This window comes from Pelophylax lessonae, assembly GCF_965119305.1.
Source record: "Pelophylax lessonae genome assembly, chromosome: 3".
Classification (NCBI taxonomy): Eukaryota; Metazoa; Chordata; class Amphibia; order Anura; family Ranidae; genus Pelophylax; species Pelophylax lessonae.
The window spans coordinates 194712311-194784399 of NC_138770.1; the positions used below are offsets into that span (position 1 = coordinate 194712311).

The window sequence follows — 72089 nt, forward strand, 5'->3', positions numbered from 1 at the left end:
AAACTATAACAACCCACCTACATTCAGAATTGATCAAAATGATTCCGGATAATGCAGAAATTAGGGACTTCTACATGCTGCCCAAGATTCACAAGCCAAGAAATCCAGGCAGACCCATCATAATGGGTATAAATACATTTACTGAACATATCTCAGGCCTTGTAGAAAATATGTTAAAACCGTTAGTCATGAATACTGCAAGTTTCCTACAAGACAACTGATTTTCTAAACAAGCTCAACAATATACAGCAATTACTACCAAATACACTTCTAGTCACTATGGATGTAGAATCTCTGTACAGTAACATCCCTCACAAGGATTGGTTGGCTACATGTCACAGATTCTTATCATCTTTACCAAATCACAAATACACTGCTGAGGCTGTTACACAGCTCATCAAATTCATTCTTACACACAACTACTTCACCTTCAATGACATCTATCTCCAGTGCATGGGTACTGCTATGGGAAGTAAAATGGCACCCCAATATGCAAACCTATTTATTGCTGACCTGGATGACAATTTACTGAACAGCATAAAACAAAAGCCATACAGATATTATCGCTATATTGATGATATCTTCATCATATGGACAGAAGGTGAAGAAAATCTAAAACAGTTTTACTCATTGCTCAACACTTTTCACCCATCAATCAAACTAAAAATGGATTATTCAGACACATATGTCAACTTCCTAGACACCACAGTATACATCAGGGATGACAACCTTTACACTTCAATATACAGGAAACCGACTGATAGATGCAACTTTCTTCACAATTCCAGTTTTCACCCCAACACACTAAACGGGCCATCATACACAGCCAGGCCATCAGATTCTACTGAATATGTTCAGACCCAGAAGACAGAGATAAACATCTCAGAACAGTTGCAGACACCTTCCATAAGAAAGGTTACAGAGACAAAAACCACCAACAACAGCATAAATACAGCCTTGAAAACCCAAAGAAAAAATCTCATCCAATGCAAAGAGAAAAAAAACAAATAATCATGTATCTCTAGTCACCACATACAATCCGGCACTAGAAGGGATAAAAAGAATAATCAAAAATGTGCAACCCATCCACTGATCAGCAGGTCCCGGCAGGCTCCTGCTTTTTACAATCACAGTGGGAACTGAGCAGAGGGCATGCATAGGTGCGCCCTATACCCAGTTTTGCCCACAGTGGTTGCTTGTCCACAGTACAGTGCAGACGGTCGCTAAGCAGTTAGAGAAAATAAAATCAATGTTTAGTGTTACTTTAATTCATTATTTGTTCCATCTCATTGCTTCTGATCTTCTGCAGCTGCTTTAAATACATTTCCTGTCAACATGCACATCAGTGATGGCACCATAACATTTCTCAGGGTGGTTTTAGTGGTGGCAACAACAGTGGATCATGCACCAACAGGAGACATAATTTGTACTCATTTAGCTTGGTCCAGTTTCTGTTGACATCAATAGGTCTGAAGTGACCTGCACAATTTATTGCTAATTGTAGACACATTGTTTTTGCAAGCATCTGATGCACAGGTACCAGCCTCTGTTATCTTTCATTTGAACCAGAGTATTTTCAGAAGATAACCAGGGGAATTCAATAAATCTCTTATGACATTATTCTGGCACTATGGCCCTGTAAAATGGCCTGTGCTAGATCCAAAAGTCCCTGTAGCTTTACTAACTTGTGTGGCAAATTCTAAAAATGGCATTAATGCATTAATAAAACATCAAATTAAAAAATAATTACCTTCAGTTCACATATAATGAAACTAGAGTAATTCAGACCAACAGTCCCTGTAGGCAGTGTAGCAAAGTGGCATATATGCCACTGCTACCGCCTCCCTGTTACTGGTTGTTAGAGAAGTATGAAAAAAACAAGTACACATACTCACCTTCATGCTGCAGGCTGTGCCCCACCAGCTCTAAGACCGAATACCTGAGCAATCACATGACCTCTGAGCGCTCAGCATAAAGGTCATCTTAGAGTGGAGAGCTGTAACTGTCAGTCACCGCTTTCCACACTGCTCCTCTAGCACTCACTGGAGTGCCGGACTGGAGATGCAGCTGGCTTTGGCTCTCAGCCACGTGCTGAGAGCAGGAGCCAGCTGTCAATCAGGCAGCTGGGTGGATCCCAACAATATGTTTGGGATCTTTCCAGGGCCTGGACAGCTCTCCTTACCACAAGGAGCACTGGACATTTTATCTCGAGGATTGAATTATGCTCCATCCACTCATTTTGATTTCTTTTTCACCTTAGTTGATGTTAATAATTGAAAAAACGCTATTTGAATACTGACTTGCAAAATCCTTTACCCAACACTCCCTTTTTAACAAGTTATTCCACTCACAGATTTTGATTTTCAGGACTTTTGCTTCATTCATGATATGAGCACTTTGGACTCTTCTGGATATTCAAGTATCCGTATTAATGAAAAACGGATTCCATCGGACAATCTCGTGATTCCTTCCAAACATAAATCTTGTATCCCTGGCTAACAGCATAAATACTTAGCACCATCTTACTAAAGTGGAAAGAGACATTCTGAAATCTATACAAGAAGGTCCTAATTTAGTCATCCAAAACTCTGATAAGGGGGGAGATGTGGTTATACTTAATTCTTCTGATTATATGAATGAGGAATTATGACAATTCTTGGACTCTGAAACTTATGCAGGCTTATATGCGGACTCCACTCAAACATATAAGAAAGAGTTGGAACACATAGTCAAAGAGGCTGTGTCTGTGGGGACCCTAAGCCCCATTGAATACAGCAAGTTGATACCTCCCCATCCTGTTGCACCCTTTTTCCACCTCTTGCCCAAGACACACAAAACTGACACCCCACTCTAAGGCAGACCCATTTTGGCCAGCATTGGCTCTCTAGGTGAACCAATTGGCAATCCTACGGATACCCTGTTACAACCCTTGGTTTCTGGAATACCATCCCATCTACGTGACACTAAACACACCATACAAGAGTTTTAAGGACTCCGATGGAACGAGGACAAAAAACTATTGACCTGTGACATCAAATCTCTTTATTTTTAGCATACCCCATACTTTTGGTTTCAATCATTAAAACATCACATACACCTCTATCTAGAAGGTGTACCCTATCTTATACATCACAAATACTTTCTTTTAATGGCAAATGGTACATACAGAAACAAGGGACTTTCATGGGGGCAGCAACCAATGCCAATTTATACATGGGGTGGTGGGAGAAACAGTATATCTACAATGCAAACAATCCATTCAGAGACTCCATTACTGCATACTTCCGTTACATTGATGACCTTATTTTTGTCATTGATCGTAGTGTATCTAGAGCTGAATATATAAACAACAATCCACTTAACCTGAGGTTTACGTCAGAGAAGCACCACGTTAGGGTCAAATATTTGGACCTTACACTACACCGCTCATTTGAGCACCAAACAGTAACAGTCTGTGCGTATAGAAAGCCCACCTCTAAGAATGCACTCCTACATACATCTCCCCCCCCCCCCCCACACACACACACACACACACTATCAGGGCGATCCTATGGGGACAATTTATCCAGTCTAGACAGAACTGCTCAGACCTGGTGGACTTTGATAAAAAAAAGTTGCTGTTTTGGAACAGAGGTTTTGTGATCGGGACTACAACAGAGCATGCATCAAACCGGCATGTCTCCATGTCAGAGGTCCAAACAGACGCAACCTTTTGACCAACCAACCCCCCAAGCGGAACAGAATTGCTAACTTGTCTGTCTTCTCAAACACAATACAGATTACAATTTCAAGACATTAAATGCATAATATCTAAAAATCTTCTTATTCTATATAATAATAATTTTTATAGGGAGGTTTTGGGTTGGGTGTGAAAGAAGAGCATGCACAATAGGCTACATGGTGTCCCACAGTGTTTATGTTTCCAACCCATCATTACGCACATGGCTCCCTACCACAGGCATGGATGTGGAGCATCAAGATGTTAATGTTGTACCCACTTGGGTGAACCACATACGGTCACCTCCTGCTCCAATGGCTTTGCTTTAACTGTTGCACAATTGGTGAACTTCCACACCAGGTTTGTAATATATTTGATTTCATGCATCATATATTTGATTTCATGCACAAAGTGCAATATCCAGTATGTGGGAAGGACAACAAGATGACTGAGCGTTAGCATGAACAATAATTTTTCAGATATAAGAACTAATAAAACACCAACGTAGTTAGACATTTCTGTCAAATCCACCATCAAAATACACAGTCCTGCAAGGTACAGATTGTAGAAAGGGTCGATTGCCTTCCCCATGGGAGTGACCATTTCTCCCTCATATGTAGGCGGGAGATATACTGGATATTTAAACTTGACATTCACATTCACAGAAGCCTACAGTAAGAATGGGATATCACACATTATTATGTATAGTTTCCACCTTCTCCATTTTCAGCCATTCCTTTGAAGCATTAAACTCTTGCCTTCTTTCTTCTTGTGAGGTAAAAGAGAGACTTTTGACAATGTTGATATCACTGACATAGGCCATTTGCATTTCCATGCCTCTTACCTTTTATTGTTATCCTTCTCCTTCTACTCAATCTCCCTGGATTCACTCAAGTCTCATCCCGTGTTCCTCTCAGGATTTCCTGATTTAACTTTGATTAGAAGTATATATCCTGTCTCACTACTTCTGGCTCTTTGCTTTAACCACTTAAGCCCCGGAGGATTTTCCTGCTAAACGACCAGGGGGTATTTTGCGATTCGGCACTGCGTGACTTTAACGGACAATTGCGCGGTCGTGCAATGCTGTACCTAAACAAATTTGACGTCCTTTTTTTCCCACAAACAGAGCTTTCTTTTGGTGGTATTTGATCACCTGTGTGATTTTTACTTTTTGCGCTATAAACAAAAAAAGAGCGTAAATTTTGCAAAAATAACAATATTTTTCACATTTTTTTATATGAAATTCCCCAAAAAAAAATGTAAAAATCAAAATTTTTTAACATTTTCGGCCAATTTGTTTTATCCTACCTATGTTTGGTAAAAAAAATCGCAAAAAGCGTATTTTTATTGGTTTGCGCAAAAGTTATCGCGTTTACTAACAAAGGGAAAGATTTTTGTCATTTTTGTTGTTTTTTTTTTTAACGCGTAATGGTGGCGATCTGCGATTTTTTTTGCGGTACTGCGACATTGCGGCGGACAGATCGGACCCTTGACTGAAATTTTTGACACTTTTGGGGTTACCAGTGACATTTCTACAGTAATCAGTGCTATATATATGCACTGTTACTGTAAAAATACACTGGTAGTGAAGGGGTTAACTTTATTTGGGAGGGAGGGGCTGTGTGTGTCCCTAGGGGCGTGCTTTCTACTGTGATTGGCTGTGGCTTGAGGTGAAAGGACACTGATCAACAGATCTACATAGTAGATCTGTCTGATCAGTGTTTTAACACCGAGGAGAATGACAGGCAGCTTGTTTACACTAGCTGCCTGACTTTCTCCCTCTCCCCTGACGATCGCCGAGTGAGCGGCAGACATCGGGTCCGCCGGTCACACGCGCGAGGGGGTCCGTGACCGCGCGGGAGCGGGAGCGCGCCTCCGGCGGCGCGCGCTCGCTCCCCAGACCCTCCCAGGCTAGTGACGTTAATTAACGTCACTCTGCCTGGCAGGGGCTGACCGCCGCAGTAAATTTACTTGCGGCGGTCGGCAAGCGGTTAATCTCTACATTTTTTATCCATTTTCCATCTCATATTTATTTTTAGGCCAGGTTCATACTGGTGCTGTTGCAGACGTCGCATCTGGTTTGCGCCGTATTCCTGTGCAATGTCTGTACGGCGTGATATCAGCCATACAGTTTGTTTGGCAAGGGTCGCATCGCAACCCCTTTTTTTCCACCGCTCCTGAATTGCAGCGCGTGGGCGTCCATACCTGTGGCAGTCAGGCTGCGTTTTGCAATCTGTTTTGGGGTGTTGTTACACAACACTGACGCACGTGGCAGATCGTGTGGACGCCATGTAATTGCAATGCGTGAGACGCACAGGATTCACTGCATTTCCTTTGTCACATGTGTGCAGTGCTTTAAATGGGCCGGTACGCACCGGTACTCAGTACCGCCACTTCCAAATATGGCTCTTGAGCATACTGCCACCTCTCTGTGTGCCTTAGCCTACCGGTACACTAATTTCCCACTCCAGAGCCAGACCAGTCACCACCAGTGAGTCCCCCTGCTCCGGAGTCCCAGCCCCGGCCAGCAGCAGCGGCAGAGCTGCCACGCTGCTGGCCTGTACTGCAGTGCACTGGTTGCTATCGCCGCCCGGCATCTAGCAACCAGTGATGTCATCTGAGAAGGAGGAGAGCGAGGCCCCAGCATACACTACGGAGCCTCCTTCCTCCTCTGCTGCGCGCCAAGTGGAGTGTTGGCCCCACCCACCTCCTCCCTCCAGCTACTCCAGGCCAGCACAGCACAGTGAGTCCTGTGTGTCAGTCTCAGCCTAAAAATGTGAGTAGGAGTGGTTCTGGGGACCCTGATGTGGGATGGGATAGAATGGGATGGGGGGTTCTGTGGGGACCCTAATGTGAGGGGGGGTGCTCTGTGGGGACTCTGATGTGGGATGGGATGGGGGGCCCTGTGGGGACCCTGATGTGGGATGGGATGGGGGGCTCTGTGGGGACCCTAATGTGAGGAGGGGGTGCTCTGTGGGGACCCTGAAGTGGGATGGGATGGGGGGGCTCTGTGGGGACCCTAATGTGAGGGGGGGTGCTCTATGGGGACCCTGATGTGGGATGGGATGGGGGGGCTCTGTGGGGACCCTAATGTGAGGAGGGGGGGTGCTCTGTGGGGACCCTGATGTGGGGTGGGGGGCGCTCTGTGGGGACCCTGATGTGGGGGGGGGGGGCGCTCTGTGGGGGCCCTGATATAAAAAAATTTATAGGCTATAATAGAGTACCGGCACCTCTTTTGGGCCACTTAAAGCACTGCATGTGTGAACTGGGATATTTTCATTTTTCATTTTAGTTTTCATTCTTTTATTTTTCTTTCTGTTATCTTTTTCCATCTCTGTACTTAGCTTGTAGAGTGTCTTATTAGAATTCTCCTTTAACCCCTTTATTTATGTAGCAGAATTTTCTCCCTTAATCATTTGTTTTTAGAAACCATACTAATAAAGCTTTTGGATCTTTTATGAAGGGGGGGATGTATTTTATATTTTAACTACACAACCACATAGCTTTGCACTTCACTTTATCCACACACAGACTAAACTGGAGGCTGTACAAAGAAAAAAAGAGAGAGCGCACAGACAGAAGTTACTATCTCCGGAAGTCTCCGTTAGGAGGAGGCTGTAAGCGAGTGGAGTAAGAGCGGGTATGCGGGACTCTCAGGAGAGAGTTGCTTTCTCCATGGGGATACATTGAACCGATCTATACAGTGTGACATTCATCTGCTTTTGTGTGTGTAACTTTTCAAGGCTTTGCTTAAATTTTAATAAACGGTGTTATGCTAGGGCGCTTGTGCGCTCTCTTCTTTTCTTTGTACAGTTTATGGTCCACCACCTAGTGGAGGGTTAGGTAAGCTGCAACGCCCCACCATTCCTATCACCGTTAGTTTCTTTTAAAGGAATCACCAGCCTGTGAATTCAAGTTTAGGATCTGCGCATTGACTGGTAACGTTTTTTTTGTTTAAACTGGAGGCTGGCCAGTCAAGCAAATAGATTCTCTGTAGTTGCTTTGCCCATAGACTTTCCTAATGATATCATCTCCGTGTTACCTCATATACCTAACACTTCATTACCCATTTAATGGTGGCCGATGATGCATATAAACCATCCCCTCCAACAGGAGACTCCATCACCATGAGTATGTTCCAGTGGGTGGGGTGAAACGTGTTGGGGGCGTGGCCTGGCAGGGGTCCAGGCTGAGACTGCCACTTGCGCCCCCCCCCTCCTGAACCATACCAGGCCGCTTGCCCCCAAGTTGATGGAGACAAGGGCCTCTTCCCGACAACCCTGCGCTGTAGGGGTCTGTGGGTGGGGGGCTTATCAGAATCTGGAAGCCCCCCAGATCTTGGTCCCCCTCCATGTGAATAGCATAGTACCCCTACCCATTCACCAAAAAACCACAGAACACAGTTTTTAACAAGTCCTTTATAAAAAGAAAAAAAAAATAGTGTCCCTCAATGTAAATCCATCATCAATCACGATGCCTGCCGACCCGGAAAAAAAATAGAAAAAAATGTTTTTAGCATTGATACATGTCCCCCAGAGCAGTACCCTGGTCCCCATACACTTTTTATGGCAATAACTTGCATATAAGCCTTTAAAATGAGGACTTATGATTTTTCATGTTCGTGTCCCATACACTTTAATGGAGTTTGCATGTTCTCTAGAACTTTTTCCCTATTCAAGGTGTTCTGGTGCGAACCAAACAGGGGGGTTTTCGGCCCATCACTAGTCCACACACAGCAGATCTTGTTCTGATGTGTGGCTCCCGGGATCTTCTGCTGTTATCTGTCATTGTTTCCTGTGTGGACGGGCTCCTTCCCAGCCAGCACTCACAGCAGCAGGCACAGGACTATGCTTAATAGCAGCCTGAGCGACTCACATACCATGGGTTCTCTGTGACATCACCTGATAGCGGGCATTAGCCCACTATTAGCTGATTCTGGGTCACAGGAGAGCAGTGCACTTCTGTGACCCAGAAGAGAAAATATGGATAAAAAAGTTTTTGCCATACTTCTCTTTAAAGTATGATGTAGGCTTCACAGCCAACAGCCTTATAGCAACCGGTTCAGCTTCATTCAGCGGAGCCTGTTAGGGATCAAGAAATAGACAGAGGGAGCACCAGCCAAGTGCATTATCCTCAATAAAAATGGCTTTATTAAATAGAAATAATGATACTCACAAACATATGCTTGACAAAGGTACATCAACTCTAAATAGTTATAATCACCAGGGCTCTGAGAAAGAGGCGAGGCCTCGAAAGGCCTCAGCCAGTCTATATGAGGAGGACGTTACATCTGTTATGCGAGACTCTGGTGGTTATAGCTATATTGAGTCGATGTGCCTTTGTCAAGCATATGTTTTTGAGTATTATTATTTCTATTTCTAAAGCTGTTTTTATTAAGGATAATGCACTAGGCAGGTGCGCCCTTTGTCTATTTCTTGATTCTAGTGTATCCAGACATCCCCAGTCCTTGAGAGGGCAGAAACAAAGTGGTTATCCGGATTTGCCAAGATTAAAAGTCTAGAGTGATACCTTTGTGGGGCCCACCTCTAAGCGTAGGAGAGAGGTATATTGTTTTTGTTGGAGCCTGGTAGGGAAGCTGAGGCACTAGTTCCCCATCAGGTTCTCTCTCCCCTTGTGATTAACAGCAGGCAGTGGGCAGATTCGATAGCTGTTAGCAGGCTGTCTATTGGCTATGGATCTCACTACTACCTGCTGTTAATCACAAGGGGAGCAGACCAGATGGGGAACTACCAGTGTCTCGGAATCCCTTCCAGGATCTGCCCACCCAGATACAAAACTCCCTGCTGCTGCAATATCTGTGTGACATATTCAACAACCAGAGCAACTGCAGCTGCATTGAGGGCACAGTGTCTATATAGATACTCTGGTCTTAGTGTGACTCCGCACTGTTTACAACAGGTACATGAATCTGTCACCAGCACAATATTTGTCATGTGAAGGTATGTCAGAATTATAAAAAATGTAATGGACACTCTTTATGAGTAGCCACTTTCTGCTTTTGGGCATATCTCATAATTTTAGGAATATTGAAATACTACTATGATGTTGCGCCATATGACAATATATGAAAATTATTTATTGTTTTGCACTGGAGAAGAGAATGTTGCAGATCGCTTATGTGACGGGAGTCACTTTGGTTGGGGGGGCCCGTGGAACCCAGCTTACCTTCGAGAGGTTGAGAAATCCCTCTCTCGACTCCCTAGGCCCCTCTTATGTGTAAGTCACCCTGTGTCTATTAGAGACACAGGGTTACCAAGAATATGATGGACAGGTACCTAATGGTCACTGAGAATATGGTTTGGATTACTCAAATGGGACAGTAATATTTGTCAACAATATATCTCAAGGTACATATGAAGACTCGGACTCTAGACCTAGGATTCTTGTTAAGGCCTAGCTGCCTATAGCCAATAAGAGACTGTTTCACACTCATGGCAGATGCTAATATCAACTCAACCACCTGTCTTCCACACAATGCTGATTATGCTGATTTACCCTCCTATTGTTTCTGTCCAGAAGGCTAGGTAATTAGTTCAGGTTAATTCTATTTCTGTACACAATTTCATCTGCATATGATAATGTAATCAGGCACCTGACCTGGTGGGGTAATTTGATCAGGAGGGGGGTGTCCTCGTGTGGTATATATTGGGTGTGAGTCTGTTCAATAAAAGATGTTGTTATTCCAGATTTATACAAGCTAAGTTCTGGCTAGTTTTGTATGGGGGGCGGCTAGAATATCTGATATCTATGTTCAGACTGGAGGAAACGGTATAAACGGAGGGAAGCCCATAAACACAGTGTGGGTCGCGGTTCCGTTACAGGTGATAACAAGGTTGGTCTGGTTTAAATCTGATTTTAAAAAATAAATAATTTTGCACACATCTTTTGGAGTCGGGATTTATTCCTTTAGGATGCTGAAATAAAGTAATGATCATTTTCTATAAAAACAGCTCTACATTGAGCATTACATTTTAGCAGTATTCCTCATTTAATTTGTACAAAGCAATTTATAACTATGCACACACTACTGCTGTAGAAGGTGAATAAGCAAAGCATGTGGCTAATAATAGCTTAATCCCCGCCTACACCTCTAGATGACAAATTACACTGTGAGGGTTCATTAAACCATTAAACCTCACAAATGTTTTCCGTTCTGTGCAGCAAAGAGTGCCTAGAACATTGATCATCACTGAAAACATACTACATAGTATATCATATCATATCATATCATATCATACTGTATATTGTTTCCTCATGTCAGAGCCTCATGTAAAGGAAAACAGTGCATCACACAGTAGTAACATTATAAAATCTCACATCAAATCTCCTGATACTAGAAGTCAGGAGCAAAAGTGCCTTAGATCTCACACTACAGATATGCAGCTATGAGGCTACAGAACAGTTCATACCAGGAAGTGCACTGCTATCTGGAGTTAAAAACAAAAGATATCTTTTCAGGGTACTGCTTAAAGTATTAGGGTCCTTTCACACAGGCTTTCCGCCCCGCAAACTCTGCTTTGCTCAGCAGGGGATCAATCCAGGGATTCCCGCTGGGCAAGTGGATGACAGGTCTGTCTCTGCACACCTCAGGACAATACATTCACTATATCTCTGGTCTCCCACAGTACACAGAACATGGAAATGCAATTATGTTATGTAAATATGAACTGCTACATACCTTTTCTCGTCAGCAGTATATAGCAGTCTTGTGACTTCTGTCAGTGTCTGGCCAAGCACTGGTTAAAGATTGTAGGAGGATTTTTCATTTTCCTCTGACCCTGTGTCTGGACAGTGTTGATTGGCCCTGTGCTGATCACATGCACCCTCCAAAAAAAAAAACTTTCTAGCAATACACACCAAACTGAGCATGTGAAGAGTGCCACCTAGGCCCTGTACTATCAGGAGACAGATTGGGGACATTGGAAGAAGGGGAGGATCAGAGAAGACAGGATCAAACAGCCTTTTTACGCGATGTGCAGGATTACCCCTAGACTGATTATACTGTTGCGGGTTTAGTAACACTTTAAGCAAAATTAGCATTTGAAACCATTTCCTATAACTACAGTATAGCTCAGCCACTCAAACAACCAACAACTCAAACAACTTACTACCGAATAAAACCAATAGTCACTATTCTGTACTTTTCTTGGACCTCTCTGCTGCTTTTGATACAGTTGGCCACCTCCTCCTCAAAAAAAAAAACTCCAATCCTTTGGTCTCCATGACTGTACTCTTGGTTCTCATCCTACCTATCCCACTGCACCTTCAGTGCTACTTACAGTTCTACCTCCTCCTCTCTTCTTCCTTTTTCTGTTGGGGTCCCCAAGGTTCTGTTTCTCAATTCCTCCTACTCTTGATCTACACCCCCTCCTTGGGTCAGCTTTGATGGCTCCAATGGTGATGTCCACAATTGACGTAACTTGAACCAAGTGGGGCCAATGGTTGAGCCCATTTGTATAAAGAGAGAACATTGCAGGCATCATGACGTCCTAAAGAAGCGTGCGCTACGCACACGAAACACGTCAACGTCACACGCTGTGCCCCATACATCTACTAAGCCAAGCCTGAGCTTCTTATCCTTGTGGAGTTTGGCATCGGCATCTTTTCTGAGGAACACTTCCGGGTTGAGGACAGGAAGTGATGTAGCTCTAAGGGTTGGCGTCTACAGCACAGGACTGCTATGCATGAGGCAACTTTGATCTGGAAAGACGTACGGCTGGAACACCAGAGCAGCCACAACAGAGGTGTGGGAGTATGTCACACAAGCAATCGCTGGAGGATCTGCGAAACACTGAGGGGTCGGTAAGAGAGACCTTAGCCCTGCAAGGGCTTTCCATCTGCGGTATTTGACTGTGCTGTTTAGCAGATTACCATAATACACACCGTCCCTGCAAACTCTTCCCTACTCCCCCCTCTAGTCTGCAGTTGATCTTATCCTTACCTCACTGCTCGTATCCAACCAAGCCGCTCTTCCACCCACAGACTGATTAAGTCTACAATTCATGATTTCCTCAGACTCCTGTTGCCCTTGTCTTTTTTTGCTCCAAGAGGACTCTTCCTGGTTCCTCCTTTGAGATTAAGGGACAGTTTCCAGTACGAGATGTATTGGGGCATGCCACATTGTTACAAAGCCTCAAACCCATGAGTGTTCTACTCCATATGTATATCGTCTGTAGTCCCTAATTTCACAATGATGAATGAACGATTCCAGTTATTTATAGGAGGACCTGGATGCCAATCACTTATCATTGTATTAGATGTCCCTGATGGCAGATTTCAGCTGCTGTTCTTGATTCAACAAATGCCACTGTTTTTTGTCCTACTTATATGAAGTTAAAGTTCTTTACTTGTTATTTGAGTGATCAGCTATTGGCAGATTTTGAATCAAGAGTCCATGTTCTGGAAGTTGTGACACATTGTCTTCATCTAGACTAGACACTACCATTCATGAGTACCGGTGCATGTGGCCTGAGTGGATGGATGGGGCCCATTGAATGTGTGTTAGTGTGAGCATTAGTAGTGATTTGCCGCATCTGCGGGTCTGTGGGTCTGCATCATCTGCTACCTTAGCAAATGATTTTTATCTGTTGTCTATTGTGCTACCAATAAAATTTGTGATTTTGCAGTTAACCAGAGTTGCCTATTCATAGGTGATTGCCTATAATCCCTATTTTTTATTTTTTGTCTACTTACAGTTCTACCTCCTCCTCTCTTCTTCCTTTTTCTATTGGGGTCCCCAAGGTTCTGTTTCTCAATTCCTCCTACTCTTGATCTACACACCCTCCTTGGGTCAGCTGATAGCCTTCTGTTGCTTTCAATACAATTTCTACACTGATGAAACTCAAATCTATATTTCTACCTTTCAGTCTCCTCATTCATCCCCAATTTACTAACATGCATCACTTCCTCAAACTCAATCTATCCAAAACCAAGCACATAATGTTTCTTCCCCCATGTGCCCCTTCTCCTGACTTCTCTGTCAAGATCGATGGCATAACTACAGTATCTCACAAAGGTGAGTACACCCCTCACATTTTTGTAAATATTTTATTATATCTTTTCATGTAAAAACACTAAAGAAATGATACTTTGCTACAATGTAAAGTAGTGAGTGTACAGCTTGTATAACAGTGTAAATTTGCTGTCCCATCAAAATAACTCAACACACGGTCATTAATGTCTAAACCGCTGGCAACAAAAGTGAGTACACCCTAAGTGAAAATGTCCAAATTGGGCCCAATTAGCAATTTTCTCGCCCCCGGTGTCATGTGACTCATTAGTGTTACCACGTCTCAGGTGTGGTAAATTTGGTGTAATCGCTCTCCCTCTCTCATACTGGTCACTGGAAGTTCAACATGGCACCTCATGGCAAAGAACTCACAGAGGATCTAAAAAAATGAATTGTTGCTCTACATAAATATGGCCTAGCCTATAAGAAGATTGCCAAGACCCTGAAACTGAGCTGCAGCATGGTAGCCAAGACCATGCAGTGGTTTAACAGGACATGTTCCACTCAGAACAGGCCTCGCCATGGTCAACCAAAGAAGTTGAGTGTACGTGCTCAGCATCATATCCAGAGGTTGTCTTTGGGAAAAAGATGTATGAGTGCTGCCAGCATTGCTGCAGAGGTTATAGGTGTGGGGGGTCAGCCTGTCAGTGCTCAGACCATACCCTGCACACTGCATACAATTGATCTGCATGGCTGTCGTTCCAGAAGGAAGCCTCTTCTAAAGATGATGCACAAGAAAGCCCGTAAACAGTTTGCTGAAGACAAGCAGACAAAGGACAGGGATTACTGGAACCATGTCCTGTGGTCTGATGAGACCAAGATAAATGTATTTGGTTCAGATAGTGTCAAGTGTGTGTGGTGGTAACCAGGTGAGGATTACAAAGACAAGCGTGTCTTGCCTACAGCCAAGCATAGTGGAGGAAGTGTCATGGTCTGGGGCTGCATGAGTGCTGCCGGCACTGGGGAGCTACAGTTCATTGAGGAAACCATGAATGTTAACATGTCCTGTGACATACTGAAGCAGAGCATGATCCCCTCCCTTCGGAGACTGGGCCGCAGGGCAGTATTCCGACATGATAACGACCCCAAACACACTTCCAAGATGATCACTGCCTTGCTAAAGAAATTGAGGGTAAAGGTGATGGATTGGCTAGGCATGTCTCCAAACCTAAAGCATCTGTGGGGCATTCTCAAATGGAAGGTAGAGGAGGGCAAAGTCTCTAACATTCACCAGCTCTGTGATGTCGCTATGGAGGGGGGGAAGAGGACTCCAGTGGCAACCTGTGAAGCTCTGGTGAACTCCATGCCCAAGAGGGTTAAGGCAGTGCTGGAAAATAATGGTGGCTACACAAAATATTGACACTTTGGGTCCAATTTGGACATTTTGACTTAGGGGTGTACTCACTTTTGTTGTCAATGGTTTAGACACTAATGGCTATGTGTTGAGTTATTTTGAGGGGACAGCAAATTTACACTGTTATACAAGCTGTACACTCACTACTTTACATTGTAGCAAAGTGTAATTTCTTCAGTGTTATCACATGAAAAGATATAATAAGATATTTACAAAAATGCGAGGGGTGTACTCACTTTTGTGAGATACTGTATCAACCCATCCCCACATTCTAGGGTGCTAGGAGTAATCCTGGACTTTAAACCCTCCTTTTGGCCCCACATCCAATCGCTGTCCAAAGCTTGCCATCTCAACCTCCGCAACATCTCCTAAAATATGCCCGTTCCTAACCAATGACACCACAAAGCTTCTTATCCTCTCCCTGTATATCTCTCCCTTCGACTACTTCAATTTCCTCTTCATTAGATGACCTTTGCATAGGCTATACCCCCTTCAGTCTATTATGAATGCTGCTGCTAGACTTATCTACCTTACTGACCGTTCAGTGTCTGCTGCCCCTCTTTGCCAACCCCGCCATTGGCTTTCGCTCACCCAACAAATTACATTTTAAATACTTACAACAACTTACAAAGCCATCCTCAACTCTGCCCTCAGCTACATCACTAACCTAATCTCAAAATAGTCATCTAATTGTTCTCTTTGTTCCTCCCAAGACCTCCTGCTCTCTTGGGGCCTTGTCACCTCCTCCCATGCTCGCCTCCAGCACTTATCAAGAGCCTCTCCCATCCTCTGGAATTCTCTACCCCAATCTGTCCAACTGTCTCCTACTCTGTTCTGCTCACTTAGGTAAAACCTGAAAACCCTTCTCTTCAGAGAAGAGAAGCTTATCATGCCTCCACCTAACAACTGTACTTTTATCTTCTCCATCGGCCTTTCCCCCACAGGTATTACCTTTTGTAACATTTGACATGCACATGCACATGTTGTAAAGTGCTGCACAAACTGTTGGCACTATATAAATCCTGTATAATAATAATAATAATAATATTATTAACAAAGAAAATCCACTTTAATAGCTTTTTTTTTTTTGCAGATTGAAATTCAGAAAGGGCAACTAGCAAAAGCAACCTGCCTGTGGGAGCCTTTGCATATCTTTTCCATGTAGTTGTTTGCAACATGAAGATAGGATTATCTCCTGTTTTGACTGACTTTCTTAGTTAATTTAAAATGAAATGCCAACGTCAGTTATTCACCTCTCTCCAATGATCGTGCCTCCTTTGTCTCGGGTGGCCAAGGTATTGCAAGGCACTTCCAGGCACTTTCCAGGCCTGTGTGAACCAAAAATAGCCAGAATGCTAAATATTTTCTGTTGCTTTGATGAGCTCCTGATACCCCTAGAAGTGAAACCTAATGTAAAAGTGTTGGCTGATAAATAAAAGAGGGCAGAAGGCCCTTAAACTGCAAGTTGGTGAGAGGACTGAGTCCTTGAAGCTACAAGTTCTGAGGTTTTGGGGCCCATTACAGGTAGAGTCTGTCCCAACCGGTAATAAGTCCCAGGATCCCAGTGGCCAGATGATAACCAGGGCATTTTTAGTTAATGAAGTATCCTGGGTCTGATCCAGGTCTGTGGGCTTCACCTTCCTCATAGTTTTGTCTCAAAGAGTGCAGAAATCAGCATGTCCAAATGAGGTCTTGTCTAAGAAAAGTAACCACTCCAATGAATATGAGCCCTCCACCCAATTATACAAGTGGGGCCCTCTCCTACTGAACAACAGTGATTGGAACATAGCTAAACTCCAATGTAAAAGGAACCTTCTATTCCTAAACACCAATGGTACATGAACTGAAAAAAATACTGACCACCAATGTAGATTCAAACTGGGTGAGGGTGCATATTCCAACACACCAAAGGCCACCTAGATAAAAATACAACCTTTATTTCAGTAATCTAAAAGTATGTTTCATGACTACAAATGTAAATACCTATAGGGTGAGGTTAAAAAAAGACATTATACTTGTTTTAAGTACCTCCAAGTCACGTAAATCTATATAGGTGTCAACTTGTATAGCAAACAATCAATATGTATGGGGCACAATGATAGCAACATCCCAATATCACCCCCATATAGTACTATCCTATAAATATCCAAAACAGTAATAAGATATAAAACTGGGCATTCTTACCAGTATAGTCTTAGAGGATGCGGATGGTGCCTATTACTGTTCACCTGTTGCACCATGAAATGTACAATAATTGAGAAAGAAAACAATAGTGTCAAAAATTCCACTCAGAATGTGAAGCTATCTTTCTGATGGCCTATCAAGACCTATATCTCTCAGATATTTAATGCGGGTACACTCATCCATGTGGATGCAAAAACACCACTAATGAATGAGCCCCACATGCAATATATCCACATAAATCCTTCTCTGGTAGAAAATCAATGTCTCGGTAGGCATATTTTTGTACCTCACCCCAGCAAAAAAGGAAAAAAGATTGAGGAGAAAAAGATATTAAATCATGTGAAAAAGGAATGGAAAAAATGTGCTCCCAAAAGGACCTTAAAGTGAAAGTCGACCCTCCTATTATTTCCAGCCAAGGACGCTACCATCTTGGCCTCTGTTTAATCCTCAACTGCCATGATGCTACACATGTGATCAGTTATGACTCCAGCCATTGGATGGTTTGACAGTTTGGTTGAGAGTACAACCATTGTGACAGTTACATTTTTGGCACTTGACGGAAATGTAACTGTTTTTTGAAACTTAAATCTATGGGTTTACTTCCGCTTTAAACCTTACATGTTTCACTCCTATATTAGAGCTTCATCAGAGGTGAAAATAAACAAAATGGTAAGCAAGAAAAACTCAAATCAAACAGGACCACCCAATCACATGGTGAAGAAAAAATTGGGATACGCACCTTCGTCCAGTTTGGATATAAAAATAAATAAATCAGAGTTCTGCTTTATTTATTTATTGTTCTATACAACTTTATGAAATCATTGAGATTACACTTGCATATATTGTTTGCACAATATCTTTTGTACATTTGCACATTTATTTATATTTAGCAAACGCTGTAGATAGCCCCCACCAGGACTATTCCTTTCATACACAATTTTTATACTACTGCTGCTGCTATATTCACAGATTGTCACTATAATTTTAAATTTTAAATTTTTAGCACTATAAATTAAATTAAAAACTCCTAGGCGCGGGGAGTACACTTTCTCAAGTGTTACTTTTCATATATATTTAAATATATATATATATATATATATATATATATATATATATATATATATATACACACAGAATACATATATATTGTATGTACAGTGGCATAGATATATATAATGCATACACATACTTACATATATATGTATACACGTATATATAGGATGTGACACTTGCAGTATACCTCGGGATTACAGACATTTGCATTGGGGCACAATGAAAGAATTAAATCACTGTGCATCTTCTGCAGCACATCCAAGATTTTGCAGAGCCTGTATTAGCGTTGCTGGAAATGAATGTGCAGCAGACATTATCAGATGCGAGTGGGGTGGGGGAATCAGAGCTGTGTCATGAGCAGCCGCTTTCACATCTAATAGAAGGATTCTGTACTGACTGCATCACCATCGCCTTTGAAGGAAAACATTACAAAATAATCTATGGGGGAAAAAATGCACTAAATCAGGAGGGCCTTAATAATCAGTAAGTATGCATTGTCTCTTCTGATATTCAGAAGAATACCTGATGGCTTAATTCTAGAGGATGAATGTAAATTAGGTATTTGCAGGTAAACAATGTGTTTCTATGGATCTTTGTAATTCATCTTTTGTGTGTTGTGTTAGAATTGCTCTAAATGTACCTTCTCCAGTGTTATGTTCCTTAGGTCTGATAGATGGATTCATAGCTAGAATTTAGTCTATATTAATGGCATTAGCTTTTTTAAATTGTCAGATGTATCTGTATATATTAATAATGATTGTGGCATACATGGATCTATAACAAGCAACAAAGCATTTATTAAGGATAAGGCTTTCGGAGCAGACATTCCTATGTTTATCTTTTTTCTTCTTCTCTGCATAGCAGCAGGAACCTATAATTATCCATACAGTTCACATGAGTAACCAAGCACAGATGAGAGCTGTGGAAGGGATGGACAGCTCCTTCTGCTGAATGTCTGGATGATTTCAGCAGATACCATGTGCTGCTCCTGATGGATGTACTCAGTGGTGTGATCATGGTGACTGTAGCATGTCCCACAGATTGATATTCTTCTGTCACTTTTCTGCAGTTTCAGATTATTGTCTTCACAATGCAGTTCTTTGTTTCTGCTGATCTAAGGCTGTTTTATTAATTGTCACATCTTGTATCATTATCGTGCTGAGTGCAAAACTGGGGGCAGGAAACATATCAAGTGTAGAACAAGGGCTGGACACATGTCTGTTAGTGGCCTACACTCTACTAAATCATGCCACAAAATTAAGTACACTAGACACTTGTTAGACTAGAAAAAACATAATATGTTGCATATATGTTGCATACATGTAACATATGCGCCTGGGAAAGGAGGTTAGGGACTGATATTATTACTATTGTATGAGTCAGTATCACCGTTTATCAAAATAAATATTACATTACAGGATATTTTATATACAGTGCAAGAGCCCAGGGTATAGGAGAAATGTGAAAAAGCTACACAAAAAGATGGCAACCACCCACAATTTACCAGCTAGCCTACAAACAAACTAAATTGACCCTGTCTAACAATTCAAGTTAAAAACAGAGGGCTTCATTAAACTCATTTGCAAATATATGTGAGAGCAGCAGTGCTCATGTCAAGGCCAACCCTGTATACTGCAGTCCCAACTCTATAGTTTTCTATTTGAATGTTTTTATTAAGGTTGTATGGAAAAAGAGAGAGTATACAACTCATATCCAAACACTAATATCAAGATAGAGATAAGATAAAGTCCCACAACACAGGTGGGTGATATCAGTATATCAATGGCAGGCATTACCAGCAAAGTAACGTATTGTCATATCAACTACAATCCAACTCTATAGTTTTGAGAGTCTCCAAGTTGGAGCACATATAGTAGTGGATAAATTAAGGGAAGGCTTGCTTGGAGGGGGCCTACTCCAGGGACACATTGGATGGCACAATGGCAGTTGAAGGCATCCAATGTGCCCCCAAACCAAATCAGCGAACAAGCTATACAAAAAGATGGTCACCACCCCAATTTGTTAGCTAACCTTTGCAGTAAGGTTCACATGGAAGGGCAACACACATCACAAACAAACAAACATTTTCTAGAAGTGCCAACATTGAGGCCCCCACTGTAGCCCCAACTCTATACTTTTGAGAATCTGTAAGATGGAGCATATATAGCACACGATAAATTAAGGACAGACTTGCCTGGAGGGAGCCCACTTCTCCTTATAGGCACAGGGACATATTGGACGCCCAGCAATGGCACAATGGGAGCTGAAGGCAATCAATGTGCCCCCACACCAAAAAAGGAGAACAAGCTATACAATAAGATGGTAACCACCCCATCTGTCTAGGGTCAATTTGGTTTGTTTTCAGGTTGTCTGGTAAGTGTGCTGGGAAATTTTTGTTTATTTGTGATGTGTGTTGCCCTTCTTTGTGAACCTTAGTGCAAAGGCAAGGTATCAATTGGGGTGGTTGCCATCTTTTTTATAGCTTATTCATTGATTTATTTTAACATGTATTGTGAGACAGTGTCAATTTGGTTTGTTTGCAGGCTAGCTGGTTAGTGTGATGGGAGATTGTTTTTAGGAGAAAGTGTATTTTGTAGAACGCCAAGGCAATTTATAAAATAATCTGGGCTCATGTTAAGGTTAGTTTTGTTTTTTACTGTATATTAAAAAATATGCCCGATACAGACCCCATGAGGGCGTAGGAAGGCTCCAAACTACTTCATGTGGCCAAATTCTACAGCTGGAACCCTGCAGGGCTATCCATTCCATCCTCTGTGCTCTGTGACCGCATAAGCCCTGACAGACCTGCTTTTCTGCCATACATGTGCACAGCTGGTGGTTTGAGACCTTTACACTCTTAACTTCTGATCCAGGTCCATAATTAATCCTAAATGCCTGAAGAACGCAAGCCTTGCCTTGCTCCAGGTTCTCCTCAATTTGGAGCACACCCATCTGTCTTTATTTGGATTCAATTCTGATTTTCTATAGGCTAAAAGGAACCCATTTCTTAGCAACACATTGATTATACCAGTGCGTGTTACCCCAATACATACTGTAATTATAGGGTACTGGTAGTTAATCTGCACATGTTAAGGGTACTTGAAATATGGTGAACCCTACCAGATGTTACTTTATAATGGGGTACATTTTTAAAAATGTAAATCCAGCAGCAAATGTTTATGTTTAAATGGTATGTTTTTAATAATGAAGAGATAAGACCTCACATTGAGACCCATCACCTGTACAGGGAGAAAGTATAACTCTCCCTACTGAGGACATAGACAACAATTAATTGCTTAGAGAGGTTCTAACTTCTGTAAACTACTAGTGAAAATGCTTTCACTGCTGTTGGTAACACTGAATGGGAAAGTCTCCCCATATTTCCCAGAAGTGAAACTAGAACCTTTCCATTGACCCATGGGCCCTTTACTCCCAACGTTGGGACGCTTTATTACGGTCCCGCAGCCGACCACCTTCCTGCCATCTTGGGGTCCACCCACATTGGAGGAACGCCGGAGCCCAGTTGCAAGTGCAATCTTTGCGACTCTGGTAGTTCCGCCACTGGTGTCAGTAGTTTTTTTTTTTTTGTTTTATGTTTATTTTTTTTTATTTTTTTACCATTTTATTTATTTATTCATTTTTTTACAATTTTATTTTTTTAACATATTTTTTAAGACCACTTTGGTCTAAATGGACCCCCAATGTCTCACAGAAAGGAACTGAGGACAGATTCCTTAGTCCCTCTATCTGCAGCTGCACACAATGAATGAACAAAAATACCTCTGTGCAGAGCTTCCCGTTCAATCATAAACTAAGACATAGTAAACATAGTTTACTTTGTACCAGCTGTGAATTAATAAAAAAATAAATAAAAAACCCAGAGTAAGTGATCGGTACCGTGACGCATTCCTCTTCTCCGCTCTCCATCCTGACAAATCCCCTCAGCAGCCAGTGGGAGGTAGGAGAGGGAAACCCAGCAGTGTTGCGGTGGGGGGGGGGTGCAGTGGAGCCGAACAGGGATAGGGAGGTGGTGGGAGTGGCATGTAGAGGAACCAATGCCCTCCATTTCCCTCCTTGCAGCTGCTGAAGGTCTGCGGGAGGGAGATGAGGAGAAATGGACATTCAGCAGCTACATGGAGGAATTAAAAATGAATAACGAGGACCAAAGCACTACCCAGAGGGAGTCTGACCCCAAGAAACGCAAATAAAGTATAAATGATGAGCCAAATGTGCAAATCCGCAGTGACAAAAATATGAAACAACTAGATTCAAATATAATCAGAAAAAGCAGCCAATTCTATACAGTGTCCCCACTGTAAATGACAATATGATAAATACATAAAAAATCGGTGCTAATTCATGTAAAATTCTTAATCCAAAAAAGATAAAAACACGATGTAAAAATATGAAAAAATGTGAAAATGTAAAAATATATGTTCTAAAAAACGGTACAGGTGGATAAATCTGTACAAAGGGAAATAAGATAAAGGAAGTGTATCTTCTGAATTCTGAATCTAGTATGAAAAAGTGCATAAGCAAAATACTCTCTATTATCCTGATGTGAGTGAACGGTACAGATGGATAAATGAGTGTGACTCTGTAGAAAATAAACAAAATATTATGTGTCCAAAGTGCTGATAAAAAGCGTGGATAAGTAGATCTAAAAAGTGGGGCAAATGGATAATAAGAATAAATGGATGAAAATGGTACAAGTGAATGTACAGATGGATAAAAGTGTAAGAGTATATATATATCTCAAACTCTTCTTAATACAAATCCATAATAAATAAGTGAAAAAATTCCATAGATGTGAATAACATCAAAGAAATATATATATATATATAAAAGCATAATATGTAGTCCATAAAGTGAATGAACGGTGATTCCCAAATAACAGTGACTAGAGCAAATAAATCCACGTGAGAAACAAACAGATACGTGCAAAACAGTGCTCACCTCACTGCACACTCAAAAGAGCGCGTCTGAGATCAATCTCACTCGGGCAGATGATAACCTCTGAGATGGATGGACAGATGGATAATTTCCACAAGTTCTCTAGCTTCTTAATGCACTCTCTCTTTCTCCTTTGTATATCATTCCAAGATAGCAGGCTCATTAATAGCGGTCAGATGCCTCTCATTCCACATGAATCTCTCAGATAGGGGGATTTAAATGAATGCCATCATGGTGCAGTATTTTGTAACAATCCAGTTTAATAATAAAAAATGCACTTACATCAAGATAGATCGTAAACAGCAGTAAATGAAAAGCCGCAAATGCGGTGTCAAACACAGAAGCTTCCGGCTACGGCCGTAAACCAGAAGTGACGTCACCCGGCTCCTCCCGACGCGTTGCGTCACTACACACGTAACTTTATCAAGGGATATCTCTACATGGAGGAATTGTTTCCTCTACATGGTGCAGCCCTCCTATCCAGGTTTACAGGGGGGCTAAAAACTATCCACTGGAATTGGTCATTAATAAAAACTAGAGTATAATTATTTTAGTAGGTTTGTAGAGTCAATTCAGTAACAAGGAAAACAAATGCTAGGGTATACCTTATCTCTTAGAATTTTTAAAGATAATTGAAAATAATGTTTTTTAATTAAATATGACGTGCAGAATTGTGTCTTCCTTTTTACAGATCCCTATTTTAAACAATGGAACTGATACGTGGCAAGACATTTATCATAAGTTATGCACAAAACCATTCAGAAAAGGTGCCTCAGGTTGGATGTAAGGATAAAAAGAAGATAGAAGGTCGGAGGAATCCTGCTCGGTGTGAAATTAAAAAGAATGTTACGGGAACACAAAGAATGTCTAACAGTATTTGCACAAAAGTGACAGCGGATAATACATGCTGTCCAAAAACTGTTAAGAAAAGCAAAACATATGATTGTGTTACAAGAGACGAAAAACTAGATAAAAACACTGGTGTAAGTAGAGAAGGAAGACTACCCAGTAGCAAAAGCTCCCCGGGGCTCATAGAAGACCCAGGGGGCAAAAGGAATGAACTGCAAACCACCAGACCATCGACATGTAAACAGACTATGATTGACTACAGAAACTTTGTGCCTCAGGTGCCTTTTGTGCCATCGGTTGCTAAATCACTGCCAAAGAAAAGAATTTCTCTGAGAAGATCTAAGAAGAGTTTAAGAAACATGTTCAATTTAAAAAGAAACAAGCAACAAGACACCATATCAGAAGACGAGAGGCTCCAGATAGTGAATGTTGAACCAAACAGAGAAAAAATGGTCCCAAATCAGTCCAATGTGGGTGAAATGGTTTCCGATGAGCTCTTAGCTCCAGAATTTCCTGACCGTGAAATGTACATTGATGCCATTGATTCCTTCAAAGCTTTATGTGAGGATGTGGCATCTCTAAAGAGCTTTGATTCACTCACTGGTTGTGGAGAAATCTTTGCAGATGAATGTTCCTCTTTTATTGATATAGAAAACTGCAGAGTGACATTTATTTCAAAGCCAAGCCCCATAGCTGCTAACTTTCAAGGTGGAGGAGAGCGCCTTGCCTCGCCAGTAAAATCAGAATCAATAGATTTCTCCAGACTCCATTGTCATGCAAAGTCACTGCCAAGAAATGTAAGTTCAAATGGACTATTTGAAGCTAAATCTGAAGTTGATTCTAATGATGCAGTCAGAAAGGAAACTAACAGCACTGTGTCAAGAGACCAAGTTTCCACTTCATCCTATAATGATCTCATGTCTTCTAGTGAGAACATTAATGACCCAGAGTCTCCAAAATCTACAAGCGATGAAGGATATTATGATTCATACTCTCCTGGAATGGAAGACAAAAATGAATTGGAAACCCATAGATCATTTCCAAGAGACAGTTACAGTGGAGATGCCCTTTATGAGTTATTTTGTGACTCTGGAGAAACAAAGAAATGGCCAAGCCAAGACTGTGACTTGCCAGCATCTGGCCATAATTCTGAAAATCCTACATCTATTTACAGTTTTTGTGTGGGATCTGAAGAGAATATGGCCTCCCAACCACCATACGATCTAGTGGGAGATGGCGTTCTCCAAAGCACTTGGAAAGGGAGAGAATGTTTGTTGAAGCTATGTGACACTGAGTTGACTTTAAGCATGGGAATGGTTAACTGGTTAAAGAAGACAGGAAAGATAACAGATTCAGAAATCAATGTTCAAAATGTTTCTTCTGATGAAATAGAAACAATGGAAATGGGATTAAAAATAGCAAACGAAACAGAGGCAATCCAGAAAATTTCACCAAGAGACACAAGAGTGGAATGTTTCAAATCACACAGGGGATATAAAGAAAAAGAATATTGCAGTATAATTAGTCGTATCAGAGATTCTGAAAATATATTAGCTGATATCTTGTCTGGCAACAAATTCGAAGAGCCAACCACATCTCATACAGAGTCCAAGAAGGGCTTGTCTGAAAAAGGCGCCCCATCTGAAGAGCATTTGGATGTAAAAGACTCAGTTCTAGAGACACCATTCCTAACAACTTTAAGCAAAAATAATAAAAACCAAGAGGAGTTGCCTGCATCAAGTCCAGAGAATACAAATGTATTCCCTACGGTGTCCACAAGTAAACAAGAAGGTACAAATGTTCCATCTAATCATACCCATTTAGACAATTTGCATTCAATGGGTCTACAATATGTCACCAGCTCCATGTCAGAAAATAATAAGGGTTTGACCGAAATTCTGGATAAATTCACAGCACGGCTGTCATCACTGCATATAACATTTGGTAGCCAAAATACCTTGCATGGTACAAGTAGCATAATGCAACCATATGAAATTGCTCAGAACTTTAAGAATTTAATAGAACAATGTGACACTGAGCCTCGACCAGCTCCGTTGTCCAAATGTGGTGATGAAACTGACAAGAAACATCTGAAAACCTCCGATGAGGAACCTATACTGAATTCTCTTTCAGTCAGGTATTCAAAGGATGAATGTACAACTAACAATCAAACACCAAAGGAAACTCAATCCAACAAGTTTGTCACCAAGGCCAATTTCCTACCTCTTTTCAAGTCCCCATGTTCATCTGTGATTTCTCGATTCTCTACTTTGTACAAAGTTCACAAGCCAGGAGATGCAGTCATATATTTTAACACAGGAAAGTATAACCATACATCTACTTGTAATGAAGACTTTGCATATGATTCGGATGCTTTGCCAATAGATTTTCCCAAATTCAGAAAAGATGAGTTTCAGCCCATCAGGCCTATACCTGATACTGAAGAAAGAGGTATGTAAATTATATTTCCACCAGAAATTGATATTTCTCTGTAAGTTAATGTATGTGGAAACCCTCACCTTGTAAAACAACCAATTCAGTTTAAAAAAGAAATGAAAGGCAAAACACTTGTGTATGGATATAAAAAAAAATGACAGCATAGCTAGAGAACTGACCACGCTGAGCTCTCCTGCCTAGTGTGGTCAGTTTTTATTGGAAAGCAGAGGGACTGGCATGAACACCAGGGATATTTTTTAAAATAAACGAAGAATTCAGTACAGGAAATTAGGCCTTCTTCTTATGACTGTGAAAGGTAAGCAGAGCAGAAATCTCAGGTGTATTGACCTCTCCTTTAGAGTCCCTATATGAGAAGCCAAGGAGTAACTGGGCAAGCCATTGGTATCTATTAGTTTTGGTTGAACAAAAAGTCATGTATTGTAAATGTTTACTTCCTTTACATAAATTTTACTTTACTCGCTTGCAGTGCTTGCTAGGGAATTTTACTACTCCAGGAAGAGTTGATTCTCTAACACAGCCACACTTCCCCCTTTGTCCAGCCATGTGATATCCCTCTCTTATTTTGGGAGTGTCTAATTACTGTCTGTGCTGGCCTAGCTCTTTTGCCCCACCACTTACATCCAGTGCCATCTTAAGAGCATTACAGGCCCCCGGGCAATGCAGTGCACTGGGGCCCTGCCTATACAATCACCCAAGAGAATAAAAATGCAAATTATCGATAAGGAGATATTTATTGGTACAACATTGCCAGGCTAATGACAGCTTCCAAGTTTGGCAGCTGGGTCCGGTGAACACACACATGGACGGAAGTCAGACTCGACTGTCCTGTGTGTGCCTGTTCCTGTGGAGTCAGACAGGCATTCCTGCAGTTGTGGGCTCCCCCTCCATGGCTCAAGTAGCCTGACAGCAGCGCAGGGCTGACAGGCGCTTGCCACCTGCTAAGTTCGGTGGCAGAATGCACATGGGAATCGGGACTAATTCTTGGCTGGGGCTAGGTCACTGGGCAGGTGGGGCCCCCTGGGCAAGTGGGGCCCCCTGGGCAAGTGGAGCCCCCGGGCAACTGCCCAGCATGCCCATTCGGTAAGATGGCCCAGCTTACATCTCTACATCATTTTTTATGTAGCTGCTGGGGAGAAGCAAAGAGGATTACTATAAATTGTCATAAGGGTGATAGCTCTGAGTCTGAAATGGCTGCTGCATCACATTCAAGGTGGCAGTCTCAGGTCTTTTGAATGTCTACACAAGGGAGGCTTTTTATCCGTAAATAGCATGCCTGACTTACCTGAATGGATAAATTTACAAAACGGAATCACGCTATGAGATGTCTCTTTGTCTACCCATTCCATCATGAGCATATCCACTGACTACACCCAGTGAAGAGGAGGAGGAGAGACCAGACGTTTTTACAAAGGGATTGGAAGTGTTTATACACAGTGCCTTTTGCCCCTGCAGGGGTACAGCCATCCAGTGAGTGTAGAGCCTATAGGGGAAGCATGAGTGATTTCCACCCATTCACCGGTTGGATACTGTTAGACTGATATTTATAGCACAAGTCACTTTGGACTTGAACAGTGTTTTTATGGACTTATATTATTATTTATTTTGTGGCACAGTGTATTCTTTTTGCACATATGCATTCTTGGTTCACCATGCACTATACCACTTTATAATCATATCAGATGGATTAAGGTTACATATTTTTAGATATATGATGGGACTAACCTTTTGAAGTGACATATATCTTTCACCTAGATCCTCTTAAATGGATAGTGCATATGATTTTTTTTTTTTTTTTATTCATTTCTCCATTTTTTTTATTTTTTTATTTTTTTTTGCATGTATGAATTTTGATTTATTGGGCACTATCGCGCTATATGATCAAATCAGTTGAATTCAGGTCATATATGAGATTATTTCATGCAGTATTTCCTATAGAATCATTCATACATATTGTGTTTGGATTCATAAACTGCAACACCATTTTCACTTTGTTAGCACTTTATTTAAAGGGGCAGTGCACGGCACTAGCACTTACATTATACACTAATACTGGGCACTGATACCAATGCTTGACTTACCTGAGTATCATACATGATCTTAGGGGAAAAGTGTTATTAAAAAAGGCTGTCTGAAGACAGGGTCTCTTTAAATAAAATATATTTTTATTTAGTGTATTTGACCAAGGGCAGTTAAGTTTTTTGTTAATGGTTATACACAAAGAAATTGTCCAGTGGACATAAAATATTAGGAATTAAAGAAGTTAAACCTAATGTTTGTGTGATAAAAAAAAAATCCATCAGCACCAGAGGATCTAAAATATCAATATTTTGGAGGTTTTGTCATCTGACACCATGACCGAATTTGTACAAAAGATAGTTGTTCACTTAAAGTGGTTGTAAAGGCTTAGGCGTTTTTTCTGGCGTTTTTCAGGCGAGTTTTTTTTGGGCGTTTTTCAGGCGTTTTTTGCAGGTTTTTGGTGGCAGGCAATGACATCTAACAAAAACGCTTGTAATCTGCCAAAAAAGAAGCTCATGTACTTTTTTGAGCTTCAGGTGTTTTGCTTCAGGCGACAAAACACTCAGATGTGAACAGGGGCCAATGAAATGAATGGGATTTTTCTTGTTGGGCGTTTTAAGACTTCATAGATAAGTGTTTTATGAGCTGAAAAATGGTCAGGTGTGAACAGGGCCTAAAGGTTTTTTTTGTGTTTGTTTTTATGTTTACCTTTTGCATTTTCTGTGCCCAAGAGCAAATGCACTGCCCTCTCTCACCCCACTGGACACAGAGGCCACAGCCACTGCGGGAGCCTATGGTTCCTGCTGCTGTCAATCAAATTCAGTTAGGAGGAAGTGTGTGTCAATAGAGGCACACAGCCCAGATCGGGATTGCGCCCGCACATGTGCCACCATAGGAAGCCTCTTCCTATGGTGGCACACAGAGAAGGGGAGGAGTTGAGAGTGCCAGTGGCTGACCCCAGAAGTGGAGAATTGGAGACGCTCTGTGCAAAAGCATTCCACAGAGCAGATAAGTATAGCATGTTTTTTTATATAAAAAATGTACTTTACAATTCATTTAAATACTTTGCATAGGCCTTTACAAAAATAAAAGATAAACTCTGTTTTGGTGGTCATTGCTGCTCTATTTGGATTCTAAATTTAATATAAATTAGGAAAAATTTAACTGGAGCGGTAAGAGTCATAAAAGTAAAGATAACCCCAGAACCAGTGTAAAAAATCACTTTGCTGGTTGGCCCTCTCATATCAGAAAATCTGCATCGCTCCAGCATGACTTTCTACTTAAGGAAAAATGATCCTGCCTTTCATATTAAGATAACTCAGCCATAGACAATACTCTCTTGTTAAATTCAGATGCAGGGAAATTTGTACCTCTTGCGCAAGAGGACACGTTTTGGCTTAGATAGGGCAGCAGCATTGGTAGCACAGTGGGAAGATGTGATAAGTATCATTCTCAACTTAATACAGAGCTGTGCATAGACAGTGTTCATAGACTACCTGCCACTGTTAAATGACTTGTGAGCCTGCCAAAAATCTGGGGATTGGAGCACTTTATAGATTTTGGCCTCAGACGGCAAACTGGAGGATTATTGAAGAAGATTGGTTTGTTTGATTTTAGCTATGCTCGTGATACGGTTCATTCCACATTTAAGTTGTGGGCAGTAATGGGACTGGACACAATCTCCCCAAGGTAATCTGATCACAAGTTGGTCCAATCACTCTGATCATTGGTACTGAAGACATTTGGAAAGCCCCACTAGACACCATTAAGTGTGACAGTTATGGGCATCTATAAGGAGAAAAAGTTAGCAGTGAATGACAGGTGCTCTTTAACTGTAAACATCTAGGTCTGGGGTCAGCAATCTGTAGATCCTGATCTACCAGTAGATCCCGGACAGGTGACTGGTAGATCGCGGTCTGGGCTTTCTGAGCCGCCATCCCAGAGCATCAAACAGAGTGCAATGCAGAGGGACTACTTGAAAAGTTGGAGCTGTAGTAGGGAGCAAAAGCTGCATAAGATGATGCCTCTGTAGTGCTGACTCCTGTCCCATGCAGAGTGTTACCAACTGCACTTCATCTCTTATCCTGGCTAGCGGTCTCCAGAGTAGTGCCAGCAGCAGGAAAGAAGAGAACTTCAGGTCAGTGTGAAACAATACACTATAATACAGGGTTTTGTTAACCAAGGTTCCACGGGTTCATCCTGAGGTTGCTAGGGGTTCCTTGAGCAATGGGCAATTTCTGCCTCTCAGATAAGTTTCCAATGACACCGTTGTTCCTTTTAGCTATCTGAAAGGTGGTAATTCTTCCCAATGATGACAAGAGTAAGGAGCAATCTCCCCACTGACTGTCACACTAATGCGTCATGAGTTGTAGATTTTTAATTTTTAGCAGGGGTTCCCCGCGACCATAAATTTATTTCAAGGGTTCCTCTGTGTTGAAAAGGTTGAGAAAGGCTGCTATAATAGTATAAGGCTGCTTTCACCCTAATGTGCTGGGGTTTACCCACACCGCAGATGCAGTGCAGTGTACCTGCAGCTTTCCTGCAGGTTTGCTGTGCTTAGCCGTAGACTTCTATTATATCCTGCAGGTTTGCTGTGCTTCTATTATGTCCTGTGGGTTTGGTGCACTTTCTGAATGCAGGAGTTTTGGTGTGCTTTCAGAAAGTGCACCACACATGCATGATATAATAGAAGTCTATGGCAAAGCACAGCAAAACCAGGAAAGTAAGGTAAACCACAACACTTCAGTGTTAAAGCAGCCTTATAGGGGGCTCAGAACAGTAAGGGTTTATTTACATTTGCAGTTTAGGGAGTGGTAAAAACCCATAGTATAGACATTTTTTATCACCCCTTGCCCCAACCGCACCCCCTTTAGCTGCAGTGGCCAGGGCAGGGTGTACACATGTCACAGCCGCAGCAGGAGTTAAACACCTTGTCATGGTTGGTGGGTGTAGCACCTGCCAACCATTACCCATTCAAGTGAATGAGGCCACTCTGCAAGTGCCCTGCAACCTTGTACAGCACAGCAAACAAGGGGTTAAATCAGGCAGTATTGTGTTGCTTTCTCACCACCTGCTTCAACCCCTTGGACATCGCAGAAGCATGCAGTTGCAGGGCACTTGCAGAGTGGCTCCATTTATTTCAATGGGTCCTGATTGACAGGCGGTAGCACCCACCAAAAGCAGCAGTGGGTTTAATTCTGGCTGCTGCCTAAGCATGTAAAGGGGATAGGGATTTTGGGGCAGTAAAACTGTGACTCGACTGCAGGGTTTTAACACCTCTGAACTCTACTTGTGAACAAGATGCCACTGCGAAATGCAACTAAGGGTTAATTCACAAGTGCAGCAGCCACTGCTGCTCCTCTGAAAAATGATCCGAGTGTGTTTGACAGGTGCGAGTACGCAATACATTGCCTCCTCACTACCTGATTTAAACCCATGAGTGTTGTGCAATGCATGCGATTGTGACACGTTACTACGGCAATTAGAGGTCTAAATTAGGTGTGAGGAGGCAACACTGTGCCTGTGATCTTTGACTCCCATGTTGTTCAGGTAAATCTCCATCTCTTTAAGGTTGCCTAGTTGCCTACCCCTGTTCTAGGTACTCCAAACTAAAACCAGCCATAGACATTAGATGGCAGTCTGGCAAGAGAATGTCATAATACTGTTGAACATCTGCTTTGTTATCCCAGGGGATAATAAATTGGGACTGTATTTTGCCACTCCTAGACATGCTCATCTAATCTGGCTCAAAAATGATATCTATGCAGTAGTGTTATTTTGACGTCAAATTTTGATTTTGTTTTAGTCATAGTCTTTTGACTAACATGCCATTTTAGTTTTAGTCGTATTTTAGTCAACTAAAATATGTAGAACATATCAGTCAACTAAAATTGAATGGGTTTAGTTAAATTGTAATGCATTTTTTGGGCATTTCTCTAGAATTGCTGAATTCATTATATACTCCTGGAGTAAAAATCGAATAACTTGTTACTCATTACATATTAATCATAATATCTAACAAGGGTATAGTATGCGAACGTACAAAATTACGAAGTTTGTATACCAATGCTAAAAGTCTGGCTAACAAGATTGGAGACCTGGAGCTGGTAATGATTGAGGAGGATTTCGATTTTGTGGGAATTTCAGAGACTTGGTTTGACAGCTCTCATGATTGGCTGGCAACCATTTAGGGGTATTCCCTTTGTCGCAGAAATAGGGAGAGTAAAAAAATGGGGAGGGGTATGTCTGTATATCAAGAACGATGTGCAAGTGAATATGAGGGACGATGTCACTAATGCTGCTAGGGAGGAGGTGGAATCCCCATGGGTAGAGCTTCAAAGAGAAGATACTAAGGGGAAAGTAATATTGGGCGTATGCTATAGGTCCCCCAACCAGAGGGAGGAAGGAGAGGCGGACCTCTTATCACAGCTTGGAATGGCGGCAAGGATGGGAAATGTCATTATGATGGGAGATTTTAATTATCCAGATATAGACTGGGCAGAAGGAACCAGACATTTGTCTAAGGCTTACCATTTCCTAAATGTTTTGCAGGACAATTTCATGGGTCAGATGGTGAACGCACCGACGAAAAACAATGCATTTGTATATCTACTGATTGCGAATAATACAGACCTGATGTGGATGTAGAAAAAAGGGGCAACTTAGGAAACAGTGACCATAGGTCAATTAGTTTCAGTATAAATCACAGAAATAGGAAACATAAGGGTAATACAAAGACACTGAACTTCAAAAGAGCCAACTTCCCTAAACCGCGCTCTACGCTAGATGATATTAAATGGAATAGAATCCTAGGAACAAAGAAAACTGAGGAAAAATGGGAGTGCTTTAAAAACATACTAAATAAAGTTACTGGCCAGTGAATTCTGACAGGGAATACGTTTAAAAGAGCTAAAATAACCCTGGGTGGCTAAATTCCAATGTAAAAATGCATAAAAAATACAAGGCTGAGTGGTCATTGGCAGCATCCCAGCATTACAAAGATTTCAATAAGAAATGTAAGAGCGCAATCAAAGCAGCTAAAACAGAACATGAAAGGCACATTGCGGAAGAGAGTAAAAAAAAACCCAAGGAATTCTTTAAGTATATAAATAGTAAGAAAGTGAGGCCAGAGCATATTGGCCCCATAAAGAATGATGAAGGGAATCTGGCTTTAAAGGACAGGGAGAAGGCAGAAGTTCTGAATAAATACTTCTCCTTAGTCTTCACAAAGGAAACGGGGTACAGTAACCTAGACTGTAATGTTATGATAATAGCATGTCACAGGAAGCACCCTCATGGTTAATAGAAGACAGATTCATAATTAGACTTGAAAAACTTAACGTAAATAGGTCACCGGGCCCAGGTGGCTTACACCCAAGGGTCCTTAAGGAACTCAGCCAGGTTATAGCCAGACCATTGTTCCTAACTTTTATGGACAGTCTACTCACGGGAATGGTACCAGCTGATTGGAGAAATGCCAACTTGGCACCAATATTTAAAAAAGGGCAGAGACATATCCCTGGGAACTACAGGCCGGTTAGCCTAACATCAATAGTCTGCAAGCTATTGGAGGGGATGATAAGGGACTATATGCAAGAATTTAGTAATAAAAATGGTATCATTAGTAGTAATCAGCATGGATTCATGAAGAATCGTTCTTGCCAGATCAATCTATTAACTAAGTGAGCTGCCATCTAGATAAAGGAAGGCCTGTGGATGTGGTGTACCTGGACTTTTCAAAGGCATTTGATACAGTTCCCCACAAATGCTTACTGTACAAACTAAGATATGTAGGTATGGGCCATAGGGTGAGTACATAGAATGAAAACTGACTTCAGGGGCGAGTCCAGAGGGTGGGGATAAATGGCGAGTACTCGGAGTGGGCAGGTGTGGAAAGTGGGGTCCCCCAAGGAGCTGTCCTGGGACCAATCCTGTTTAATTTATTCATAAAGGATCTAGAGGATGGGATGTAAATAGCTCAATCTCAGTATTTGCGGAAGATACTAAGCTAAGCAGGGCAATAACTTCTACACATGACGTGGAAACCTTACAAGAAGACCTGGATAAAATAATGGGGTGGGCAGCTACATTGCAAATGAGGTTTATTGTTGAAAAATGTAAGGTAATGCATTTGGGTGCCAGAAATACAAACGCAAGTTACTCACTAGGGACTGAGAACCTCTGGGGGAATCTAAGATGGAAAAGGACCTGGGAGTCCTAGTAGACGACAAGCTCAGAAATGGCATGCAATGCCAAACTGCTGCAAGCAAAGCCAACAGAATACTGGCATGTATAAAAAAGGTGATTCACTCCAGAGATAAAATTATAATTCTCCTACTCTAAAAGACTCTAGTCCGGCCGCATCTTGAGTACAGTATGCTGTCCAATTCTGGCCACTGGTCCTCAGGAAGGATGTGCTGGAACTGGAGAGAGTCCAGAGAAGGGCAATACAGCTAATAAAGGGAATGGAGCACTTCAGCTATGAGGAAAAACTACAAGCATTGAACTTATTCTCTCTAGAGAGGAGACGCTTGAGAGTGGATATGATATCAATGTACAAATACTGTACTGGTGACCCTAGCATAGGCAAAAAACTTTTCAGCAAAAATAATTTAAAAAGACTTGTGGCAATTCACTAAAATTAAAAGAGATGTGGCTTTAACCTTAAACTGGATAAAGGGTTCTTTACCATCAGAGCGGCAGGGATGTGAAATTCTCTTCCACAAGCAGTGGTATCAGCAGGGAGCATTGATAGTTTAAATAAAAAACTATTAGATGGGCACCTTAACGACCACAACATACAGGGGTTTACAATGTACTATTAACCACAAATGCACACACACACACACCAGTGTTAATTTTGGCAGCAAATTTTAATTTAGTTTTAGTCTTAGTCTTAGGACTAAAATGGCATTTTAGTTTTAGTACTATTTTAGTCTTCTGCAAGTGTTTTAGTTTTAGTCGTATTTAGTCGACTAAAACTCCAGTATATTTTAGTCGACTAAAACGCCCTACATTTTAGTTGACTAAAACTAATTTTAGTCATCTATAATGGAATGGGTGTAGTTCAATTGTAATTTGTAATGCATTATTTAAGCATTTCTCTACAATTTCCAAACTCATTATATACTACTGCTGGTCCTGGAGTGAAAAATCCAATATGTTATTATTTATGCTTTGAGCATGCACCAGTGTTAATTTTTGGCAGCAAATTTTGATTTAGTTTTAGTTATAGTCTTTTGACTAAAATGCCATTTTAATTTTAGTCGTATTTTAGTCTTAAGACTAAAATGCCATTTTAGTTTTAGTCGTATTTTAGTCATCTGAATTGTGTTAGTCGACGAAAACGTTTTAGTCGGTTTTAGTCGACGAAATTAACACTGACACACACACTCATCATAGGTTGAACTGGATGGACGCGTGTCTTTTTTCAACCTCACTAACTATGTAACTATATGTTATTATTTATGGCATTAGGATTTGAACATGCACAACAGCACAGATTTAGTCGTTGTTTTGACAAACAGAAGTGCAACTTTAAAATATAAAAAAATCCAAATTAGCTGTAAACTGTATTGGCTGTAATGCCATTGCACATATTACCTGAATATATTACCAAAATTAAATAATAATATAAAATAGATAAAAAAATAAAAGAACCCTTTTTCTTATTTTTTTTTTTCAGCAGCTTAGTAGATTCCCCCTACTTATTCGTGGTTGTGCAGTGTTGATTTTGACTTCAAATTTAAATTTAGTTTTAGTCAGAGTCTTTTGATGGCATTTTAGTTTTAGTCTAATTTTAGTCTTTTGACTAAAATGGCATTTAAGTTTTAGTCTTATTTTAGTTATTTGAATTATTTTAGTTTTAGCCATATTTTAGTTAACTAAAATAGTGTTAATTTAGTACTCAAAAATATTTTCGTCAACTAAACTAACACTGCCATGCAGTGCCAGATTTTAAAAAAATGCTTACTTTTCAGCTTCTCATTTCACTGCCCTCCCCTAATTGGCTAAAATGATTTTGTCAAATACCTCCTGAAAGCACCAACAGTTTCACCTCTAATGCTGAACCCCTAAGAGAACAATAGTTAAGGGGTCCCATGAGTGTTGTCATAGTACTTTTATGCAGAGTTTCTGATGGCCTAACTAGCCAATCAGTGGCTCTGCCTGTATACAAATACTGCCCCACCAGGGCGCTGTACCCAGAGTACAGATATAGAGACCATTTCCACTGCTTTGTAAGTATAGGGGCACCTCCTTTTAACAGACTCTGCTTGCTCAGCAGGGGATCGCTCCGCTGATCCCCGCTGAGCAGGTGGATGACAGGTCCGTCTCTGCTCACTGTGCAGCAGAGTGGAGACACCTGCTTTTTCCCATGGGGAAATTGGGTGAAAACGGACCACCTTCCAATTCTATCCAATCCACCAGAGGGATGGAAAATAGGACCACCATCCGTCTGGATTTTGCAGACAGGTTTGAATCGGATAGCGGCAGATGTCAGTGGACATGTCACCACTGACATTAGCCTCTCCATAGGGGAGACTAAGGTGTCCAAACAGGTCTGCCTGAAAAACTGACAGGCGGACCTGATCGGACAGCCCATGTGAAAGGACCCTTAACCACTTTACCACCGGAGGATTTTCCTGCTTTACGTCCAGGCCACTTTTTGCAAATTGGCACTGCGTGACTTTAACTGACAATTGCGTGGTCATGCAACCCTGTACCCAAACAAAATTTACGTCCTTTTTTTCCCACAAACAGAGCTTCCTTTTGGTGGTATTTGATCACCTCTGCGCTTTTCATTTTTTGCGATATTAATAAAAAAAGAGCGAAAATTTTGCGAAAAAATTGCCATTTTCTACTTTGACAGTTAAAAAATATCCAATATATTCAAATTTTGTCACATATTTAGGCCAAAATGTATTTAGCTACATGTCTTTGACAGAAAAATTCTCAATGAGCGTATTTTTAACCGCTTTAAGACCGGAAGATTTTACCCCATTCCTGACCAGGCCATATTTTGCGATTCGGCACTGCGTTAATTTAACGGACAATTGCGCGGTCGTAAATTGATGTCCTTTTTTCCCCATAGATAGAGCTTTCTTTTGGTGGTATTTGATCACCTGTGCAATTTTTATTTTTGAAAAAAAAGAGCGACAATTTTGAAAAAGAAAACAATATTTTTTACATTCTGCTACTGTATATAACATTCCCCAAAAAAAAATTTAAAAATCAAAATTTTTTAACATTTTAGGCCAATTTGTTTTCTGCTACATATTTTTGGTTAAAAAAAATCACAATAAGCAAAAGTTAACGCGTTTTCTAACTACGGTAAAGATTTGTCATTTTTATTGTTTATTTATTTTTTACTAGTAATGGCAGCGATCTGCGATTTTTCTTTGCGGGACTGCGACATTGCGGCGGACAGATTGGACCCCTAACTGACATTTTTGACACTTTTGGGAGTACCGGTGACATTACTACAGTAATCAGTGCTATAAATATGCACAGTTACTGTAATAATGACACTGGCAGGGAAGGGGTTAACTTTATTGGTGATCAAGGGGTTAAATGTATGTCTCGTGCTTTCTGACGTGTGTGGGGGAGGGGGATTGTGTGACACAGACACAGATCGCAGGTTCAGCTATGCTGAATACTGTAATCTGTCCCTGTCTGTCACATAGGAGATCCGCCCGCTTTGTTTACACAAGTGGGCGGATTTCCTCACTCGATCCTCGACGATCGGGGAAGAGCAGCGGTGATCACCGCCTCTCCTCCCGACTCCCACTGTGTCTGAATACAGCGGGAGCGAGCCTCCGGCGGCGCGTGCAGGGAGAGTCTGGTGACGTAGGTCTACGTCGCCAGACGATAACGAGCCACTTTGCTGCAGTACCAGCTCAGTAAGCGGTCAGCAAGTGGTTAAGCTGCATATGATGTCAATTAAGGGAACCCTGTAACTTAAAAAAATGTACCTATAAAACCCTTTAGTAGCCATAACTCTAATCAGCCCTAAATAACTTCTTTCTCCCCTTCTTTCCTTTGCTATTTTTTGCAGCTGATTTTTCTTTTTTTCATTTTTTAACATTGATATTTATACTTTTTTGTTTTCATTTACTTGTTCCTTAATTTTTTTAAAAAGTGAAGTACTGGTGGATTCTAATTTGACAAATACTTGTTAGATCCAATGGATATCTCTCTGTTGATCAGCAAGACCAGTAGGGGTCAACCTAACACCGATACTTTAAAGTGGTTGACCATTAGGAGAGCTGCTGCAGATGCCTTATCAAATCCAAGTAATTTGTCAGAGCAAAAGCTGCAGAAGTGGCTAATTTGGTTTAGAGCAGGCATGTCCAACATGCGGCCCGGGGGCCACATGCGGCCCGGAATCGCAGGCAATGCAGCTCACTACCACCTGACAATTTTTTTTTTTCTGCTGGGGAGGAAGGAAGTCGGGTCAGGGGCACGGCCACAGCAGCTTTCAACTAACGGTAGGCAGAGGCTGCCTCAATGGGGAGGGGGGGGGGAGCATGTTCAGTGTTTCTGACTCCTACCACCAGGACCACTTCAAATCACTGAAGTGGTCATGGTTGTTAGAGTGTTCCTTTAATGTCTCTCAGAAGAAGTAAACCTCTGTATACTGATTCCATTTAATTTGACCATCCTCTAGTTGTGTTAAATTAGTGTGGGGGGGCACGGCGGCGCGGGAAGGGCGCGGCAGCGTTTTATTACTTATATACCTTAACTATAGCAGCCCTCAAATTTTCCACTCCCCTGGTCGCATTTTGCGAGTGGAAAATTATGTTGGGCGAGCTCTGGGGAAGAGGAAAGCCGGATAATGTCAGAGCGGCGGATCATCCCGCTGTAATAGCTTTAATTGTAATTGCGGGGCGTTCGCTGACACACACAGTCCCGCCTCCTAGCCCGGCTTCTTTGATAGACAGAACACCTGGCCAACCAGGACGTGTGACGTCTATCAAAGGAGCCGGGCTAGGAGGCGGGACTGTGTATGTCACAGAGCGCCCGGCAATTACAATTGAAGCTATTACAGCGGGATGATCCGCTGCTGACATTATCCGGCCGCATACCGATGGGGGGTGTCAAGCCGGCGTGAAAATCGATCTCCCAGAGCTACACCGGTACTCGCGCCGATCATCTCCTGTGAAGGCAGCTGCTCCCTCGGTCTGTGCTGCGCTGCTCACGGGTGCTGGAAGCAGGTGAGTGTCCAAGGATTTAGCAGCCTCCCTGTGTGACTGGATAGGAGGAGCGGTGGGGCAGCTGCATATAGAGGAATTGATCTTTCCAGCTGGATGCCTGATTCTCCTCTCTGCAAGCATTGAGCAGCTGCAGGAGGAATATGCAAAGATCAATTCCTCTATATGCAGCCACCCCACCGCTCCTATTATCGAACTTCTTTGTTTCTTTTGCTGGCCCCCCAGTGGTGTACAGCCCCTCCCTCTTCAGCCCTCCCAGTGCTCTTCAGCCCCCCCCTCCAGCCCCCCAGTGCTCTTCAGTCCACCCCTCCAGCCCCCCCAGTGCTTTTCAGCCCACCCCTCCAGCCCCCCCCAGTGCTCTTCAGTCCACCCCTCCAGCCCCCCCAGTGCTCTTCAGCCCATCCCTCCAGCCCCCCAGTGCTCTTCAGTCCACCCCTCCAGCCCCCCCAGTGCTCTTCAGCCCATCCCTCCAGCCCCCCCCCAGTGCTCTTCAGCCCATCCCTCCAGCCCCCCCAGTGCTCTTCAGCCCCCCCTCCAGCCCCCCCAGTGCTCTTCAGCCCCCCCTCCAGCCCCCCAGTGCTCTTCAGTCCACCCCTCCAGCCCCCCCAGTGCTTTTCAGTCCACCCCTCTAGCCCCCCAGTGCTCTTCAGTCCACCCCTCCAGCCCCCCCAGTGCTCTTCAGCCCATCCCTCCAGCCCCCCCCAGTGCTCTTCAGCCCATCCCTCCAGCCCCCCCCCCCCCAGTGCTCTTCAGCCCATCCCTCCAGCCCCCCCAGTGCTCTTCAGCCCACCCCTCCAGCCCCCCCCAGTGCTCTTCAGCCCACCCCTCCAGCCCTCCAGCCCCCCAGTGCTCTTCAGCCCACCCCTCCAGCCCCTTAGTGCTCTTCAGTCCACCCCTCCAGTCCCCCCAGTGCTCTTCAGCCCATCCCTCCAGCCCCCCAGTGCTCTTCAGCCCACCCCTCCAGCCCCCCCAGTGCTTTTCAGCCCACCCCTCCAGCCCCCCCCCCAGTGCTCTTCAGCCCACCCCTCCAGCCCCCCCAGTGCTCTTCAGTCCACCCCTCCAGCCCCCCCAGTGCTCTTCAGCCCATCCCTCCAGCCCCCCCCAGTGCTCTTCAGCCCATCCCTCCAGCCCTCCCAGTGCTCTTCAGCCCATCCCTCCAGCCCCCCCAGTGCTCTTCAGCCCACCCCTCAAGCCCCTTAGTGCTCTTCAGCCCACCCCTCAAGCCCCTTAGTGCTCTTCAGCCCACCCCTCCAGCCCCCCCATTGCTCTTCAACCCACCCCTCCAGCCCCTTAGTGCTCTTCAGCCCACCCCTCCAGCCCCCCCCAGTGCTCTTCAGCCCACCCCTCCAGCCCCTTAGTGCTCTTCAGCCCACCCCTCCAGTCCCCCCAGTGCTCTTCAGCCCACCCCTCCAGCCCCCCCAGTGCTCTTCAGTCCACCCCTCCAGCCCCCCCAGTGCTCTTCAGTCCACCCCTCCAGCCCCCCCAGTGCTCTTCAGTCCACCCCTCCAGCCCCCCCCCAGTGCTTTTCAGCCCACCCCTTCAGCCCCCCCAGTGCTTTTCAGTCCACCCCTCCAGCCCCCCCCAGTGCTCTTCAGTCCACCCCTCCAGCTCCCCCAGTGCTCTTCAGCCCATCCCTCCAGCCCCCCCCCCCCAGTGCTCTTCAGCCCATGCCTCCAGCCCCCCCAGTGCTCTTCAGCCCACCCCTCCAGCCCTCCCAGTGCTCTCCAGCCCACCCCTCAAGCCCCTTAGTGCTCTTCAGCCCACCCCCTCCAGCCCCCCCATTGCTCTTCAGCCCACCCCTCCAGCCCCTTAGTGCTCTTCAGCCCACCCCTACAGCCCCCCCAGTGCTCTTCAGCCCACCCCTCCAGCCCCTTAGTGCTCTTCAGTCCACCCCTCCAGCTCCCCCCCAGTGCTCTTCAGCCCACTCCTCCAGCCCCTTAGTGCTCTCAGCCCCCCCAGCGCTCTTCAGCCCCCCTCCAGCCCCTTAGTGCTCTTCAGTCCCCCCTTTAGCCCCCCCCCCCAGTGCTCTTCAGCCCCCCACCCTCCAGACCCTTGATGGGCACTGATGAGGCTGCACTGATGGGCACTGAAAACGTTGTTATTAATATTTATTTTTGTAACTTCTGCATTAATTCAAAAACATTTAACAGTGTAATTTTGAGATAATTTATGAGGGCGTGTTTAGGGGCGGGATTAGGGGCGGGGCATGATAGGGGTTGGGTGGGGCAACTGGTGGCGAGTAACCCTTAAGGCCTGGCTAGTAGCTCAGGACTTTAAATTTTGAGCCCTGAACTATAGAATATATATTTTATATGCGGCCCGAGAAAATTTCTCTACACTTAATGTAGCCCAGAGAAGCCAAAAGGTTGGACACCCATGGTTTAGAGTCTCATCAGTCCCCTTTTTTATCAGGGCTTGTAGAGGTGAAAGGTTGATCAAGTGTATTGGGAGAGCCCTTTGTATGCAGAATATCGTGCTTAGCATAGGGAAGCCTTATTAAATCAGTAGATACTCACATATCTCAATTTATTACAAAAATAGGAACATTATTCAGGACAGTTTTAAAAAGGCTATGCACTAATATAGTTGGAGTCCTTTTTGATTCCTTTAGTCCCTTCTTACAAAAACCTATACTGTCTTGTTATACAGAATATAGCTTCATAATGTCTCTTTCCATATGGATTGTTATTGTTATCCAGCCCAGTGTTGCAATTCGTTTCTTTTTTTCTTTCTCCACCCCAAGTCCTGACAAATGGGAACTGATGCACCTCCAAAATGCATGTAACTGTAACTATCACTTTTTCTGCAGCAGATAAAGATTATCTGGATTTTCTAAAACATTTGTGGCACTCTCATTTTCAACCATTTTAACATTTTTTTTTCGTAACAAATGAAAAAAAAAAAACGTTGAAAAAAAAACATTTATTTCATTATTTGTTATTTTATTTTTAAATAAATGTGCTATGCTTTGTAAACAGAAAAGATATTATTGTCATTATACACAGGACATATTATGGGAAACAAATGTGTACCTTTTATCTACAGGAACACTTGCATTTTTTTCAAACTAACATTGGTCATAGTACAAAAAAGCACGTTTTTGTTTTGCTTCATTTTTAGCCTATAGTTTGCAGAGGAAATAAAATAACTTTTCAAAACAACATTGCCCAAAGAAAGTCTTGTTTGCACTGATAAAAACAATACATGTGTGACTTTTTCTCACTGTGGTTAAAAACCCTTACAAATACCTAGTGAAGTGACTAGCCTCGGATGATACACAAAGATACATACGTTGTACCTGTTTGTCTGCAACCATCGCTTCTCCACAGCTTCCAAACACACATTTTACACAGCATCCCTCTAAAAAGCAGGGATCTGACGTTTCACACTGCAGAGCTTAGTGAGGAGAGCTCTGAGCCCTGATTGGAAGGAAGGCATTTAAAACCCTCCTCACAGTACACGAAACATGCACAGCTGTGGCTGTCAATCACACATTGTGTGCTAGGGTTGTCAGCTCCCATCACCAATTACCTCTTGGGATTGGGTAAAGCTATCAGAACAGAGGAACAAGGCAGCAGAGAGAAGTTTAACCACTTAAGCCCCGGAGGATTTGGCTGCTCAAAGACCAGGCCCTATTTTGCGATTCGGCACTGCATGACTTTAACGGATAATTGCGCAGTCGTGCGACGCTGTACCTAAACAATATTTTTCACATTTTTTTATGAAATTCCCCCCCAAAAAAATGTAAAAATCAAAATTTTTTTACATTTTAGGCCAATTTCTTTTCTGCTACATATTTGTGGTAAAAAAAAAAGTGCAATAAGCGTATTTTGATTGGTTTGCGCAAAAGTTATTGTGTTTACTAACTACGGTAAAGATTTTTGTTGTTTTTTTTTTTAACTAGTAATGGCGGCAATCTGCGTTTTTTTTTGCGGGACTGCGACATTACGGCGGACAGATCGGACCCTTGACTGACATTTTTGACACTTTTGGGGGTACCAGTGACATTACTACAGTAATCAGTGCTATAAATATGCACTGTTACTGTCAAAATGACACTGACAGGGAAGGGGTTAACTTTATTGGTGATCAGTGTGTTAAATGTATCCCTAGGGGCGTGTTTCTCACTGTGGGGGGGTGTGGCTAGTGATGTAACCACAGAGACATACGATCCTACATAGCAGGATCATATAGTCTCTGTATAGCTACATCAGGGAGAATGACAGGCGGCTGTGTTTACATCAGCCGCCTGCCTTTCTCCCTCTCCTGAGTGGGATCGCGAGTGACCGGCGGACATCGGAGGCACCAGTCACACGCGCGGGGATGCCCATGAACGAGCGGGGGTGGGAGCATGCCTCCGGCGGCGCGCGCTCGCCCCCTACAGGCTCCTGGGCGAACGACGTAGTACTACTGCCGCAGTAAATATACTGACGGCGGTCGGCAAGTGGTTAACTTAGTGCTTTGAATAGAGACAAGTACAGAAGGAAGTGCTTTGTTCATTTTCCAGGTCTGAGGTTTGTAATCACATTAAGAGAGCTGTGAGAACCGAACTGGTTAATATGAATTTAGAATATATATATATATATATATATATATATATACACAGTATCTCACAAAAGTGAGTACACCCCTCACATTTTTGTAAATATTTTATTATATCTTTTCATGTGACAACACTGAAGAAAGGACACTTTGCTGCAATGTAAAGTAGTGAATGTACAGCTTGTATAACAGTGTACATTTGCTGTCCTCTCAAAATAACTTAACACACAGCCATTAGTGTCTAAACCACTGGCAACAAAAGTGAGTACACCCCTAAGTCAAAAAGTCCAAATTGGGCCCAAAGTGTGGCCACCATTATTTTTTAGCACTCCCTTAACCCTCTTGGGCATGGAGTTCACCAGAGCTTCACAGATTGCCACTGGAGTCCTCTTCCACTCCTCCATGATGACATAACGGAGCTGGTGGATGTTAGAGACCTTGCTCTCCTCCGACCTCCATCTTCCGTTTGAGGATGCCCCACAGATGCTCAAAAGGGTTTAGGTCTGGAAACATGCTTGGCCAGTCCATCACCTTTAACCTCTTAGGCAGTGGTCGTCTTGTGGTGTGTTTGGGGTCGTTATCATGTTGGAATACTGCCCTGCGGCCCAGTCTCCGAAGGGAGGGTATCATGCTCTGCTTCAGTATGTCACAGTACATGTTGGAATTCATGGTTCCCTCAATGAACTGTACCTCCCCAGTGCCGGCGGCACTTATGCAGCCCCAGACCATGACACTCCCACCACCATGCTTGACTGTAGGCGAGACACACTTGTCTTTGTTATCCTCACCTGGTTGCCGCCCCACACGTTTGACACCATCTGAATTAACCACTTTACCACTAGAGGATTTTGCTGTCTTACGTCTGGGCCACTTTTTGCGATTCGGCGCTGTGCCACTTTAACGGACAATTGCGCGGTCGTGCGACACTGTACCCAAACAAAATTTACGTCCTTTTTTTCCCACAAACAGCGATTTCTTTTGGTGGTATTTGATCACCTGTGCAATTTTTACTTTTTGCGCTATAAACAAAAAAAGAGCATTTATTTTGAAAAAATAAGAATATTTTTAACATTTTTTATATGAAATTCCCCCCCAAAAAAATGTAAAAATCAATTTTTTTTTACATTTTTGGCCAATTTGTTTTCTGCTACCTATGTTTGGTAAAAAAAATCACAATAAGTGTATTTTGATTGGTTTGCGCAAAAGTTATTGCGTTTACTAACTAAGGGAAAGATTTCTGTAATTTTTGGTGTTTTTTTTTAACGAGTAATGGCGGCGATCTGCGATTTTTTTTGCGGGACTGCAACATTGCAGCGGACAGATCGGACCCTTGACTGACATTTTTGACACTTTTGGGGGTACCAGCGACATTACTGCAGTAATCAGTGCTATATATATGCACTGTTTCTGTAAAAATGACACTGGCAGGGAAGGGGTTCATTTTATTGGAGAGGGAGGGGTTAATGTATGCCTGGTGCTTACTGACGTGTGTGGGGGGAGGTGACTGAGTGAGTCAGGGACAGATCGGATGTTCAGCTATGCTGAACACTGCGATCTGTCACTCCCTGTCACTTAGGAGATCAGCCCGCACAGGCGGGCGGATCTCCAAACTAGATTCCCTGACGATCGGGGAAGAGCAGCGGCGATCGCCACCGCTCCTCCCCTGGCCCGACTCCCGCTGTGACTGAAAACAGCGGGAGCGCGCCTCCGGCGGCGTGTGAGCGCCGCCTACAGGGGGAGGAGTCTAGCGACGTAGTACTACGCCGCTAGACGATAACGAGCCACATTGCTGCAGTAGCAGCAATGTGAGCAGACGTTAAGCGGTTAAATAAGTTTATCTTGGTTTCATCAGACCACAGGATATGGTTCCAGTGATCCAGCATGCTTGTCTTCAGCAAACTGTTTGCGAGATTTCTTGGGCATCATCTTTAGAAGAGGATTCCTTCTGGGACGATAACCATGCAGACAAATTTGATGCAGTTTGCGGTGTATGGTCTGAGCACTGACAGGCTGACCCCCCACCCCTTCAACCTCTGCAGCAATGCTGGCAGCACTCATACATCTATTTCCCAAAGACAATCTCTGGATATGACGCTGAGCATGTGCACTCAACTTCTTTGATCGACCATGGCGAGGCCTGTTCTGAGTGGAACCTGTCCTGTTAAACCGCTGTATGGTCTTCTGTAATCTTCTTTTAGCCTAGGTCATCTTTATGTAGAGCAACGATTCTTTTTTTTTCAGATCCTCAGAGAGCTCTTTGCCATGAGGTGTCATGTTGAACATCCAGTGACCAGTACGAGAGAGTGAGAGCGTTAACACCAAATTTAACACACCTGCTCCCCATTCACACCTGAGGCCTTGAAACACTAACGAGTAACATAATACCGGGAAGGGAAAATGGCTAATTGGACCCAATTTGTACATTTTCACCTAGGGGTGTACTCACTTTTGTTGCCAGAGGTGTACACATGAATGGTTGTGTGTTGAGTCATTTTGATGGGACAGCAAATTTACTCTGTAAGTGCCAGTTCACACTATTGCGATACGGGAACACTGCAAAAAAACTGCGTGTTCCCGCATCGCATCCACAGCACAGGCAGTTTACACTGCCATATGCGATACGCTGGGGGTGTCAATTCAAAGTTAGCGACACCCCCAGATCAGATCGCATATCGCAGTGCGATCTGACAGTTAGCACAGGAATCAGATTGCACTGGTGTGAACCACAATGCTGTATACTGTATATATATACTGTATATATTATTATTATTTATTTATTTTTTTCATAATTGTTTTCAGTAAGGCTTACTACAGTATGTCTGTTTTATCTTACAGGTTTATTGTAACAAAGAACAGCCAGCAGAGCTTGTGACAGAATAAAACACTACATGAGACAAACAGAATGGATCAATCTTGGCTCTAAATGATTTGCTGCTCAATCCTAATGTCTTACAATTCTTTATGGTTATTGCATGAGATACATAGAAGAAAACACATAAACTTCACTTAAGGCAGCTAAACTAAGATAACACTTTTTATATTTGTAACTTTTCATATCTGGGGGTAAACTCTGTACTTTGGGTTCTCCCTAAGTTTTCTTCAATTTTCAAAAAAGAAAACTGACATTTAAAAGAGGCTGCCCTGCAGGGGGGCCATAGAATGAAACTGTATATGTGTTTCTGCAAATGAAATTGTTGCCTATCTGTAGCAATTGGTAGTCACTCCACCCAAACAGTCAAAACCCCTCTAATGAGATAGGAATGGCAAAAAGCCATCCACTACTCTATTTAAAATGAAAAACTTTTGCATTTAGTTACAATATATTTTAACATCATCAACCATCCAATGCTTGGAACCTTGCTCTCAGTACAAATAGTGTGATTTCTACTGTGCAGAGCATAGATAGCATAGATATAATATAAAGATTTGAAATTTTCCCTATAATTTTGTGAAGATGATGGAGTTTATTTCCCACTATTTTGCTATCCCTGTCTGTAAAATGCCAGGTGTGAATAAAGTATAAATGAGCCTGGGCATAGACACAGAAAATCTTAGCTTTTCACATTTATCCAAAGATTGATAGATATAGAAGTGTAACAGCGAATAAGCAAGTACTAACAAACTTTACATCTCGGTACATCATGTAACTCATAGCAGTCCCTTAAATGTGTTATTATACCTCTTTATGAAGAGCTTTTCGGTCTCTTTCAATTTATTCTTAGAGAACACCCAGCTTAATACATCATTGCAAAATAAGCCATAAAAAAATACATATTATTATTATTATTATTATTACAGAAAAAAAGTGTTTATTATAATAGAAACAAAATTTATATATGAATTTATCGGCTAAATGCCACAATGATATAACATATTTTTATTCTAGTATTAAAAAAAGATACAATTTGCACTGGAAAATAATCTACAAATGCAGCAACTTCCACTGTTATATTTTATGCAGTGAAGACATTTTAATTATTTTACATTTTTGGACTATATATTAGAAACAATAATTTTCCTTCCCACGCTACAGCCTGTCACAACTCTGTATCGTATGAGTGACAACAGTTTGATTTTGTAAAGGAAGTGTGTCTTGAATGAACATATACTATTGTTTTAGGTAGGTGTGAAAAAAAATGCTTTAAATTAAGAATGCTTTCAGAAATAGAAATGTTAATAAACAGAAGGAAAATCCAAATCAAATCAATATTTTCTGTGACTACCCTCTGTTTTCAAAACAGCATCAATTCTTCAAGGTACATTTGCACACAGTTCTTGAAGAACTCAGCAGGTATATTGTTCCAAACATCTTGGAGAAGCAAGCACAGATCTTCTGTGAGTGAAGGCTGCCTCAAATCCTTCTGTCTTTTCATGTAATCCCAGACAGGCTGCATGATGTTGTGATCCGGGCTCTGTGAGGGCCAAACCATCTCTTCCAGGAATCTTTGTTCTTCTTTATGCTGTAGATAGTTCTTAATGACATTGGCTGTACGTCTGGGGTCGTTGTCCTGCTGCAGAATACATTTGGGGCCAATCACACACCTCCCTGATGGTATGGCATAATGGATATATATCTGTCTGTATTTCCCACCATTGAGGACACCATTGATCCCAACCAAATCTTCAACTCCATTTGAAGAAATGCAGCCCAAACTTGCTTCACTGTTGCCTGTAGACACCCATTATTGCACCACTTTCCAGCTCTTCGACAAACAAGCTGCCTCCTGCTACAGCCAAATATTAAAAAATTTTACTCATCAGTCCAGAGTAGCATGCCATTTTTCTGCCCCCCCCCCCCTCCAAGTTCCTATGCTTCTAGGCATTGCTGAGTAACTTAGCTTTGTTTCCACGTTGAAGGTATGGCTTATTAGTATGAATTCCTCCATGAAGACCACTTCTGGCCACACTTCTCTGGACAGTAGATGGGTGTACCTGGGTCCCACTGGTTTCTGCCAGTTATGTGCTGATGCCACTGCTGGACATCTTATGATATCAAAGGGAAGTAAGCATGATGTATCTTTTATCTGCAGCAATAAGTTTCCTTGGCTGACTACTGCATCTATGGTTCTTAATGTTGCCCGTTTCTTTGTGTTTCTTCAAAAGAGCTTGAACAGCACATCTTGGAATCCCAGTCTGCTTTTAAACCTTTGCCTGGGAGAAACCTTGCTGCTGCAGTATAACTACCTTGCGTCTTGTTGCTGTGCTCAGTCTTGCCATGGAGTATGACCTATGACATGAAATTGTCTTCCACAACCTCCCATTAGTAGCAGAGTTTGGCTGTTCGTCACCCAGTTTTTAGCCTCCTACACAGCTGTTTCTGTTTCAGTTAATGACTGTTTTTCAACCCACATATTAAATAGCTGATTATTAGCACCTGCTTGGCATGATTGATTAATCATGATTGATTAATCACACCTGACTCTAAGGGCTCTTTCACACAGGTGGACCGTTCAGATCCACCTGTCCGTTTTTTTGGCGGATCTGAACGGTCCCCCCATGCATCCCTATGGGGCATCATCGGATGTCAGTGGAGACATGTCCACTGACATCTGATCCGATCCGTCAAATCTGGATGGATGGAAACCCTATTTTCCATCCATCCAGCGGATCGGATCGGATGGGATCAGAACCGATCCGCTGGACGGATGGAAAATAGGGAACGGACCGACGGTCCGTTCCCATCCGATTTCCCCCATAGAGTTGCATGGGGATCTGACAGCTGTGTCTCTGCATACAGCGCAGAGACACAGCTGTCATCTTCCTGCTCAGTGGGGGATCGGCGGATCGATCTAACGCTGAAAAAAACAGACTCCGTCCGACGGCCCCTTTCACACTTGCCGCTCTGTCCCTCTGAGCAGGCGGATGGCAGCTCTGTCTCCACGCTGTGTGCAAAGACAGAGCTGTCAGGTCCCTGCTCTTCTCTATGGGGGAATCAGATGAGAACGGACCGCCTGTCCATTCTCATCCGATCCGATCCACCAGACGGATGGAAAATAGGGTTTCCATCCGTCCGGATTTGACGGACAGGATTGGATCGGATGTCAGCGGACATGTCTCCACTGACATCCGATGCCCCATAGAGATGCATGGGGCATCCGTTCAGATCTGCCTGAAAAACTGACAGGCGGATCTGAACGGTCTGCAAGTGTGAAAGGGGCCTAATCCTGCAAAATCCCTGACTTTGTTCAAGTATACAAAGTGTGCCAGTGTAACAATTGATGCTGGTTTGAAGCCAAAGGGTAGTCAAACCAAAGATTGATTGATTTTAAAATTTCTGTTTATTCGTTTTGCATTTGTAAATTGATAAAAATAAACAATTAAAATATATATTTTTGAAAGCATTCTTACTTTACAGCTTTTGTTTACACCTGATTAAAACTTTTGTGCAGTACTGTACCTAGAGATTAAAGCCTGGTCAGGTTCTTCCTCATCTCATACTGGAAATGAAAAAAGAGAGTTTATAGATATGGAACAACTGTTTTGGTACTGAAATCTAGTGGCAGTAAAGACTATCTATAAATATTCTAAAAAAGACTGCCTCCCTTAACTCCTACCTATTTTACAAAGCCTGTATAAAAAAGATCTGTGTACTTACCTTTTTTTAATCCACTCTGGTGCAGTCATGTGATACAGCAGCTCCAACTCCCTTGTGTCAAGGAGCGCTCAGCAGCGGTTTTGAATTCCTGGAACCATGACATCACCCACTGGCTCCCATTGCCTCTTAGTTGCCAGTGCTCCCTCTGCAGCAGCAGATCTCTGACACAGGAAAGCCAGAGCTGCTGGATCACATGACCGGACCATAAGAACAGGTATGTACAGAAATCTTTTTTATACAGGCTATGCAGGATAGGTAGGAGGAGGGAGGAGGCAACATTTTTCAGAATCCATACGGTTAACCTTAGCCTCCACTTTAAAACAAAGTTCCTGCAACATTAATTACTGCAGAAAGTATTTGTTTGCATCCTAACCACCCTTCCATATTTTACATTATTGCTGTGGTCAACAGTTTGTCAATACACCTTTTTGGCACACACTCCATATGTGTGTATTTGCATGTGTGTGTTACTGTGCCTGTAACCATGGTGAAGTTGACTATTTTTTAAAATTAATTTTGGGTTTTTGCAACACTGGCAGCCATATACAGTATATAAAGCAAGAGAAGAAATGAGATATACATATACAGATTTAAAAAAAATTACTATACCTTTAATAACTGTTTGAACTATATTTGTTTTATAGTTATTTAGATTAATATTGCAGATTTTTTTCTATCCAGTACAGCAAGAAGGTGACAACAGATGCAAAAGAATATTGTGGGTACGCATTTACCAAAGGAGTGCTGCTTTACAGTGCACTGGGATGGGTTCACCTGTATCTCAGCTGTGTACAGGGCTATTAGAATGTAAACCTGGCTGGAATGTATTGTAACATTTTTGTTTGGATCGACTTTATAGTGTGTGACTTTCAACAAATGTTTTAACATGAGCAGAAATGTAAATTGTCTTTCTGGAGAATGTATGAATCAATGTATAAACATATACATAGAGTGATTTATATAACGCAAGCATTGTGTGAAGTGTTAGTAAAGTTAAGTAAAAACCTTTCTTGCCTTCCAGTTATATTAATAAAATGTTAATGTCTTCAGTTTCTTTTTTTCTTCATCAACAGCGTATCTTTATGAAGCACATCAAAATTATGAAGTGCTTTTTTTCCTTATACTTTAACTTCTTCATGCCCTCGCTATAGGCGAAAGACGGCTACAGCACAGACCTAAATTCCCGGGAGGGCGTCCATTTATGTCCTCCCATGCAAAAGCTGCCTGCGCGCTCCCTGCGGGGAGTACAATTGGTGTGCTCATGGGAGATCACTCCAAAGAGTGCCACATCCCAAATGTAAAGATCAAAAATGGAAATTCCCCTTGGGGTGGGACTTTTAAGGCACGTAAATAGATACAAAAAGAATATAATAATAGTAATGTTTTATTGAAAATAATAACATGTACAAATACAAATGTGAATGGTTAAAAACAATTGGCAAGCTTGATGCAATTCATACAGTCAATGGACAGGAGGATACCGCTCTATTGAGGTAAGTGCCCAACGCGTTTCAAAGATATAAATCACAACTCCTTCTTCAGGGGCAACCTTAAAATAGCGGTCTGTAAATGATCAACCATATGGATAATTAATATATGGAAAGTGTTTACAAATATATAAATTATACAAAAAAATCATACAATACTGTATTAGACATTTAATGCAGATTAAGGTCATCCAAATACAGTGTCCATATGTCAGAAGAGATTCAAAAACAAAAACACTTACAGATGGCTGGGTGGGTCTCAACACTGCATTTGAGTACTTCGTTGGAAAGAGTAGGCAATTTAAGGGATAGAGATATTCATGAGAACACCCTCCAATTGTGTGCGCCCATCAGCTGTGAAACTGACTGGGGACAACTGAAATCCAAAAAAGCAAGGGAAATCTGCCAGGTGAGGAGAAAAAGAAATGAATTGTATGGGATTGTATAATTGAAGTTGTTTTATAGCAAATCAGCTGATTACCCTGCTGGAAATCAACTCTGCCAACTCTGCGGGGAGTGCGCGGCTCGCTCTGTGCTCAGCAAGTCCGTGAGACTCGGCTGATCATAGATCGGAGTAAGGGGCTGGTCCCGGCCCTTTATCACGTGATCAACTGTCAGCCAATGACAGCTGATCACATGATGTAAACAGCAGCCGGCGATCATTTTTTTTTCTCCACCCGAAAAAAAAAAAACAGATCGCCTGCTGCTGTCAGAGGGACATCGGTCTTGAAGAAGAGCAGCAACTGTGCCCACCAGTGCCACCTAACAGTGCCCACCAACGCCACCTACCAGTGCAGGTCAGTGCCACCTATCAGTGCCCACCAGTGCCACCTATCAGTGCCCCATCATCAGTGCCGTCTATCAGTGTCACCTACCAGTGCCTATCATTGCCCATCAGTGCCGCCTATTAGTGCCCATGAGTGCCACCTATTAGTGCCCATGAGTGCCACCTATTAGTGCCCTTCAGAGCCACATACCAGTGCCGCCCATCAGTGGCCATTGGTGCCACCCATCAGTGCCACCTATCAGTGCCCACCAGTGCTGCCTTATCATTGCCCATCAGTGCTGCCTTATTGGAGTCCATCGGTGTCGCCTATCAGTGTCCATCAGTGCAGCCTATCAGTGCCCGTCAGTGCAGCCTATCAGTGCTGCCTCATCAGCGCACATCAATGAAGGAGAAAAATTACCTGTTTGCCAAATTTTATAACAAACTATAAAAACTGTTTTTTTTGTTTTTTGTTTTTTTAATTTTCGGTCCTTTTTTGTTTGTTCAGCAAAAAAATAAAAACCCCCAGCATTGATTAAATACCACCAAAAGAAATCTCTATTTGTTTAAAAAAAAATGATAAAAATTTCATTTGGGTACAGTGTTGCATAACTGTGCAATTGTCATTTAAATTTCGGCAGTGCTGAAAGCTGAGAATTGGCCTGGGCAGGAAGAGGGTTAAAGTGCCCAATAGGCAAGTGGTTAACCACATGCCACATGGATAGGCGAGAGCTCATCTGCTCCTTCTCCCAGGGGATGTGTGGGCAGGAAGTTTGAAGCCAGCAGGCACCAGCTAAAAGAGGAAAGCTGCTGACAGCCTATGCCTGAGCTGTCACCAGTGGCGGCTGGTGAAGTTTTAAGATGGGGGAGGCGCAAGACCCCGCCCTTCTATTTTGACCCCTCCCATTTCTCAGAAGCCCCACCCCTTATAGACCCCACCCATTTTGTCCCCTGTATTTTGCTTGCGTGAACAAATTCTCTCAATATATCACATATATTAAGGGGTCTCTCAGTACTAGTATATCCCATAATAGGGAGCAGGGGCCCTATTATGGGATACACTGACTGAGAGTGGCACAAACCCCACAGTACAGGCCCCCTAGCACAAACCCCACAGTACAGGCCCCCTAGCACAAACCCCACAGTACAGACCCCCTAGCACAAACCCCACAGTACAGACCCCCTAGCACAAACCCCACAGTACAGGCCCCCTAGCACAAACCCCAGTACAGGCCCCCTAGCACAAACCCCACAGTACAGGCCCCCTAGCACAAACCCCACAGTACAGGCCCCCTTTCAATGCAGTGACCAGTGTACATGCCCCTTTTCAATGCAGTGACCAGCGTGCATGCCCCCTTTCAATGTAGTGACCAGCATACATGACCCCTTTCAATGTAGTGACCAGTATACATGCCCCTTTCAATGTAGTGACCAGTGTACATGCCCCAATGCAGTGACCAGCATACATGCCCCCTTCAATGCAGTGACCAGCGTACATGCCCCCAATGCAGTGACCAGCATACCATGCCCCCAATGCAGTGACCAGCGTACATGCCCCCAATGCAGTGACCAGCGTACATGCCCCCAATGCAGTGACCAGCGTGCGTGCTCCCTTCAATGCATTGAACAGTGTACATGTCCCCAATGCAGAGTTTAGCATGCGTGCCCCCTTCAATGCATTTAACAGTGTACATGTCATGATGTCCCCAATGCAGAGTTTAGCTTGCGTGCCCTCTTCAATGCATTTAACAGTGTAGATGTCATGATGTCCCCAATGCAGAGTTTAGCGTGCGTGCCCCCTTCAATGCATTTAACAGTGTACATGTCATGATGTCCCCAATGCAGAGTTTAGCGTGCGTGCCCCCTTCAATGCATTGAACAGTGTACATGTCCCCAATGCAGAGTTTAGCGTGCGTGCCCCCTTCAATGCATTGGGGACATGTCCCCAATGCAGAGTTTAGCGTGCGTACCCCCTTCAATGCATTGATCAGTGTACATGTCCCCAATGCAGAGTTTAGCGTGCGTGCCCCCTTCAATGCATTGATCAGTGTACATGTCCCCAATACAGAGATTAGCGCGCGTGCCCGACTGAGAGCAGTGCACTTACCTGGAGGCTGGAGCCCTGTGAGTCACGGCGGCTCCTCTCCGACTCCGTCCTCTTCGTTCTGCGGGAACCAGGTCTCAGCCTCTCCTCTTCTTCGTTCGGCGGCGGGCGGCGGGAAGGTGAGCGGCGCTTCTCCCTCTTGGCCTCTCCTCTTCTGCGGCGGGCGGCGGGAAGGTGAGCGGCGCTTCTCCCTCTCTCGGCCTCTCCTCTTCTGCGGGGGGCGGCGGGAAGGTGAGCGGCGCTGGCTTCTTCTCGACTCCTCGACTCCTGAGTGACTGATGCACGCATCGGCACCGCCCCCCAACGAGGTCAGCAGGGATGTCCTGAATCATGATTGGTCCAGGCTGGAGTCTGGACCAATCATGATCCAAGACATCACAAAAGGGGGGTGGTGTAGGGCAGTGCTCTGCACCACAGTTACGCCCCAGAAGGCTGCCAATCAGCGCCTCTGGCGGGTGGAAAACCCCACCCCCCCCCATAGCCACCAATGAGTCCGGCGCCCCTGGTGGGCAAAAAATTGATTTTTGTTTTTTTAATCTTTTTTTTTAATCTTTTTTTTTCTTTTTCTTTTTCTTTTTGGGGGGGGCGGCACCCCTGCGCCCCCTATTGGCCGGCCGCCACTGGCTGTCACCATCCTGAGGTGAGTAAGCTCACCCTCTATCCTGCCTCCCGGTGTATAAAAAAATGTAACCCCTTCACACAGACAGTATACAAATATGTGGCCTCTGGTTGATGGGCCTTGGTGTGGAGCGGCCACATATTTGCATACCACACTGCAAACACAGTTGTGCTGAGAGCGTGCCCCATGCACGCTCTCAGCACAACTGACAGCAGTAAAGGAACTCATTCAGGGAAATGGACTGTCCTCCCAGTTTATTGTAGTCCTGATGGAAAAATCTTTTCCCAGCACACAGGGCCCCAAAAAGGTTTCAGTGAAATTGTTTCTTAATGGCCTCAGGACCCTCATACACCAATTTGTACACAGAGAGTGGTAGGAATGATTGTAGCTCCACTCAATACGGTGTAGTCTCCCATCAAGGCTCCAATTTGCTACCTCACTCTAGCTTTGGATTTTTCACTAATATCCTGTCCCCCAAACACAAGGGTAGCATCTCCTGAGCAGCTTTTATTGCTATATCTTGATGTCACTTAAGAACTATCTGTTTAGCCTTCCTCAGCCATTCCCACTGTTCCTGGACCCACTCATTTACATTTCTTGGTGTTTAATAGTAAGTCTACTGGTAAACACTCACTACGCCCAAACATTGGAAAGAAAGGTGTATATCCTGTGGCCCAGTGCACTGTGCTATTGTAAACCCACCCAACATCTCCGACATATTGGTACCAGTGTTTCCCCTGCTCCAGTGTCCACACCATCAACATGCTCAATAGTGTACATTTGAAATGCTTGCAGACCGCATAACCCTGAGGGTTATGTAGGGTAGTGTGAGACTTATGGATTCCACTCAGGTGGCACAATTAAAAAAAAAATGTGACTTAAAGTTAGGGCTTTGATGTGACAGAATTAGTTTAGGGCAACAATAAGGCTATACCACATGGTTCCAGAACAACTTAGCGGTGGTCGCAGCAGTCTGATCTTCAGGGGATATCACAACAGCAATTTTTGAGAAGTGGTCCATGAACAGTAGTGCATAGCGCAATACATAAGAGGAAGCGGTTACACTTAGGAAGTCTATTGTCATGAGTTTCAATGGCTCTGAGATGACAATGGTCATATGGGTAGTCTGTTCCAGGTTGGCCTTATGCAACGTGCAGGAGGTACACTCACAACAGGCTCACTGCACCCATTCTGTTAGCTCAGGGCAGTAGAAGTATCTCCTGACATGTGCCTTGGTGTGGCCCAGCCCAAAATGTCCAACAGCCACATGCATCAACTGGCAGATCTTTAAGATGTGCAAGTGAAGAACCAAGATTTTCAGGATATTCCGCTGCTCAGTAGGTAGGCAAACTTGAAAAAATAGAACGTTGTATTTGATCTCCAATTGGTCCCACTGCTGTAACAGGATTCTGAAAGTATTGGGTAATCCCTGACATTCCCATGAGGTAGGTCTTTGCTGTCTAGAGCGGAATTGCATGGAATGTTATTGATCCCCCAGTGAGAATCAAGTTTTTTCACAATTTAAAGGGCTATTATTCCTGCCGCAAATGCAATGTGTGCCACTATAATACATGTGGTTCAAGAAAGCCTGATACGTTTGAATCTACAATTTTGAATCAGTGTTATCAGATGAAGCATTTTACGACTTGCGCCACCAAGAATATTATATAATTACTCCCTTTCCAGTGTAAAAAAAAATTTGTGGGGCATACTATACGCCCTTTTTCTGTGATAGTGAAAGAACACATAGCTAATATCAAAAAGGGTCAAGCCAAACATAGCATCCCCAAACAATACCTTCATTATCCCAAAAGGGACCCTACAGGTACACAATTCCTTATTATAGATACGTATATACTTCCCTAAAGGGGTGGCTTCAACACAAGGGAGGTTTCACGCCTAGAAAATTTTTGGATATATGAGCTAAAATCCTAATCGCCACATGGCATAAATGTCGAATGGGGCATTATTGCCTTCATAAATATGGCATGAGTATTTTGAATGCTTAGAGTATAGCCTATATTATTATTCTGGATTAGGGTGTACAACATTTTTTGTAACAGATGTGTCTAATTTCCTTTCACTAGCATGAGTAGATCAAAGTTCCCTTCTCTGGTAGTCATCCAGGGTGAAATTCTATTACTCGGGGGTCACAACCCTGTGTTTTAAAGGCCAGTATAACTCAGAGTTACCCTTTATTTTTTCATACCCGAATTTTAATTGAATTTTATATTATTCTTATACAGTAAAACCTTGGATTGCAAGCATAATTCGTTCCGGAAGCATGCTTGTAATCCAAAGCACTCTTATATCAAAGCGAATTTCCCCATAAGAAATAATGGAAACTCAGATGATTCGTTCCACAACCATTTATTCATAAATCCTTCAATTTATAGTCCATATAAAAATATTATAGCATTGTGATAGGTTGTGTAACCATAAAATGTCCATCCAGAAATAGCCGCTTCCACAAGGGGATTAGAAGCAAAATCCAGCAGGAGCTACAGAGTATCAAAGAGAAGAGAGGCGCCTCTAAGTGTATCAATATGGTTCCATTTAATGAAGGTACAACATTTAGCAACTCACATGGCTGATGAATAAAACAGGCACATCTAAGTATGCAGGCATCCGGGGTAAAGCTGTCCACATAGACCATCTTCTGCACCGCCGGCTGCCAGTCTGTAATCCTGACCAGGAAGACCACCCTGCAGTAAAGCGATCTGTAAGCGAGGGGCAGCATGGAAAGGATGACGTAGATGAAGGTGCGAAGGATGGTCCTATGTGGACAGCTTTACCCCTGATGCCTGCATCCTTAGATGTGCCTGTTCCAATCATCAACCATGTGAGTTGCTAAATGTTGAACCTTCATTAAATTTAACCATATTGCTACACTTAAAGGCGCCTCTGTTTGCTTTTATACTCAGCTGTGACTTGAGGCTACTTGTATATCAAGACATCGCTTGTATATCAAGTCAAAATTTATTTGAAAATTTTGCTTGTCTTGCAAAGCGCTCTTAAACCAAGTTACTCTCAAACCAAGGTTTTACTGTACGTTGTATATCCATACATTGATTACTTGGATAATTTATCTATAAATTATATACAGTATCTCACAAAAGTAAGTAAACCCCTCACATTTTTGTAAATATGTTATAATATATTTTCGTGTGACAACACTAAAGAAATTACACTTTGCTACAATGTAAAGTAGTAAGTGTACAGCTTGTATAACAGTGTAAATTGGCAGTCCCCTCAAAATAACTCAACACACAGCCATTAATGCCTAAACTGCTGGCAACAAAAGTGAGTACACCCCTAAGTGAAAATATCCAAATTGGGCCCAATTATCCATTTTCCCTCCACCGGTGTCATATGACTTGTTAGTGTTACAAGGTCTCAGGTGTGAATTGGGATGTTATCGCTCTCACTCTCTCATACTGATCACTGGAAGTTAAACATGGCACCTCATGGCAAAGAATTCTCTGAGGATCTGGAAAAAAATAATTGTTGCTCTACATAAAGATGGCCTAGGCTATAAGAAGATTGCCAAGACCCCGAAACTGAGCTGCAGCACGGTGGCCAAGACCATACAGATGTTTAATCACTTTACCGCTGAGTACCGTAGTACTACTGCGGCAAAGTGGCTCTTGTAGGTCTGACGACATAGACCTACGTCGCCAGACTCCTCCCCCTGTAGGCGGCGCTCGCGCGCCGCCGGAGGCGCGCTCCCGCTGTTTTCATTCACAGCGGGAGTCGGGCCAGGGGAGGAGGGGAATCCAGTTTGGAGATCCAAAACACAGGGATGGAGAGAGGGAAGGTACCCTCTCTGGAAGGTTGCTAAAGGAAGAGCTCACAGGGATTGATTTGTGCAAAACAAAATATAACCTTTATTAAATTTTTGGTGCAAAACATACAAAGAATATACAAATCGATAAAGATAGATTCAAAAATAGAGATAAAAAACTACCTTGTTATGGAGTGAAACTCGGTAGCTGATTGCCGACCCCTGGGATCAGTGTCGGTTGTGCATCAAGTACAAGTGCACTAACCTTGCCTAGCACCTGTGGCACCTGCTGGGGTTCTGTTTTAGGAGCTTACTATGGGGAGAGGGTGACATATGATAGACATCATTTGGGTCACTGCTTCACTCAACCCAATGAGTAGGAGTGTCTTCTGCTTGTCAGATTCATGTAAAAGTGGTGTGTACCTAAATTGCTTACAGTAGAAAATATTGTAATGACCGGCAGAGGGCTAAAGAACCTACTCTGTATTAGCAAGGACTGTCCATATTCGGGTGATGTTTAATGCACTATGTGCCACCAATTAAAGATCAAAGAAGTATATGGTATATCACACAAATATATATACACACAGTAGGAGGGGTGGCCACCCAACATGTAAATAATTGCTGGTTCCCTGTGATGATCTCAAGGACTGTTCGGCACTTCCATACCATGGGGAAAGTCAGTCCGGTAATGTAGTAGGGGTGGTGTGTGGACCACCCGATATGTATGGGGCACGGATAAGATCCCAATGGATCCACAGTTTGGCGGGGTCAGTGAGATAAATAAGGGACTCGAGTCGCAGCCTGTGGTGCACGGAGGGAGCAGACAGGTCCGGAGCTGGGGAGATATTGCCTCATACAGAGAGGATCCAGGATATACCTATCCTATTGTGTGTGTGGTGATACTGAACAGGAATGTGGCCCACCTAATCAGAGGAAAAAGGGCTTGATGGCGGTGGTCCATCCACGATCCTGGATCAATCCAGCAGGAATGTGTCACATATAGTGTCTGTGAAGGGGGATCGTACCGCTTGCCTTACCTCTCTGATTTGTTCCGGTGTGGCGTGGAGAAGTCCAGTGCCTCTGATCAGTCACTACTCACAGTGGATGGTGTGTCTCTTCTTATCCCTTGCAGTGGGGTGCTCACCCTGGCCCGTGCTCAGACCTCACGAAGTGCAGCCGGTATGCTCTCTTTCTGCAGTCCTTCGTCTCAGAGTGTGAGATGCCGCCGCTCCTGCGGCGCCGCTTGCTTTGGCGTCCCACGTGACTGTGCCGTGCTGGCCGTGCTGGTCCTCTCGGAAGTAGGTAAGCTTCCTACAGTGCCTGTCAGGTGCTAGCGTCGACCGTTGACGCGTTTCGCGTGCCTGCGCACGCTTCTTCAGAACGTAATGGCGTTGTCTCTTTGGGCAGAATAAATATTAATCCGGATTTTTTGACAATTGATTTCAGCTGTCCCATAATGCAGACTAGCGCCATCATGTGGTCAAGCAGTGGTATCACATTTGTAAGTGCTCAGTGGCAGAGAAAGTATTTAAAAACAGAGAGAACATATAAAAACATATGTACATATCTCTATGTGTGTACTCTGGCTTTGTGGCTTGTCAAGTTAAAGAGGTGTTAACATAACTATTTATGTACTATAAATGCCGTCATTGATAAGCAAATAAAGTGCAGTCCCCCTGAGGAGATCAAGTGCTTGGCATTAGCGTGGAGGATCGGTGGATCGAGCCTATATTTTTTTTATACAAAATTGCGAAATTCCATATATTGTTTCTGGGAGGCACTTATACATGCAAGGGAAACAGCCTTAGGTTAATGTACCATGGAAGAAAGAAAGAAGGAAGAAAGAATCCTTGGGAGAGATGGAGGGGAGAAATTGATGTATTTAAATGGTCGCCTACTGGACCAGATTGAGGATGTCATATCGCCCCCTAGTTTTTGTTAAAGAAGTCTTATTATATATGATATAGTGTTATATTAGATTGGGTTAGTGGTCCTCCTCTTAGTGTTAGATGGGGTCCTGGTGGCTAGGCCATCTGACTGCTCCGGAAGAGTGGGTGCATTAGGGATCTAGAAATACCTTGAGACTAAGCTCATTGTTAAGTCCAGACGGTGCTAGGGTACCTAGCCTAAAGATCCAGGCTTTCTCTTCACGTAGGAGTATTCTATCGAAGTCACCCCTACGTGCCGAGATGTTAAGGGTCCAAAACCCTTTCACCTTGAGCCCTTTTGCATCACCTCCATGTGCTTCAAGGAAATGCTGGGCAATGGGGGTTTCCTCCTTGAGCCTTATGCTCTTTAGGTGTTCGCCTATTCTTATCCTGAGGGTTCTTTTGGCCTTCCCTAGGTATATTTTCTTGCAGGGGCATGTGATTTGATACAGTACTTGTGAGGTACTGCAATTTATGAAGGAGGTGATGTTATACTCCTTAGAGCCAAATGCATCCGTGAAAACATCCGTTTTCTCGACAAATCGGCAGATATGGCAGTGTCCACACGGGAACATGCCCTTCATTTTGGGAAGATCAGTGAGCCAACTTCTCTGTGTATTGTCCTTAGTAAACTCAGAGTGCATTAGGTGATCCCCTAGGTTTTTTGCCCTTCTTGCCACTATTAGTGGTCTGGGGCCTACTATATCTTTCAACCTATCGGTTTTTTGTAAGACATGCCAGTGTCTCTCCAGCACTGTCCGAACCTCTTGCCATTGACTGCCAAATCTCGTGATCAGTCGAGGCTGTGTTGCCGGGTTCTGATCTATCGTATTAGTGTCCTTGGGTTTTAGGAGTTGTTCCCTGGTTTTTAGACCCGCCTTTCTTTTGGCATTCCGAAGAGTCCTGTGGGGGTACCCACGTTCCCTGAACCTGTTGTATAGTTCACGGGATTCCGCTATGTAGTCACCATGTTCTGAGCAATTCCTCTTGAGTCTAATAAATTGTCCCACCGGGATACCTCTTTTCAGGGGCTCAGGGTGAGAGCTATCAGCCCTTAGTAGGGTATTTGCTGCAGTAGTTTTCCTGAATGTAGATGTCAGCAGTCTGCCATCATGCAGGCGGATGTTGAGATCGAGGAATGAAATCTGCTTTTTATCAACTGTATATGTCAGGCGAATATTACGGTTATTAGTGTTTAGCTCGTCCATGAACTCTTCAAGATGCCGTTCCGTGCCTTTCCAGACCATCAGAACGTCATCTATATACCTCAGCCACGTTAAAGCATGGCTGTGGTACATAGATGAGGCCCTGACTACCTCTTCCTCCCACATGCCCAGGTGGAGACAAGAGTAGGAGGGGGCCCATGGTGCTCCCATGGCTGTGCCCCTGACCTGTTGGTAGAAGTGGCCTAGGAATTGGAAATAATTATTTCCAAGCGCGAATTCCAGAATTTCCAACAGGAACTCGTTTTGTGCTCCATTGAGGGGAAAGTTTTTTTCCAGAAAATGGTATACCGCAAGGATACCCCACTCGTTGGGGATCGATGTATACAGTGATTCAACATCGATCCCCACTAGTAATACCTCGTCTTCAAAGTGTAGGTCCTTAATTTTGTTCAAGACATCCCCCGTGTCTTTTACATAGGATGGCAGGTCCCAGACCAACTCCTTGATTAGGGAATCAAGGTATTTCCCTATCCTTTCGAGTGGGCCTCCGATTGCTGACACTATGGGCCTCCCTGGTGGTCGAAGTGGGTTTTTATGAATCTTGGGAATTGCGTAGAAGGTGGGAATGTTGTAGTCTGAGATCTTGAGGAAAGTTTTTTCTTTGCTTGTAATTAAATTTGCCTCTTTGGCAAAATCAAGTTTTCCATTAAGTCTCTTCACTATATTTGGGAAGGGATCTTGTGATATTTTCTTGTAAGTTTGTATGTCAGAGAGTAATCTCCTTACCTCACTCTCATACATTTCCTCAGACAGTAGTTCAACATTCCCACCTTTGTCGCTCTTCTTGATTACTAGATTGGTGGCATGTTTCAGTTCGTGGAGGGCCCGCCTTTCCTCCTTAGATATATTGTCTGGGGGTGACCAATCCCATCTGACTTTTTTAAGGTCCTCCTCTACCAGAGATAGGAAGATTCCCAACCACTTATTACTACTGAACTTGGGCATGGATGTGGAGCGGATGGTAATATTAGCTTTGCGTAGGCCTGGTAGGTTTTCTTGGGGTGGCTCATCCCCTGGTTCAGATTCTTCTAGTAGGGAGTTCAGTATCTCAATGGCTTCTAGGTCAGCTGGGTCAGTAATGTGATTGCTTTCACTCTTACCCTCAATGGAGTAGAGTAATTTATAGTACACTTTCCTCAGGTATAGGCAAACATCTTTATAGACCTCGAAGTGGTCCATTTTCTCACTTGGTGAGAAAGAAAGACCTCTTCTCAATAGTTTAATGTGTCTGGTCTCTAATACAAATTGGGAGAGGTTGATCACCTTTTGATCACCTTCACTCACTGTGGTCTCTCTGGTGTTCTGAAGTAGGGGAGGGGGGATTGTTATGCTAGGTAGAATGTTCTCAGTGTTGTCACTATTTATCGTCGGCTTTTGGCCCGATCCTTTTGTTGTCTGGTGACAATCCTTTCTCTTTCTCCTCCCCCTCCTCTTCCTTTTCCTCCTCCCCTCCCTCTTTGTGCTTTTTTCAGAATACTTTTTGGGGGGGCCGGAGGTGGGTTCTCCTCTGGCTGTTCCTCCTCTAAAAAATATACCGAGCGATCCTCCTCTTCACTTCCTGAAATGGTGGACTCGTTCCAGGATCGGCTCCTTGAGCCCCTACCCCTTCTCTTCGATCTACCTCTCCTATTTTGGGCTGTCAGGTCAAATATTTCCCCTGTCGCCCAGTCACCAAGATCCCTCTGGAACTTGGAATGTTTAGTCGCCCGCAGTGTTTTTTGTGCTCTTTCGATTTCTTTTTTAAGGAGGTCGTTTTGGTGTTCAAAGTCTTCAAGGTTTTTAAGTGGCTCTAATTTTACGGTAGTTTGTTTTATTTGTTCCTGGAGCTCAGAGAGCTGGATTCTTTCTTCTTCTACAATCAGTCTCATAACATTTAGACCGTGCTGAATGCAGGTTTCCTTCCACTTCGCAAGGAATCTATCTGTTTGAAGATGAGAGGCAGGAATCACTCGCTCCCTTAGTCCTCTTGGGATAATTCCCTGCTCTATATAGGACTCTAGGGACAAGATGTCCCACCTCCGATTGAGGGATTTAATTAGTAGTTTTTTGTGTTCGCGAAACTGTAATTTTAAGTTTTCCTCGGCTGTTTCCTCTGCAGTAGAGTCCTTCCCGAAAGTTGCCCTTATCTCAGCATCGAAGGCATCGTCAAATACAAAGGCCATAGTCAGAGGCACTGGACTTCTCCACACCACACCGGAACAAATCAGAGAGGTAAGGCAAGCGGTACAATCCCCCTTCACAGACACTATACGTGACACATTCCTGCTGGATTGACCCAGGATCGTGGATGGACCACCGCCATCAAGCCCTTTTTCCTCTGATTAGGTGGGCCACATTCCTGTTCAGTATCACCACACACACAATAGGATAGGTATATCCTGGATCCTCTCTGTATGAGGCAATATCTCCCCAGCTCCGGACCTGTCTGCTCCCTCCGTGCACCACAGGCTGCGACTCGATTCCCTTATTTATCTCACTGACCCCGCCAAACTGTGGATCCATTGGGATCTTATCCGTGCCCCATACATATCGGGTGGTCCACACACCACCCCTACTACATTACCGGACTGACTTTCCCCATGTATGGAAGTGCCGAACAGTCCTTGAGATCATCACAGGGAACCAGCAATTATTTACATGTTGGGTGGCCACCCCTCCTACTGTGTGTATATATATTTGTGTGATATACCATATACTTCTTTGATCTTTAATTGGTGGCACATAGTGCATTAAACATCACCCGAATATGGACAGTCCTTGCTAATACAGAGTAGGTTCTTTAGCCCTCTGCCGGTCATTACAATATTTACTACTGTAAGCAATTTAGGTACACACCACTTTTACATGAATCTGACACAGAGCAGAAGACACTCCTACTCATTAGGTTGAGTGAAGCAGTGACCCAAATGATGTCTATCATATGTCACCCTCTCCCCATAGTAAGCTCCTAAAACAGAACCCCAGCAGGTGCCACAGGTGCTAGGCAAGGTTAGTGCACTTGTACTTAATGCACAACCGACACCGATCCCAGGGGTCGGCAATCAGCTACCGAGTTTCACTCCATAACAAGGTAGTTTTTTATCTCTATTTTTGAATCTATTTTTATCGATTTGTATATTCTTTGTATGTTTTGCACCAAAAATTTAATAAAGGTTATCAATCCCTGTGAGCTCTTCCTTCAGCAACCTTCCAGAGAGGGTACCTTCCCTCTCTCCATCCCTGTGTTTTGACTACATGTCTGGTTGCGTAGGGTTCCCGGATTTAACCATCCGTATGGGTATGTTCCGATAAGGTCAGATTTGACCGACCTAGGGCGACTGGATCCCATCCACAGCACAGCCTTTAATTTATTAGTCCAGTTTGGAGATCCGCCCGCCTGTGTAAACAGAGGGGGCGGATCTCCTAAGTGACAGGGAGTGACAGATCGGAGTGTTCAGCATAGCTGGACATCCATCTGTCCCTGTCTCACACAGTCACCTCCCCCCCCCACACGTCAGTAAGCACCAGGCATACATTAACCCCTCCCTCTCCAATAAAATTAACCCCTTCCCTGCCAGTGTAATTTTTACAGTAACAGTGCATATATATAGCACTGATTACTGCAGTAATGTCACTGGTACCCCCAAAAGTGTCAAAAATGTCAGTCAAGGGTCCGATCTGTCCGCCGCAATGTCGCAGTCCCGCAAAAAAAATCGCAGATCGCCGCCATTACGCATTAAAAAAAAAAAACACCAAAAATGACAGAAATCTTTCCCTTTGTTAGTAAACGCAATAACTTTTGCGCAAACCAATCAAAATACGCTTATTGTGAATTTTTTTACCAAACATAGGTAGCAGAAAACAAATTGGCCAAAAATTTTAAAAAATTTTGATTTTTAAATTTTTTTGGGGGGGATTTCATATAAAAAAATGTGAAAAATATTGTTGTTTTTTCAAAATTTACGCTCTTTTTTTGTTTATAGAGCAAAAAGTAAAAATCGCACAAGTGATCAAATACCACCAAAAGAAAACTCTGTTTGTGGGAAAAAAAGGACGTAAATTTCGTTTGGGTATGGCGTCGCACGACTGCGCAATTGTCAGTTAAAGTCGCACAGCGCCGAATCGCAAAAAGTGGCCCAGACGTAAGACAGCAAAATGCTCTAGTGGTAAAGTGGTTAACAGGACAGGTTCCACTCAGAACAGGCCTCGCCATGGTCGACCAAAGAAGTTGAGTGCACATGCTCAGCGTCATATCCAGAGGTTGTCTTTAGGAAATAGAAGTATGAGTGGTGCCAGCATTGCTGCAGAGGTTGAAAGGGTGGGGGGTCAGCCTGTCAGTGCTCAGACCATATGCCACACACTGCATCAAATTGGTCTGCATTTCTGTCATCCCAGAAGGAAGCATCTTCTAAAGATGATGCACAAAAAAGCCCGTAAACAGTTTGCTGAAGACAAGCAGACTAAGGACATTGATTACTGGAACCATGTCCTGTGGTCTGATGAGACCAAGGTAAACTTATTTGGTTCAGATGGTGTCAAGCGTGTGTGGCGGCAACCAGGTGAGGAGTACAAAGACAAGTGTGTCTTGCCTACAGTCAAGCATGGTGGTGGGTGTGTCATGGTCTGGGGCTGCATGAGTGCTTCCGGCACTGGGGAGCTACAGTTTTTTGAGGGAACCATGAATGCCAACATGTACTGTGACATACTGAAGTAGAGCATGATCCCCTCCCTTGGCAGTATTCCAACATAATACCGACCCAAACACACCTCTAAGACGACCACTACTTTTCTAAAGAAGCTGAGAGTAAAGGTGATGGGCTGGCCAAGCATGTCTCTAGACCTAAATCCTATTGAGCATCTGTGGGGCATCCTCAAACGGCAGGTGGAGGAGTGCAAGGTCTCTAACATCCACCAGCTCCCTGATGTCGTCATTGAGGAGTGAAAGAGGACTCCAGTGACAACCTGTGAAACTCTGGTGAACTCTATGCTCAAGAGGTTTAAGGCAGCACTGGGAAATAATGGTGGCCACACAAAATATTGACACTTTGGGCCCAATTTGGACATTTTAACATAAGGGTGTACTTAATTTTATTGCCAGCGGTTTAGATATTAATGGCTGTGTGTTGAGTTATTTTGAGGGGACAGCAAATATACACTGATGTACACCCACTACTTTACATTGTAGCATTTCTTCAGTGTTGTCACATGAAAAGATATATTTTGAATGAAATGAAAAAATATTTACAAAAATGTGAGGGGTGTACTCACTTTTGTGAGCTACTGTATATTATGCATGGGTTATATTTATATCAGTGTATTTTTATCGATTTATTTGTTTATATATGTTATGGCATGTTTTTTGTTTACTGTATTTTCTGTGGCTGGCACCTACTCGATATATTATCAGCTAGGTCAGATTAAGGCTTGGACCTCATCCTGTGGGCTCATTCGTATCTGATTGGCTTATTGGCTGCAATTGATCTGCGCCTTGCCAGTCGTACTGCGCATGCATGCCCCTCCACATTATCATGAGATCGTGGTTTTGGACCGAGGCATGGACGGCATATTAGGTGTGTTGTCAACAGTGTAGTTATACACACTGTTGCTCGTGGAGGCGTGGAGCGCACACCAGACGCTATTGGCGCTTTTACACTGCATGGTACCGCATGGTACGTGTTAGAACGGTTCGGTGCGGTTTGGTACAGCTGCGCTTTTCCACTACGTGGTACGGCTCACTTAAACAGTACCACCTCGGTTGGGGTTCCAAGCGGGCCATACCTATACCATATCCCACAATCCTTTGCATGCAGCCTTGATTGTTTGTCACTACTAGCCACTGATTGGTCAGAGAATTGTTGTAATCCCACCCACTTACTACTTTTTTAAATCAAGAAAAGCTTTATTGAGAAAAATTCACACCATGACAATCAGAAAGAAAAACTGTCGGATGGCAGTTTCAAACCATAAACAATACACAATCCACACCATGCCATATTCCCCCCAAGGTTATCACGGTTAAGTACAGTGCGATAAACACAAAACATTGTAAAATATAAGTGCCGGAAGCTCCCCCGCCCCACTCACCCGAGTCAAGATTGAGCATATAAGTCTCTCAAGAGATTACATTAACAAACGTTCCAGAATAAGATCATCAGGGGCCATGCCCGGGCTGTCCCACTTACTACTTTAGTGGAAAAGCAAACCGAGCCGAGTAGAGCCTATACAGTGCTGAAACGTGCTGACTCGTACCACGCAGTGGAAAAGCAAACTGAGCCGAGCTGGGCCAAGCAGTTCAGAGTGGAGCCGAGCCGGTACTTGCAGTGGAAAAGTGCCATATGATGGATTCAGTTCTGGGCTAACACTGTATTGGACTACACTGTACATTGATGTGGTAATTATTCATAATTAATTTGCCCATATATATGCGTAATAGCTGGATGTTGACTTATACCCTAGATCAGTGATGGCGAACTTTGGCACCCCAGACGTTTTGGAACTACATTTCCCATGATGCTCAACTACACTGCAGAGTTCATGAGCATCATGGGAAATATAGTTCCCAAACATCTGGAGTGCCAAAGTTGTCCATCATTGCCCCAGATGATGTCTGTGTGGACGAAACGTGTCAGTTTGGATTGAGCCTGCTCTATGTCATTGCATTTTTTTAATTTCCTATGTGATCACAATTTTGAAGATGTTCCATTGATATGTCTGTAACACTATGAGGAGCCCTTTTGTTTTCTATGAATGTTGAAGTTCATGATCTAACAGAGGAGCTGGACCTGGTGGAGAGTTATGGTGACGTTTTTTCAGACTTCTCCCTTGACCATTTTCCTGTTATTTCCATATCCATTCGTGGTTAACTCTTTGCCGCTGGCAGTTGAGTCCTCATATTCGGTAAGCATGTTTACTCTCCCTCGTGGGAGATGGATGCACATGTTCTGGTGACTCCTAGAGTGGACATTGGATATTTTATTATTGCTACTGGAGTGGATTTCATTTCCAACTTTTCACATCCGGACTGTCTTGATACACAATGGCTGCTCCGTATTTACAGATCCTATGTGTGAACTTTTACACTACTTGGATTTTGTTTTGTTTTGCACATATTCATTCATTTGCGTATTGAACTTTGTTGTCATATTTTATTATTACCGTTCATATATATTCATTTGAGTACACATTGGGTTTATTTCTAGCATTGCACTTGCTTTTTGTACATTGCACTTTATTGTGTGATATATGTTACTATTATTATTCACGTATATTGATACTTATATATAAGCAAGGTAAGTATAACATGTTTGTTATTTATTTATTTTTTTTTAAATGAAGGTTTAGAATCACTTTAAACAATGGAAGGTTTTAACATGGCTTAAACAATCAAGTGATTAATGACTGGGCCATAGAAGGGGTTAAATAAATTAGTTGTGCTTCTGACTGTTAAAAGTATTTGGTATCACACTTAGAAATGTAAAATCTTTTTTAATTTTTGTGTAAGTGACCTGATCTTGCTTTTTCTAAGTAGAAAAGGTAATGGAATGTGCTTATTGTGTTTGTCCATGCAATCTCCTCAGCAAAAGCACGGAAAAGACCCATCGATGGCCAGAAAAATGCTATTTAACAAAGAGAACATACAGTACTGTGTGTGCTAAAGTGCATAAAAGAACCCTAATAATTGGGGTTATGCAGGAATCTGAATATTCAATTCTCAATGACTGTAAACTTGCAAGCCTACTTGCCATCAAAGCCAAACTGATCATCTATTGGAACTAGAGGTGGAAAGTCACTTTAAGTCTGATAGCATTAAACAACAGTGCTCCATGAGTTGTAAACGTCTATTGGATTATGTTATTTAACGTTGTTTTGCACACATAAGTATTGGGAGACTGCTAATGAGGTTAGGCAGTTTACAGACTTTTGATTGCCTCTCACATCTGAGTCTCAACTTAAAGCAGGCCTGGACTGGCCTAGTGGGCTGGGGCCACCCGATCCATGGCCTGTTGATGACTGGGCCACACAGCAGGAGGTAAGCAACGACCACAGTCCGGACAGGGCTAACACAGACCACCACTCACCTCCCTCTGTGCAGCCCAGTCAGCAGAGAGTAAAAGGGGGCACTGTAATTAGAAAATTGTGTGTGCGTGTGGGGGGGGGGGGCATGACTGCAAGAAGCACTGCGATGGGGGGCTGTGATTGCTAGGGGCACTGTGATATAAAGGGGACTGCACTGTAAAGGAGCACTGTAATCATTAGGGTCCCTTTATATCACATTGTCCCTTTACATTCAGGTGTGCAGGACCAACTCATATAATTATCCCGTCACCAACCGCCACCCGCGAATGACCGACCCCAACATCCCCCCCCCCCCCGTCCATGATAAAATCGATTGCTCAGTCCAAAATGCCGGAGCCTGTTTTTGTCCCAGTTTGTACCTGAAGAGTCAAACTCAGGTTATTGATGTGCTATTTTGGCGTATAAACAATTGTGCTTTACAAAAGTGCATTGTGCCCTGCTTGCTACAGGGCTTGAAAGCTAATTGAGTGCCATTAACAATAGTGTGTAAAGAAAAAGTTAACCTTTTTTTTATCCCTCACCCCCAGTCCTTCACTTACCTCCATGGGTGATAAGCTGTCACAAGTGGATGTGGAGAGGGTGTAGGGCACATGTGTCAAACACAAGGGCCGTGGGCCGAATCCGGCCACTAGGCCATTTCATGTAAGCCCTTGCATCCAGGACTTTTTTTCAGCCGGAACTCTCAGCCCTCACTCCTCTCTCACCACTGTTACTTGTAACACACAAAACCTTTCTGCGTTTACAAGGACAGTTTTTCTCTCGTGGCTCTCACAGATATCTACCTGCCCTGCATTCACAGCTGGGACTGTGCAGGGAGATGCAGGTGCAGTGTGGGATGGGGCATCACGTGGTAAGCTTCACTGTGATCCCTATCTGTGTCCTGCAAGTGAGAGAGAGGCAGAGCTGCCTACAATACCAGAAAGTACTAGAGCCGGGTTGGTAAGGTGAGATGTGAGGAAGCTTTTTTGTGGGGGGGGGGTGAGGAATGGGGGCTGTGGAGTGGGATGTGTGAAGAGCTGGGAGGGGGAGAGTGGTTCAGAGGTCAGAGCCGAGGAGAGGTGGAAGTGAGATGTGGACAGACTGTGAAAGAAAGCTCAACCCTGCACACTGTGCACAGTGCACCCCTAAACCCTGCACTATTTATGTAGCACACTCC

General features: G+C 43.3%; 1 protein-coding gene across 1 annotated transcript; it reads left to right on the forward strand.

The window, feature by feature from the left end:
* Positions 1-18566: 18566 nt before the first annotated feature.
* AMER3 (APC membrane recruitment protein 3) lies at positions 18567-47674 on the forward strand. The gene is made up of 3 exons (XM_082252201.1): positions 18567-18822; positions 23984-26592; positions 47202-47674. Exons 2-3 carry the CDS (start codon positions 24000-24002, stop codon positions 47210-47212), a joined length of 2604 nt encoding a protein of 867 aa, XP_082108327.1. The 5' UTR covers positions 18567-18822; positions 23984-23999; the 3' UTR covers positions 47213-47674.
* The last annotated feature ends 24415 nt before the right edge of the window (positions 47675-72089 follow it).

Coding starts and splice junctions, on each gene's coding strand:
- AMER3 (XM_082252201.1), top strand. CDS start 24,000: ATGGAACTGATACGTGGCAAGACATTTATCATAAGTTATGCACAAAAC.